This window comes from Gymnoscopelus braueri (genome assembly GCF_963280865.1).
Source record: "Gymnoscopelus braueri genome assembly, chromosome: 15".
NCBI classification, from domain to species: Eukaryota; Metazoa; Chordata; class Actinopteri; order Myctophiformes; family Myctophidae; genus Gymnoscopelus; species Gymnoscopelus braueri.
This window is the reverse complement of record NC_137620.1, coordinates 45,290,516-45,362,604: the sequence shown is the minus strand read 5'-3', so window position 1 is coordinate 45,362,604 and position 72,089 is coordinate 45,290,516. Positions and strand designations below refer to the sequence as shown.

The 72,089-nt window shown below is 39.8% G+C and overlaps 1 protein-coding gene across 1 annotated transcript; it reads right to left on the bottom strand.

The window, feature by feature from the left end:
* Nucleotides 1-20,366: 20,366 nt before the first annotated feature.
* Nucleotides 20,367-61,169, bottom strand: LOC308102165 (serine/threonine-protein kinase/endoribonuclease IRE1-like; the record flags this gene model as incomplete). The annotated part of the gene is made up of 6 exons (XM_080451766.1): nucleotides 20,367-20,577; nucleotides 21,748-21,848; nucleotides 22,002-22,131; nucleotides 60,042-60,262; nucleotides 60,351-60,514; nucleotides 60,614-61,169. The coding sequence occupies 6 exons, from the start codon at nucleotides 61,167-61,169 to the stop codon at nucleotides 20,367-20,369; spliced, it is 1,383 nt and encodes a 460-aa protein (XP_080307892.1).
* Nucleotides 61,170-72,089: the final 10,920 nt, after the last annotated feature.

Sequence of the window (72,089 nt, the reverse complement as noted above, 5' to 3'; positions counted from 1 at the left end):
GATCAGTCACTGCCTGTGTATATAGCACCTGATGAAGCCAACGCGGCGAAACGCGTCGTGCTAAATAAAGCCTAAAAATGAAGCATTAACTGAGTCTTGAGTCCATCATCATTGGGAGTGTGCGGTTCCTTCCTAAGAGAAGCAGAGGGAAGGTTTATTTCTTCTATATATATATATATATATATATCTCATTATTTTTTTAATTGTGATTTTTAGAGCAGTGGTTTTCTAAGGGGTCCTCGAAGGGGTTCCAGGGGGTCCTCAGCAACATGAGGAACAGTTTAACCACTTTAACCTTATTTTATACATTGAATATTTGAGAATAGCCAAGGATCTACAATCTCACAATTTGAGTTTGTAGATTTGTTTTTTTCCCGAAACATTTTGAAATGTTTGAAAAAAAATTGCAATCATTTAGAAAATGATTAAACACAAATCCTCTCTTGTGGGGGTCCCTGGCACAAGATATTTCCCGATGGGGGTCCTCAGTCAAATACATATCACTTTAGGGGTCCTTGACCTGAACGTTTTTGACAACCACTGCTTTAGTTTTCAATGGGCCTGAAAATTACAATCCAATCCAAACAGCCCAATACCCACCCCATAAACCCCCAAACCACCCTCATCACCCCCATACCCCGCACCGCCCCATACCCCCATTTTCCCATCCACTTCATCCCTACCCCCCACACTCCCCTACACCCCTGCATGCACCATCATACCCCCCACCACAACCCTCATTACCCTGAGATATCTACATGTTTACTGTATTAAATAAGTTAGATAATTCATGTGTATTAGAGCCTGTAACGAGCTTCTGTGGTCCTACCACATGGAATGACCTGCAGACTACATTGAAATTAACCACTCTAGTACCCTTGAGTCGTTTTAGAACTCTGGTGACCAAACAGGTCACCATAATGTGTAAGAATTTTTTTAATTTTGAAAAATGCTGTCTTGATTTCTATTTGTAACTTTTATATCTCACATGTACTGTATGCGTTTTATTTTCCAATTCCCAGATGTAATGTATTTTTCAACTGTGATGTTGTTGAATTGCACCGTATTGTATTACTCGACAACACTGCAAATGAGTTTAATTACTCCGTGTAATTTAGAGAATAAATAAATCTTGAATGAATTAACACGTATCATATCGATTTTTCATATTCCATTCTGGCTGGCTATAATTGGTTTCCAAAGATTGCAGGAGGGTGCTATTTTACAAAGGATGCCACAAACTCATCATCGACAGCATATTAAGGGGTGTCTGCACAATGCAGAGCCAAAACCGATTTCACTGCTAAAAATGCCACAGTTTGTTGCAGAAACAACAGTTTTTCAACAAATCGTGCACAAAGGGATCTCAGGAGTCATGTGACAATGAGCAACAAACAGGATTTGAATATTCCACATGATTTGACTCTATATGCCTTCAAAATGTAGTGGAAGGGGCCTAATTCCTAAAAAGATCACACCCAGTGTGAAGTAAGCCTTTGATGAGCAACAGCACTACTCTATTTGAGGGTGTGTTGGTATTACTGTACATTGAGTATTCTCAGTGTAAAAACATCCCATAATATCAATGTAAAAACATCCCATAATATCAATGTAAAAACATCCTATAATATCATCTAAAAACATCCCATAATATCAATGTAAAAACATCCCATAATATCAATCTAAAAACATCCCATATCAATCTAAAAACATCCCATAATGTCAGTGTAAAAACATCCCATAATATCATGTAAAAACATCCCATGATATCATGTAAAAACATCCCATAATATCAATGTAAAAACATCCCATAATATCAATGTAAAAACATCCCATAATATCAATGTAAAAAACATCCCATAATACCAATGTAAAACACATCCCATAATATCAATCTAAAAACATCCCATAATGTCAATGTAAAAAACATCCCATAATATCAATATAAAGACATCCCATAATGTCAAAGTAAAAACATCCCATAATACCAATCTAATAACAGCCCATAATATCATGTTAAAACATCCCATAATATCATGTAAAAACATCCCATAATATAATGTAAAAACATACCATAATGTTATCCCATAAGCTCCTGTGCATATCATTATCACAACATCAAATCAAGCCCAAATTGGAATCACAGGAATCACATGTTGAGGCGCTTTCACCTCTGAAACCCCTGCTTTCCACAGGTACTGCAGAAAGCCTTGTGAAACGATGTTGTCTAGTTGTTTTTGTTGCACTGTTTGTCTTGTCCAGTTGTCCAGTTGTTTGAGTGTTAAAGGGCAAGACCACTTTGGTAGAGGTTTGGGTTGTGTAGTTACCTTGCCATGATGTAACTCCAAAGGTGGTCAAGAAATAAAAAATAATATCTGCATTGATTAGAAATTGATAATTCAAAATATGCTCCCCATTGACCTACATGGTACAGTAAAACAGCTCTCAAAGTCGCTCTTTTAGCATGTAAACAAATGTAAACAAAGTCGATTCAGACAATATAGAACATCACCAAACCCAGTACTGTTTTTTTTTTAAATAAAAATGTTAACTTACTGTTGATTTAGCTATTTTTATTAGAAAGAAAACCTGGACTGGTTCGGCGGATCCGGATCCGGATCTTCAAATAGTAAAATCATCAGGAAGTTGACATTTTTATAAAAAAAAATAGTACTGGGTTTGGTGATGTTCTATATTGTCTGAATCAGCTTAGTTTGTGTTGGTTTATGGGCTAAAAGAGTGACTTTGAGAGCTGTTTCAGTGTCAATGGGGAGCATATTTGTAATTATCAATTTCTAATTAATGGAGCAATTATTTTTCATTTCTTGTCCACCTTTGGAGTTACATCATGGCAAGGTAACTACACAAACCAAACCTCAACCAAAGTGGTCTTGCCCTTTAAATGCTTAATGGACCACAATGGAAACAAGCCTCTGGCTTTTTTTTGTGTCTCCATTGCGTGTGTTTTTAACTTGTTGTACTGCCTGTACCTTTAAAAATGGTCCAAAAAGTATTAGATTAATCAATCAAAACAAAATGCTTTGTGTGAATACACTCAGTGTTTTGGTTGTTCTAGAATTGGTGAGAACACCAGCCTTTTCCTCAGAGTGTGCTTAACCACAGGGATCTGCAGCTTTCCACCCTCAGGTGGTTTCTTCTCGCTCACCTCATTGGTGACCCGACGAAGAATGGCCGCGAGGTCATCTGCCCTGTAACAAACACAAACATTCAGAACACAGTAGGTTATCACTACTATAATAGGCCTACATGCAGGAATGGTGGTTGGGTAAACACATATTGTAGATACATTTTCATTTAGCGTTCCTCAATAATATATTCATATACCAGTTTATATAAATTTTTTGTCTGTTTTATATTCTTAATTATGATTTTTGAGTTACCTTTGGCAGCCTGATTTCAGCTGTTCACACACAGACTGTGTGAACCAGCTCTTATTTTCTTCGTCTCTGTATGCCAACTTCAGGGTTGCCATTACAACCAGGAAATTTGCATCCAATTTAAAACGACGAAGAGTTCCCTTGTACTGTCTGGCCTCGATGAAGAACACTTTTGGTTTGCCCTCAAGGACGGAGCAGTGCTTTACTCGAAAATGCTTAGTTATGTCACAAAAGCAAAGGGTCACCTCGTCAGTCCCTAAAACACCACCCTTTACTCCGTGACTCATAACGCAGCAAACAAAGGCATGTCCATGCTGTGGAGGATCATTAACATTAAGGTCAGTGAACTTCCCATGCTCCCTGGACCATTCCTTTACATTGGACTCCAGTAGTTCAGTGGGGTTCTTCAAAGAAGAGAGGCGCTCCAGTGTCTGCAGCATTTCGATCCTGGTTTGGTCTTTACACATCAACACCCTGAAGCCCAGCCAGGTGAATGTATCTGCCAAATCATCTGCAGGAGAGGAAAAAAAACACACGCATCAATTATTAAGCTTCAACCACCAAACTACCATCTACAGCAGAGGTCTTCAACAGGGGGTCCGCGGAGGTACTGCAGGGGGTCCGCGAAATTGTTGTTTTATTAAACAATATTTTTATTTTTAAACAGTTTTAAAACTTTTTTTTTTTTTTTTTTTTAAATGTCAATTTGTCTTTAAACATAACATGACATATTTTAATTTTACATTTACAACCAGCACATCTACATAAACGTTAAGGCCGAAATATTTCAAATATAAAGTGCTGCCCATAGTTTATTTTCTTTTCACTTTTCATACCAGCATCCTTGTCTGTTCCAACTCGTCTTGGTTTGTTTGCAAAGTTCTCATTGTGCATGATCACACAAAGACCTGTAGGGCTGCTGGTCAGCTCATACTGGTCCTCCTAAAAACAGCAGACATATTTTGCATTTGGCACACATACAAAAAGATACACTACAATGTATGCTCCAGGACTAATTAGACAACAGACAACATAGAGCATGTATTACTATGAACAGTGGTGGAAACTACCAGTGGTCACACAATGACTGTTGCACCGTTAATATGGAATTATAGAGGTTGAGGCCGCTACGCGGTCCTCACACCTACGTCTCACTGCCGATATGTCTGAGTCAGTGTTGGGGGCTTTGTCAGAGTACCCATTGCACCCGTCTTTCTGTGTCCCCTTTACACCCATATATGGATATCTTTATCAGTCCTTGTCCCTTTTATGCTCATATATACTTTCTCCTCTGAAAAAACAAACATACAATTTAACCACTTAAACCCTGGCATCCATATTCTGTGTGGAACATTTGCCACAAATACCATATCTACAAGCTCACAATGTGTCGCAAGAACTTTCCAAAATATCTTTTGTTAACATTTCACTGCTTTTACTCACTTTTACATCCTCCTGTGTTGGAGGTGCAGGGGGAAGATCCTCTGGGTGAAAAAAGGTGGACAGAACACATTAATTATTCCTACAATTATTTGGTTCTAGTGTAGGACAGGCATTGCTTTGATGTGCTGATGCATGGACTATAGTGACAGCTGAACAGCATTCTCTATCCAGAGCCACCCCTGTTATTCATCCAATGTAGGCTATCCTATATTAAAATTGCCTATTGGGTGGTTGGACGTTTATCCGTCTGCCTTCTTCTAGCACATCAGCAGTGCAATTGCTTCAATACTATGCAAAAAAATAATAATGCATGCCATGGGAAATCCAATACACTACATTTCATGCTTGCAACGTTCATATTTACCATACTGTGTATTTGTACATTATTGTGCAATGTGGCCCTATATAACGACTTATATCCAATATTGCTGGCCGCCATAAAATCTATAATATTACCATTACAATAATTAAGGGGGAAATGATTGAAACAAGCTTTGTGTTCTACAGTACATATATAAACTAAGTAGTTTTCATATTCATTTTTTAAACAAAAGGCTTTAGCTGATAAAGAGACTGGGAAATAATGTAGCAGTGGAAAACATTGTTCTCATTGTCAATGAATAGATTTTTCCCCCTATATTTTCTATTTTTAAAATGGTCTTATATGTCTGTTGTTGTTTTGAATTTGTGTCCACAGTGTCTACAAACCAACCAACCAAGTCATATAATCACAGTAGTTGATTTTTAAGTCTATTTGAATAGCAGTTCATTTATTTACAGTAAATAAAAAGGACCCACCTGTCCGGTTGAATGTATCCATCATCAATGTTCTCTCTGGGGAAAAAAGAGGAACATTTAATCTGCAATACTGCAATGTAGAAGTACTCTGTTACAAGTAAAAGTCTGGCATGAAAAATGTACTTGAGTAAAAGTACAAAAGTATTGGTATCAAAATGAACTTAAAGTACCAAAAGTAAAAGTACAAAAATGTTTAAAAATAGCAGATCTACAAGCTCACAACGGTTTGCGATGCGACGCGTTACGAGCTTGTAGATCTGCTATTTTCAAATAGCCTAGGTATAAAATAGGGCTTAAATGGTTGATGTATGTTTATAATGTATCTGCAAAGTAACTAGTAACTAAAGTTTTCAAATAATTGTAGTGGAGTAAAAGTACAATATTTGCCTTTGCGATGTAGAAGTAAAAGTATAGACAATTGGAAATACTCCAGTAAAGTAAAAGTAGCTCAAAATTGTTCTTAAGAGCAGTACTTGAGTAAATGTTCTGTAGTTACTTTACACCACTGACGTCAGGTGATATGAGGCCAGTTTTCATGAGCGCATTCCACTTACATTTTAATATAATTGACGTAATAGGACCCACCTGTCAGGTTGGTTGTATCCATGCAATCCAATGCACTTAATGTTTAATTAAAAATGTATGCATTCTTTATTAACCCACAATGTGTATACAATGTTATTGTCTTTATACTTGCATTATAAAGTTTTAGTAACCAATTACATGTATTCCTTATTAAGCCACAATGTATGTAACATTTTACTGCTTTTATACTTGCATAATGAGAATATCTGATATTGTTGTCCTGACACTATTATCATATGCATGGAATGGATAGCCAATCTGAGCCATTCAAAAACAGTTGATATAAGCACTGATTTCAGCCTCAGGTGGTCAGGTTTAGCATATGCACGCACGCATGCACGCACGCACACACACACACACACACACACACACACATACACAACTTACCTGTTAATGCTCGGTTGACATTGTTTAGTTCAACTAGTGAGGATGTAAAAGAAGAGGATTAACACTCACGCACGTTAGAGTGCTCATGTGGGCCATAGTCGCTTGACTCGCTTCTTTTGGGCTGGTTTTGGGCTGGTTTTCCTAGACCTGGTTGCTTGTTTTTGCTCACAGAAAATCTGGCAACACTGGCACTGATGATAACTGGACGGCAGCCGTCATAGAATCAAAATAACCCCGCTGACGGTGGCGTTTGCACACTACACACACAGATCATTCACAGGGAAAAAAACAAAACAAGTCACGAGTCATCTTGTCTCGAGTCGAGTCGAGTCGGGAGTCATTGGCTAGCAAGTCGGAGTCGAGTCTCAAGTCTCGTTGGTCTTTTACCTTCCAAGTCCGAGTCGAGTCGCAAGTCTTTACATTCAAAGTCCGAGTCGAGTCGCAAGTCGTCAAATATGCGACTCGAGTCAGACTCGAGTCGAGTCACTATGACTCGAGTCCAATTGTCTGGTAATTGATGTTTTAAACATGCATGTGACAGTATGTTGTGTATAAAAAATATTCTGCAAATGTTTTGAAGTCACGTGCACTGCACAACCTAGCTGGGCTGTGTGTGTGCGTGCATGTGCATGTGAATTCAGGGTAGTAGGTCGAGTCCAGTAACAGTGTCCAGACAAACTAGCCTGGAAACCAGACAAATCTGCCATTGCAAATAAATATTGACGCAGTGATATTAGTCACTACAGGCTACAGACAAACAGGACTGTCCTCCACTAAAACATTGATTGAACAAAAACTTTTTCTCGTATTGTCAATTAATCACTACTTTAAAATGTCATGGTAACACCCCTCCCCCCATATGCATGGAGCGCCTGTCTGCCATATAAGCACAACCTTGTCTGTAGTGGTATTCTGAACTAATTGGACTGTGACACACAACAGACATTAGAGGAAGCTAGAAGCTAATAAATACATAATTCACAACCTAATAAATAATTGACCTTTTGAACACACACACACACACACACACACACACACACACACACACACACACACACACACACACACACACACACACACACACACACACACACACACACACACACACACACACACAGGGTGCTTTGTTTGAAATATTCCACTAAATGATGATAAGAGGGAGGCTATTTAGTCGTTTTCAGTCCAATTCGATTTAGTTTTAGATTAGTTAAAACATTTTTTGACATGATGAATCAGGGCTTAAGGACCAACTAATACCTTTCGTCTGCCATTGGGTTAGGCAGGGTTTGATGAGGGTATGAGGGGAGGATGTTTTCTTACCCAAGAAAGCCCTGCTATTTACTTTGTTGTAAGACAAATGGCAAAAATGGTCTATATACAAGCTCACAATACATCACATGCGTTGTGAGCTTGTATGTAATTTATTTGAAATGTGTTGGATCTATTTGTATTATCCACCCTGCAACCCTACAGTATCCACCCTGCAACCCTACAGTATCCACCCTGCAACCCTACAGTATCCACCCTGCAACCCTACAGTATCCACCCTGCAACCCTACAGTATCCACCCTGCAACCCTACAGTAATTCAATTCTAATTTATCCAGAGGAGACTTTTCTTATTCTCGAGATGCCAACATCCAAATGAACACTGTGTGTTTTCAACAGCATTTTAACCAGATGAACCCTAGCATCAAGTATAGACCCCTGGTGGACTCCTGGTGGGGGTTAAGACTTTGGTTAAGGTCGTTGTTTCTTTTCATTGCATTCTTTAGTGTTATGCCCCGGCTCTAGGCCACAACAAATGAAGGGGAAACACAGAGGTTATGAATAAACTGTAGTCATATACAGTAGAATGAAAAGGAATTAAATAGAAAATGCAGTTTCCCATGAACATAACTTCGACAGGAAAATAAACTGTCAACTCAACTAATGACTAACAAATGTACTTAACCGATTTAGGGCGGGAACCCTTATTTGTAACTATACCTTTCAGGACCGGAACCCCTTTTGCGGTTGTTGTTGCCATTTACACTATAGAGCATCGCAGTTCCCGCCCCTTCCGGGTTCCACTGCAAAATACTCAATGCATTTTTCCCATTGACATTTCCAAAAATATTTATATCTATTAATTTAAGCCTAGAATCAAGCCATGGTGAATCATGACCATAAAAAGTTTGATTCTGTGATTTCTTTCTTTTTTTTAACGGCAAAACAAAGGGTATTTATTAAATATAGTATATCATATAATTAAATATAAAATAAACAAAATCACAGAAAAAAAAATTTATGGTCATGATTCACCAGGACCCTGGATGGCTTGATTCTAGACTTAAATTAATTGATATAAATATTTTTGGAAATGTCAATGGGAAAAATGCATTGAGTTTTTCGAAGTGGCACCAGGAAGTGGGCGGGAACTGCGATGCTCTATATAGCAATGCTTTTTTTGTATTTTTTGAATAAATATTTGAAGTTTTGCAGAAAACTTGGGTCAGGGTTTAAAAGGCGCCATTAGAATCGGCATCAGGTCTAAATGGGTTAAACAATAGTGCTGTGGTCCAGGGAGGAACAGACCATATTCACACGGCGGCCATATTGGAATTTAACATTGAAAGTGCCGCCACCCGGGGTGGCTACTTTCATTGACTTCATAGAAACATGGCCGCCGTGTGAATATGGTCTAAAGGGCGGGTCTTTTATACTCTGTGAGGAGACAGTGGCCAGGTGTCTCCCCTTCCCCTGATTATCTCTGACTCCACCCTCCAACCAGCACTACAAGAGCCCTGGCAAAGGCCCCAGAGGGTCAGGGGGGGGGGGCACATTAGTCATTGACTCTGTTTGAGCTACCAGGGTTTCTGGGTTTGGAACTGACAACTCTCCAACCCTACAACAGCATTTCCCTTAAACCTACAGCTTGCATCCAGCATCAGTCACTCAGTGTTATGACATGTGCTTCCATACCATATGGTATAATTTAGTCTGTCTCTCCCAACACAAAGCCAGTGGGAATGCTGAACAGTGGTGGAAAAAAGTATTACATTGTTTTATACTTACTGTAAGTAAAAGTATCAATACTGCAATATAGAAATACTCTGTTACAAGTAAAAGTCTGGAATTCTAAATTTACTTGAGTAAAAGTACAAAAGTATTGGTATCAAAATGTACTTAAAGTACCAAAAGTAGAACATTCTCATTATGCAGAATGTGTCCCATCACATTTTTTTCAAATGGATAAAACAGATAAAAAACTTTTGAAAAAGTAGCAGATCTACAAGCTCACAATGTGTCGCATCGTGACGCATAGTGAGCTTGTAGATCTGCTATTTTCAAATGGCCGAAATGTATATAGAGCTGAAGTGGCTAATGTATGTTTTGTAATAATAATCAAAATCTACAAAGCACGCACACACACACACACAGACACACACAGACAAGCACTTGGAATTGTATAGGCTTTACATTTAGTTTGCCTCGATCCCACAGATAAATATTGTGAAAATAGCCGATCTACAAGCTCACAACGCCTCGCACTGCGATCGGGCATTGTGAGCCTGTAGATCGGCTATTTTCACAATGTCTGCCAATTTGGCCAATTTGGTATTAAAAAGGTCTTAAACGTCATTAAATTGTAACTTTATAAATGTGAAGATACCCTGTATACACTTGTACTGTAGGTTGGTTTGTTTACTGTTGAGTGAGAAAACAATGTTGCACATTAAGCTAATCATGCGTCTGGGAATCACCATCATGATACATGTGTATATCATTACTTTTCTATGTCATGTCGTAGTGTTAAACATAATGGCCTCAAACTACAAATGAAATATAACCACCATAAGGATCATCTGTTACTGACAAAGAGTCTTGTTCAACCACTTAAGCTCCGTTTTATACTTCGTGCTATTGAGTTCTGGTGACTCATAGCGCCCCCCTAATACGCGAGGGGGCCGTGTTTTTTCAATTACTTTATTCATTTATTTTTAATATTTTTTGGGGAAAATGAAAAAAATAAAATAAAAACATTAAATAAAATAAATGAAAAAATTAATCGGAAAAAAACGTCCCCCTCACGTATTAGGAGGGCAGTATGAGTCCCCAGGACGAAGGAGAGGTGTTTTCGATTAATCTAACATGGTTAAAATGGAGTTTGAAGTTACAATGGGTTTGTATAGGAAGGGTGCGTGTCTGATAAAATGAATATCAAATATCTAAATACTGAATCGAGCAACTTAAAAACTGTCTGGGGGGCTCACAAAGGCCGATAAAATGACCAAAAGTTTTTTTGAAAGTGAATTATCCCTTTAAAAGCAGAACACTGTTCACTCTTCATGTTCAGCATTGGTCCAGTGTTAATTTTGATTTAGTTTAGTCCTAGTCTTTTGAATACAATTTCATTTAGTTTTAACATTCATTTAAATGTTTAATTTGTTTTTATTGTTTATATATAAAAAGTAAATATAGGAAATGAAAGAAAAAGAAAAACGGGATATTTACTCACAACCTATAAAAATGGACCCGCGATCCAGAATTGGGTCCCGACCCACTGTTTGGGAGCCACAGCTGTGACACAATATATAAAAGAAATGAAAGTGTGGAGATTTCCCTGACACGAGAAACTGTCGTGTTGCATCGGGTCAGTAACGTTGTTGTAACTGGAAAAAATGGAAATGGATAAAGGAAAGAATGAAGTGAAACCCATAACCCTAAAATAAGGAGTTTTAACACATTGGGTGCCAGAGGTTTATTAAAATATTATACGTTGAGTGCCTGCATTTCTTCCATCCACTTGCGTTATACGTTTCGTGCTGTGAGAAGCCCAGACGCGGAAGTGCATGTAAACAAAGCGTGCGTGCGAGACGGCGGAGGGTCCCGACTAACGCCTGGAACAATAATATTTCCAACGCGATCCTCCATTGCAGCGTGATCGCCGATCGGAAACGGCTCGTTTCCACCACGTTAAAAAGAAATGGAGATATTAAGCTTTTAGTCAAGGAGATAACATTGAAAACGCCGACCGGAAGGATTTTTGACATGGAGCCTCATCCAGCCTCTTCTTCTCAGAAACTCCTTGGGTGATGTCAAAGTTTCGTTTTAGCGCCCCACGTGGCCCACATGTATAAAAATAGAATTGGGTCAAAAACGGTCCGGACCGTTTTCGGCACTTCTCGTTTGGACCCTCAAAAACGGTCCGGACCGTTTTTGGCATTCAATGTGTTAAAAGTGAGGGCAGAGCATAACCAAAATAAACGAGGAAGAGAGGCACAGAAATAAATAAAACAAAGAGCGCGCTTCTCACTAGATCAGTGTGTTGTGAAGACCTGGACCAGATACAACACCTGCAAGAATAATTAAAGTCATAAAGGTATAGAAATGGCTGTAGATGGACATTATGAAAACATAGAGCTCCAAGAGGTAGACGATATCATCTATGATGATATTGATATCAGCAGGCCTACAGCTCAGGAGAGAGATCCACAGAAGATACTGCAGTCTGGTAAGCAGTGGTGTAAAGTAACTTAATTACATTTACTCAAGTTCTGTACTTAAGTAATTTTGACTTTACTGGAGTATTTTCAGTACTTTTACTTCTACTCCACTAAATCTCAGAGGCAAATATTGTACTTTTTCTCCACTATCATTATTTGAAAACTTAGTAGTTACTTTGTAGATTTTGATTATTATTACAAAACATACATTAACCACTTTAGCCCTATATACATTTCGGCCATTTGAAAATAGCCGATCTACAAGCTCACAATGTGTTGTGATGCGACAGATTGTGGGCTTGTAGATCTGCCATTTTCAAAAGATTTGTATGCATTTGAAAACTTGTGAAATGGGACATGCTGCACAATGAGTACGTTCTACTTTTGGTACTTTAAGTACATTTTGATGCCAATACTTTTGTACTTTTTGTAAAAAATATATATATTCCGGACTTTTACTTGTAACAGAGTATTTCTACATTGCAGGATTGATAGTTATTTCTACATTGGAGTATTGAAAGTTTTACTCAAGTATAATATTTTAGTACTTTTTCCACCACTGCTGGTAATAGATGTTACTGAAACAAAAAAATCACAACAACAAAAACCTTTACACAAATGTTTTAAAGATATTAACTGAACTCCCCCCTCCAGACATAAGACGGTACAAGCTGGTTGTAGTCGGTGTTGGATTGCTTTGTGCTGTTCTAGCTCTCCTCAGCGTTGCTGTACCAATCGATCTCTGTAAGTCAAGTTTCATAACAATGTATTTTATTACATGTTCTATAGAGTATATCTATGTTGAGCAAACATATGTTGGCATACAAAAATGTATTATTAGTCGTAGTAGATTTAGTATAGAAACAGATTCTGCAGCAGCATTGGTACTGTAGTTGGACGATAATGTCGTTTTTTAAAATAGTGGATCACCCACTTTGTAAATAATATGTTTACATACAGATCAGTCCAACATGGTGGACAGACACCAACTAGTGACCAGCTACGACCAATTACAGACTATTTTTGACCAGTTAATGACCAGACATAACAACTTGACTGAACAGAACAACCACCTACAGACCGATTTTGACCAGTTAATGACCAGACATAACAACTTGACTGAACAGAACAACCACCTACAGACCGATCTTGACCAGTTAATGACCAGACATAACAACTTGACTGAACAGAATGACGGGTTACTGAGCAGTCATGGCAAGTTAGAGACCAGGCATGACCAGTTAGAGACCAGGCATGACCAGTTAAAGACCAGGTATGACCTCCTGACTGAAGAACGAGACCAACTACAAATCAAGAACAACAACCCATGACTGAAGAGAGAGATGACATGAAGTGGAGGCTCTGTGGTCAGTGAAACATCACTGGTTTTATTCATTGTTACAGTAAATAATGTTGTTCATTAATTTGAGCAAATTAAAAGAACATGTAACATTATTAATGTTGTTGTTAGAATCTCCTGGATGGCAGTCATTTGACAGAGGTTGTTATTACATCTCTACTGAGGCGAAAACCTGGGAGGAGAGCAGACAGTGGTGTAGAGACAGACAATCTGACCTGATTGTCATAAAGAGCAAAGAAAAACAGGTAGTGAGTGTGTGTGTGTGTGTGTGTGTGTGTGTGTGTGTCACGTGCATGCGTGGGCACGTGCATGCGTGGGCACGTGGGAGGGTTGTAACCTATTCAACTTTGTTGAGACAATTCTAGTTTCAGCTCAGTAACCAGCAGCTTTTCTGTCCAGGACTTTGTTGAACGTTTAGACCAGACAGTGTGGCTGGGTTTGACCGACAGAGAGGAAGAGGGACTGTTTACGTGGGTGGATGGAACACCACTGAACACACCAACGTGAGACTCAAATATATTTAGCTTCATTTTTGTTTTCTTCTCTTGTTCATTTCAACCAATATGTTAAGTACATTTCACATATCTCCTCTTTGCTATTTTTTCTGAATGGTATTACGTATGTGTTATTATAAATACGAACCTACCAAATTGTTTCACAATTATGTCTGTTGTTTACTACATCTAAATATCTAGACATCATATGAGGTTGATCATTAAAAGGCAAAATATTTAGAGCGAAAACTAAGGCACCATTTTTGAACTGAATTAGTTGAACTGAATTAAATGTTCCTACTTCTCCAGGTACTGGGAACCTGATCAGCCTAACAACGCTGCAGTACAATATTATACGGAACAAGACTGCGTTGAGTTTTTTGTGGATAATAACTCGGCTCCGCCTGAAAGAGGATGGAACGACAGATCGTGTTTTGTAGCCAACTACTGGATCTGTGAAAGACTTATCTGTTAAAATCATTATTATTATCACAACTGTGATAACAAATGTGCTGTTGTTAGTTGGTGTGTTGGTAAGCGGCAGTGGCTAAGGAGGTTCACTGGTCTCCTGGTGCAGCCGGAATAACTTGGAGCTAAATGCTCTTAAGACGGTGGAGCTGATCGTGGACTTCAGGAGGAACCCGCCCCCTCCGTCTCCAATCATACTGGGAGGCACTCCAGTCGCCACAGTGGAGTCATGCCGCTTCCTTGGGGTGACAGTCTCTCGGGACCTGAAGTGGGGGCCCAACATCGACGCCCTCACTAAAAAAGCCCAGAAAAGACAGTTTTTCCTGAGGCAGCTCAGGAAACTCCACTTCCCAAGGTCCATGCTGGTGAACTTTTATACAGCCATCATCGAGTCCATTGTCACCTTCGCCATCATCATCTGGTTCCCCGCTGCAGCGGCCAAGGACAAGGCCAAGCTGCAGCGGGTGATACGCTCGGCGGAGAGGGTGATTGGCTGCCCTTTGCCCCCCCTGGAGGCCCTGTTTAAAAGTAGGGCTTTGGGGAGGGCCAGGAAGATCATGGCTGACCCCACACACCCAGGACATGGTCTCTTTGCCCCGCTCCCCTCAGGCAGGAGGTTGCGGTCACCAAAGACTGTGAAGGCACGACACTCACACAGCTTTTTCCCCACGGCCATCCGGCTACTGAATGCTGCTGGTCCCCCCCCCCCCCCCCTGACCTTACCTGACCTCAGAGACTGTCCTAACTGAACACTTGATCTTTTTGGCACTTTTTGGCACTTCACATATTTATTTTTATTTATTACTTGTTGTTGCACTATGATGTGGTTTGCACTGTCTTGTCCTGTCTTGCACCAGTCCTGTTGTAAACTGCGCTCCACTGCATCAAACCAAATTCCTAACATGTCTACATGTCATGGCAATAAAGTCTTCTGATTCTGATTCTGATTCTGTTCGATCACCGGTTCGTTCCGGCTGCATGTCGATGTGTACTCGAGCAAGACACGGAACCCATAACTGCTCCCGATTAGCAGGCCTTGCATGGTTGTCTCCGCTGTCAGTGAGTGAATGAATGTGTGTGAATGGGTTGACTGACAACCCAGTGAAAAAATAATAAAATCTTCACAACAGTACAGCTCCCATTGTGGAATGTTTATTCGAGGTAACGTTTGGAGCCGGGAGGCTTTTTTGGTTTTAACCAAAAAAAAAATCACTTACCATACCTTCAGTTTAGTCTGACCTGAAGCATGCAGGGATAAAACCCAGGCCATATACCTGTATATGAAGGACCAGATGGGGATATCAAAAGCATGGATTTGTTTTGATTGTTTTTGCCAATATATGGCAAGTATATGCAGAATATATGCTGCATATATGCCATATTCAGGTTCATATATGTGGATATATAGGACATATGTCTCGTATAGTAACCCGATCTCACACAACACGGTGAAATAGCACGGATTGACAGTCCGTACATAGACAACCCGTGCATAGGAGCCACGAATCCCCTCCATTGACTTTGGACCATGTCGGAGGCGTGCAGTCTCAAGCGAACTGGAGCCATGTGAAGCACCACCGAGTGAGCTAAAGCGAACGAGTTGCCGTGCTGAACGTTGCAACGTTCGCTTGAGCCGACTCAGCGCCGTCCGAGTTACGTACCGATTAGCCTCGATCTCCAGGCTTTTATTGTTTAGTTTTGCTAAAAAATAAAAGCCTGGCCCAGCAGGTCACTCGGTATGAGGAAGTGTTTCACTTCCCAACCAACCAGAGTGCAGTGGGCGTCGCTCGTAATGTTGTGTTAATGGGGCGGGGGTTGACGGACAGATCGGTGAACCAATGGGATCAGGCGCAATCTCTAGCCGGCTCTATACACCCGCCCCTCTATACACGAAATCAGGAGCGTTGGGGCAGTCTATGTACCGATAGGCACAGAATCGTAAATCATGTTTGGGACACACAATTGACAGGTGCTTGTGATTGGTGCGGGGTAATGAATCACATCACCTGCCAATTGTGTGTCCCAAACATTTGTGCGTCCTAAAAGAAGTTACGTATATTCAGTCCTGCAATCATTCCTGGCCCCTCGCCCAGTACAGAAAGTCGTCCGTGTGCAGCTCGTGAAAAAGTGGAGATATTTGACTAAACACACGTTTTCTGGCAGAACTTTCACATGGATATGAAACTAGAGGACAAAATATGACTCCAAGTCTTAGGAATTAATTATTGGGTGAGTACAGACGGAGTTTAGAGCACTTTTATGGCCGCGCAGATCGGCACTACACAGTGGGGCGCCGAGAGCTATCTATGACTGTGTATTTGGAATACTTGAAATGTATGTAAGATCACAGACATTCTAGGGCTAGGGTTGCCGACCCCTGCTTTAAAGTAATACTAGGTAACGTTTTCAACAAAACTAAAGTTAAATTGTATATCTTTTGCGAGTGGCAAAAGTTTCACAACACCCACTCCGTGAATTTCACCCCCGGAAGCCTTTTATTTATATATTTTCTATTGAACGTGTACGGGGGGGACTTTCCCGGGAAAATGACGTTCCTGGCCAACGTCATGACGTCGTGGCCGACGTCCTCAGGAACTACCGCAACGGTTTCCTGTTTGGCCAGGAACTACCGCGCTATTAACAAAAAGGAACCTCACGCTGATTTTAAGATAATGTAGGATTGGAAGATCGAAAAAGAACAGAAAAAGAAAGCACAGCTCATGGTAACTAATGCTCCACTGGCTAAGAGAAACGATCCGTAGATAGTATAAAACAATTAAAAGATCGCTTTTTGAAACGCTTCCGGCTTCCGGTGAAAACGAATGGAATTCTGGGTAATCGAGGACTAGGGAAATTGTATGCAGTGACAGTAGTGACCAGCAGAGGTTGCTAAAAATCGTTATTTGTGATTCTGCATTGTACAACTTTAAGGAAACAGACCAAACACATTAGTTGCCAGCCCTAGTATTTCAACATAATGCAAACACTGTATTCAAATCATTAAAAAGAACAAACAGCATAACCTACTTTGCTTTGCAGTGAATGCACACACAACTCACACACAACTGCAGCACAATGCAGGGACAAGGGCGGGGGACAATTCCAGCACCACTGCTACAAGAAGAAGACAGTGATGTTACAAAACTAAAATATAGATTAAAATACACAAAGAGGTAATGCATAGAATGTATACCGCTGTACCAGTATCTCCCGGTGTCTAGATACAGCACAGCAGTTCAAGGTGTCTAGATACAGTAGGCTAACAAACAAAGACCAGCAGGAGCATGTGCTCAAACAAACAATAGGCTAGCAGTAGCATTAGCTGCAACAAACAAAATGGTAGCCTTACACATGGTTATGATGTGCTACACAAAGTTGAGCTTTAACCTACCATGAGTTCTCCTTCACCCTTTATGAGAGGGGAAACACCATCCTCTGCAGCAGAGTCAGATGGCTCTCTACTGGGAGGAACTAGACTTTTATACTTCCTGGTCATGTGATTAGGTCAGGTGCAGTGGGTGCACCATTCACCTAGATTCCCACACTCCATTACAATTACTTGAAAACTTTAGTTAATAGTTAGCCTACTCTGAGAGTGTACAAATGGAATCAAATGGACCCTACAAGTCTCTAACTCTGAGAGTGTACAAATGGAATCAAATGAACCCTTACAGGTCTCTAACTCTGAGAGTGTACAAATGTAACCAAATGGACCCTTACAGGTCTGTAACTCTGAGGCCACTTTTCCACTAAAAGAACTTTGGTTGTAGAACTGGTTCCGTTCTAGATCCTTGGAACCATGGTGCTTTCACAGAACCGGCCGTGAACCGGCTTGCGTTTCCACCAGTTTAAAGCACCATTGTAATTAGAGGGAGGAGTACCCATGTTGCCCCCAGGTTCCATTCCAGGCCTGGCCAGCAATGTGTTGAACATGACCGGTCAAAGAGTCCATTTAAGTGGGGAAATCCAACAGTCAATGGCAGTTACTGTTTCCCTTTTCTTTTCTTTGTTGTTAACCACTTCAGCCCTATTTTATACCTAGGCTATTTGAAAATAGCAGATCTACAAGCTGACGCGTTGTGAGCTTGTAGATTGGCTATTTTCAAACATTTTAGTACTTTTACTTTTGGTACTTTAAGCACATTTTGATACCCATGTGCTTTTACTCAAGTCATTTTTTAATTTCTGACTTTTACTTGTAACAGAGTATTTCTACAATGCAGCATTGATACCTTTACTTAAGTAAGAACTGTGAGTACTTTTTCCACCACTGGGCGACCCTGATTTGAAGACACCTCTGACTCTCCAAATGGAACTCATCATCAGAGTCTTTACCTGTATGTGAGCTTCAGTCTTACTGTTGTCAATCCCTGAAGAAGACAGTTTGTCAGGTCAAAAAGTTGCTTTCTTAAATGAATCTTTCTCAGGGTGGCTACAAGCTGTGCTGCCTCGTTTTATCATTTAAAATAAAGGAGAGCAGAGACGTGAGTTCCCTGTTCAAAACCTTATGTTATTTTCACTCAGGACAAATCCTTGATTGAAGCTGCAAGATCAGAGTCAGGTTAAAATATATCTTTATTATAATTATATAATAATGATAACGTGTCAAATGGTTGATTACAAAAAAACATGAATAGAAAAAACGGGTCGTTAATCACACACACACACACACACACACACACACACACACACACACACACACACACACACACACACACACACACACACACACACACGTCTTAAAATACGCACAGGAAACAGATAAGATAGAATCATATTTGGTTACTGCATTGCATATATTTCTCGCCTCAAATGTATTCAAAATATTATTGAGAGCAATGTTTAGCTGTAAATGACATTGTATGTTTGTTCATAGTTGCCATGTTGGATACGGAAGCGCGGATTGATATGAGCAGGTGCTCTGAGTCTTTGATTAGACAGATTGATATGAGCAGGTACTCTGAGTCTTTGATTAGATAGATTGATATGAGCAGGTACTCTGAGTCTTTGATTAGATAGATTGATATGAGCAGGTGCTCTGAGTCTTTGATTAGATAGATTGATATGAGCAGGTGCTCTGAGTCTTTGATTGATAGATTGATATGAGCAGGTGCTCTGAGTCTTTGATTAGATAGATTGATATGAGCAGGTACTCTGAGTCTTTGATTTTGAGTTCAGTGGTCATTATTCAAAAAATAAAAGATCACTGAATTCAGTGATTGACCAATCAGAATTGAGCATCCAACCAAGCCGTGTAATAAACGTAGTTACTGTCCACCACTGCCCTCACTCACAGACATCAGCTAGACTACATGCAGTGGGATTACAGTTATGTACAGTTATGAGTCTATTGGACTCATCAATTTACAATTTACAATGTAGGCATTTAGCAGACGCTCTTAATCCAGAGCTATTTACAGTAAGCAATGAAAACACGAGGTAATACATCAAATATAAATAGTAATCTAGGATCAAAGGGAAACCAAGAACCTATCCTCAGTCTAAACAGTATAATATCAAGACAAAATCTATAATCTGTACATTGAAACTATACGCACTATAGGATGCCAGGTCTACAAATGACCTGGCATCTGTATACATAACATATTATCTAAATTACATTTTAGCCTTTGCATAATCCTGCAAGGTCATCAAGGCTAGGGGGCAAGTGCTACAGGCTAAAGTGGAGTCTGAAGAGGTGAGTCTTCAGATTACGGCAGAAGATTGGGAGTGAGTCTGCAGTTCTAACTGCAATGGCAAGTTCGTTGGAGTAGGGTTGTATAAGGCTTTGAATATATGGGGGTGCCATACCTTTGGTTCCTTTGTATGCCAACATCAGTGTTTTGTACTCTGTGCGGGCAGTAACTGGGAGCAATAACTGGGAGCCTCATGAATCATGTGTCACAGTTATGAGTCTATTGGACTCATGGATCATGAGTCCTAAGTCACTGTGAGTCATTGGGTCTTGATTCCTGGACTGGCAGACTGAGACTGGTCTTTCTCTCAGGGTTTGGGGACTTTACAGCATCTGCTGTTGTAAACATGTCCTTCAGGGAGGGCCTTGAGTTCCAGTCTTGTTCTTTGGCAAACTTGTGAACTCCTCCAAACAGATCAGGAAACATCTCCAACAGGTCAATGTGAGCTTCATCCTCAGCACTGTGAATACAAAGCAGTGGTCACTGAAGATAAAACATCCTATTTGTAACGCACATTATGCATTGACACACACATTATATTTTTTAGATTCACAAATGAATCGCACATTTCTTTTTCACAATTCAAGTGGCAAAAAAAAAGTATTTTATCAGTCCTGATTGATTGATTGATTGATTGAAAACTTTATTATTCAGAATTGTAAGCAGCATGAAGGTACAGTAAGACATTAAACAAAAACGTGGACTTGTTTCCATTGTGGGCCTCATTGGAAGGACAATGAGCCATATGGCTCAATAGCATCCCCTAAAACATGCCCATACTAAAGCCCAACAGTGCGGTTGTATGTATCATGTCCCAACTTGGAGCCATGACCTAAACCTAACAGGAAGTCAGACATTTTGAATGTATTCTGGCGTTTTAGTGTGTGTCCGGGTAGCTCAGTCGGTAGAGCTCTCGCCTTTCAACCACAAGGTCATGGTCATTTGATCCCCGGCACCGCCAACTCAACGTATGAGTAGCATGGCTTAGGTGTGGCAAGTCTGGCGGTAAGTATTGGGAGCTGACGGTATAGGTGTGGCGAATATAAAAGGCCTTAACGATGAAAAGTTATCAAAGGCGTGAGTTTTCATCCGACAGTGACTCAGCGAGGCTGTGGCAAAGCGTCAAACATCCATGTTTCGCCATCAAACAGGAAGTACTTAACTGGGCTGCACCAAGCCCCCAGAATGCGGAGGATTATTGAAGCTACCGTGTAGGGATGTCCCATATTGGCTTTTTTACCAATATCAGATGTTCTGATAGTGTCCAACTCTTAACCCATTTAGACCTGAGGCCGATTCTAAAAACGCCTTCTACAAGTTTTCTGAAAAACTACAAATATTTATTAGAAAATTACAAAAAGTTATGCTGCTATATACTGTACATAGCAACAGGAACCTCAAAAGGGGTTCCCGTCCTGAAAGGTATAGTTACAAAAAGGGGTTCCCGCCCAAAATGGGTTCACCCAAAAAAGTACTTATTTTCTATCAATTACACACCCCATGAAGCCTTGAATTCATGGAGATTTTTTTGATTTTGTCGCATTCCTAAGCCAATAATTTGATGACCGGCGGAGTCTCTGGTAGGAGACTGAATTACTGAGCAGCCACCCGGTAATGTAATGCTACTTACTAGTGCTCATGGAGATTGTGTATGAAGCGCAGCAATCCAAATGAGTTCTCAGGGTAGGACTTCTTCTTGCCATCCAACTTCTGAAGCAACTCAGGTGGGAACTGGAAAAAACAAAACAACTTAAAGATCTAATTCACTGCAAAACATAAGGATGGATGTAAGCATGAAATTAGGCTTTAGTTACCTATATACAAAGTTACTTAAAGGCATTAAATAGGGTCTTAAAGAGAAATCAAATCAAACTTTTTACTCACATTGTCTTTCCACGTGTTGAACTGTCCCTGCTCAGCATGCTGGTCTAACTTCCTGATGAGGTCCTTGTCAGCATTACGACAGTTCTCAACTTCCTTTAGATTTCCAATCCTTCTCAAGTAGTCTACTTTCCTGTGAAAATAATAATAATGATTCTGTAAGCATTAGGCTTAAATATAAGCATCTTGCAGTGCAGGAGGCAGGGCTTTGCAGGGCGTTCACTCTGCAAAGTGTTTGTGCTGCTGGTCATCGCCGGGGAGGCGAATAGGAAGGGTATCAGATCTGATAGCCGCAGAGACAGAGAGAGCCACTAGGTGGCTTTGGATCAAGAGGGCAGATCCATGGGAAAACGCTGCTGGGACACAGGCCTGGGTCTCATCAACCCCGGTCGGGTCGCCTGGGTGAGGGTGTCTGATGTTGAAAGACCCCAAACACCCAATGACCCCAGGTTACAATCATGTGCACTAAACACCAAGGACCAGGTTAAAAACCTTGGTGTCATATTTCACTCTAGTCTATATTTTCAGGCCCATATCAGGAACATCACAAAACTGTTCTTTTATCACTTGAGACATATTGTTAGAGTCCTCTGTTTTCTCTCCCAGGCCGACACAGATAGGCTAATGCATGCTTTTATCACTAGCAGGATAGACTATTGTAGGAGGGGGGGGCGGCCGCACCTCCAGCTAATTCCGCAGGTACTGTATGCCGATCGGTTTGACGAAAAAATAAGTTGTCCGGGTACAGACGGAGAGCACACATCAAAGTCACTCCACTGGTTGTCTAGTTTTAGAATTGATTTTAAGATCCTTTTATTGGTTTTTAAATCACTAAATGTAAATGCACCTGCATATTTATCTGCAATGCTCTCTGGGTATGTGCCTGGTAGAGCTCTCAGGTCCTCTAGTGTCTTAAATGTTCCAGAGGCTAAAACTAGAACTAAAGACACGGAGAAGCAGCCTTCAGCTATTACGGTCCTAACATGTGTAACAGCCTGTGAACCTGCGGCTCTCTTAATCCATGGACAGTTTTAAAATAAATCTTAAGACACACCTTTTTAGCATTGTCTTTACCTAGGTTCTAGCATTACTCAATTTTTTTAAAGTGATTGTCCTTTTTTTCTTTCATTAATATTCTTTATTTTTTTTCCCTATTTCACCTGTGAAGCACATTGGGTTTCACTTGAAATTAAATGTGTCATATAAATAGATATTTGATTGATTGATTGATTGATTGATTGATTGATTGATTGACTGATTGACTGATTGATTGACTGACTGACATCACTGATGATGTGTCCCAGTGCATCCGTAGGATGTATCTTTCATCTGCCATTGGATCAAACTGATTGACATGAGATGAAATAATAATTTAGATATTAGAGAATGAATGAATAATGTGTGTGATGTAGGCCTGTCCCATTGAAATTCGAAGACCCCCTCAATCGACGCAAATTATTAGACTTTTTTTGGTCAACTCTTTTGTAACGTCAGCTACTAGCTCTGGTGCGTCATGTATACTTATAATTTAGTCCATCTACTTCCTGTAAGTGAACCAGTTGACTAATCATATTACGAGAGGCTCTTATTTTGATATCCGCAGTTTTGAGAGGAAATACTTCTGTTGCAGCTAAGCTACTATGCCGCTGTTCAGATGTAAATAGAACTCATGTGATTAAACGTAAGCTTTTGTCTAAAGTCCATATTTATGATATGAAACTCATACTCCTGTGACTTAAGCAATGTACGATGTTTGGAAGTGTGTTAAACTCGTTGAACCTCTGCAGAATTAGCCGTTGAGTGGTGTTAATTATCTCATATGCTGGATAAAGTAGCGCTGCGGTAAAGAGAGACGTCCGCACACAGATGTAGCTCTGATAAAAAGTTGAATGCAATTATCAGGTACACAACATTTCAGTCTTTTTTCATTACCGTTATTTATTTTGTCTTGCACCAGCGACTACTAGATGTGCAACATAGCTCTTTGATACAGTAGCGTTGTGCTCCGAACTGTAAGCCTATGTAGTCCTACACAGGATTGTTGTCAATTAAAATAAGCAGTCTGCCATCATTTACGGATTCATTGCTTTTAAATGTTCAAAAAAATATTAATTATGGCTCTGTTGCACTTCACTGCTCTAAATCAGCACTGAAAGTTTCTGAAACACTTGCAATTGTATCCTCCAAGAAGGTCATGAAGTCCTATTTTCTCAGGGACAGCCCTAGTGCGATGTAAAATGTTTGTTCTATCTTACCTCTCGTTTGGCCAAAAGAAGGGATGAACCAGGCATTCCTCCACTGTAGGTCTTTTGCTTGGGTCTTCATTGATCATCCTCTCGATGAGATCCTTGGCGACCACATCCTGAACATGGTGCAGATTGTAGTTTCCATCCAGGACGTTGACTTCACCTCTAGCGCCTTTTCCAAATGGATGCTCGCCTCCAGAAAGGATGTAATATATCAACATCCCAGCAACCTTAACAGTGAGCATGAGAATGAGTAAGAATATTTTTATGCTGTTGTCATTTATTAAAAAAACGAACAAAAAACAACCTGGATATCAGTGCTTCTTTTATATGGGATATCACTGCCTGCATCCAAAGTCTCCTTTGCCCTCCAGCATCTCGTTCCTGAAGCGCTTGTGAATAGGCTTGTTTGTCCTTCAGGTAATAGTCGGCTTATTCCAAAATCTGCAAATTTTGCCTGGCCTCGAATATCTGCAATGCAAAGTGGGAAGATCAATATAAGAAAAGGGTTTGGGATTGAGCAAAATAAATTCCATAGAAGTTTCTTTCTTTTTTCTTTTATCGCTTACCAATCAAGACATTCTGGGGTTTGATATCCCGGTGGAGAATTGTAGGATTATGACAATGAAGAATACTCAAACTCTTGAGAACCTGCTTTGCTAGTTGTTTTCTCCTCAATTCACAAAGGTTGTGTTTAGTGATATATTCTGACAGGTTGTATTCACATAACTGTAGAACAAGGTAAACAAAGTTCTCATCCTCTATAAAGTCCACATATCGTACAATCGAAGGATCATCAAGGTCTGGAAGACGTAACAAGTCTTGTTCTTTCTTCAGCCCTTCATAGTGGCATTTAGACGTTCTCTTCACTGCAACTTCAGTGCCATCATCTCTTAACCCCAAGAAGACTTCATCTCCACCACTTCCCTCTGCGATGCGGAATTCCTCGTCTTTACCAAACACAAGACTCCCAACTTTGCTAACACTACAGTCATCAGCGTTTATAAGCTTCTCTAACTGTGGCCTCCATCTTTTACTGACTGGGCGCCATTCTCGTGGTTTTGGTGATGGACTCGGAACGCTGTCAACATTCAGTGGTTCTTCCTCTCCTGATACTCGTCTCATGTTCATCTCAATGGATCCTGATGGCTCTGTAATGGGATTGATTGATTGATTGATTGATTGATTGAATACTTTATTACCAAGAGTGTTAACAGTACAGGCAGTACAGTCAAAAATGTAAAAACGGTAACACAAAACAGAATATAGATTAAAATACATATAATTTACAAATCAGTTAAATACTTACTAGTTTGCCTCTGCTTTTTCCAGTAGAAAAATCCCAGTACTGCTGTCACCACAATGATGATCACTGTGAGCACAATCCCTGCCATCACTGCTGTGGTGAGACTCCCACTCTCTGAAACACAGTGAGTCATAACACAACTGTTTCAAATTAAAGGAATCTCTGTACGTACAATCGGGCCTAAAGATTTGAGGCCGGCCCGACAAAAGTTCGGCCTGAGAAATATTTGACAAACTGGACCGAGGCCCGGCACAAGAGACCAACATCTTTATGAACAGCAGCAGCAGCCTTTTTCTCATCAATAAATATTGGCTATTCATGAAGAACAATTCTACCTTTTCACAACTAGCAGTTGTGCTCATTCTGTTTTTCAAAATGACTTTCCCACTCTGCAGTTATCGATTGGATTTAACATATTAATTTGGATGTGAGGACTTGGAGGTGCCCTGATTATCTACTCTGTCAAAGGACGTAATATTAATGTTTACTTTATCCTGTTGGATTCATTCAACATTATGCTTCATATACAATGTTGCTGGCCGCCACGGAATCTGTCTAACGAGGCTAATATCAAAACAAGCGGCTTAAGGGGGAAATGATCGATCGATCGCTTTGTAATGTTGTATATTTCATAACATAACATACACATCTAAGCCTTATGTTAGAATTACTAGGATTACAAGTCTACTTCACAAGTACAGACAGGAGAGTTGATTCAGACAGAGAGGTGACTGTTGGCCCTAGCCGGGTGGGGGGTACAATTAGCATTCCCAATTGGGGAGACAGAAGGTCTAGGCATGTGTCTCCATCCCCCCTTTCCTGGCTCATACAGTTGCAAATCGAATCAGGGACTCAAAGTGTGATCTATTGTTTGTCTGGCTGGGGTCTCACCTTTCAAGGCTGACCCACCCACACATGCACCTTCTTTAGATCTCAATGTGGTCACTGCTATATAGATGGGCTGAAATGTAACTAACTGTGTGTGCCACTCCAAGCCGTGAGGCTGTGGAGCTGGCTGAGGGACCTCAGGGTCCATAGGAACTCTGTTGGGTTGAAATAAATCGGATGCAAACAGGCACGCCGATTTATGTGCGCGGCCGTGGGGGCTCAACTCAACTCGGCGCCCCTGGATGCAAGTAACCTCACTGACTGGAGTGACGCCTCAATTCATTCTCTAACCATTCATACACACCTCTGGAACATCAAACTAACTACAATATGGCGTTGTTGGCAACTAAAGTGCAGTAGAACCTTTACCAAAACCTAGTGAAGTTTGTGGTATCTGAAACCACAGACTTCACTATATTTGGTAAAGGTTCTACTGCACTGTTAGTTGCCAACAACGCCATATTGTAGTTAATAAGATGTTCCAGAGGTGTGTATGAATGGTTGAAGAATGGATTGAGGCATCACTCCAGTCAGTGAGGTTACTTGCTTCCGATTTATTTCATAGTACAAACGGAGTACAAACAGCTTTCATATGGAGCCTCAGCTCCAACCAACAGCCTCCCGGCCTTGGAGTAGCACACACACTAAGTTTACATTTTAGTCAATCTTTATAGCAGTGGCCACATTTAGAAAAAGAGGAGGTACATGTGTGGGTGGGTCAGCCTTGAAAGGTGAGACCCCACCTAGACAAACAATAGATCACACTTTGAGTCCCTGATTCGATTTGCAACTGTATGAGCCAGGAAGGGGGGGATGGAGACACATCCCCCTCATACATCCCCCTTACCTGGGAGACCTTCTGTCTCCCAGGTAAAACAAAGAGAATGCTAATTGTACCCCCCACCCAGGCTTGAGTGATAGGCTCCCATCTGTAGGTCAAAGTAGACTTGTGAAGTGAAGTAATACTAACAAATGGCATAGATTTGTATGTATGTTCATGAAATATACTTCAGTAACTCCAAGTAAGTTTCATTCATTTTTGTTTATGAACAAAGGCTTATATCTGAAATCGTAGTTGATATACAGACACATGATAATCCACACAGCAGTAGAGAACATTTAGCCTCCCGAAAGACTGTTGAGAAGGCTGTTAACTTTATGATTTAGCCTTCTGTAGCTCCAACACTGTCTCATCAGAGTCTGTCTGTCTGTCTGTCTGTCTGTCTGTCTGTCTGTCTGTCTGTCTGCATCCGTGCTTCGCTGGCTGGCTGCCGCTGCACACTGACCGCAGCTGCTCTTCAGTTGCTCCTGGGTCCTAGTGTCCTAGGCTGTGCTACTATTATAAATGTAGAGCCCGGCCCGAAGCCCGTCAAATATGTGACAAATTTGGGGCAGAAATCTTAAGCTCTATACGTACATACGTATGTCTGTAATCTACGTATTTTCGAGAACCATTCGACTGACCAACTACCAAATTCTAAATTCCAAATTCTGCACACACATCACAGAAGACCTGAAGGAGGTCTGTGCCCGACGTCTAGTCGGTCAGATAGGCGGTTAAACAGAACCGCCAGAAAAGGCTCTGGTCGTGGCCCAAATGAGCCATTTGTTTGCCAATCCCCACACCTGCCATTTGATTACTTATTAGTCAGTCACTTTTCACAGTCAGTTTGCACTCTCTAGACATTCTCCACATACATTCTCCACATATTCTCCACAGACGTTTACCACAAGGACTTTCCAGAACCACCGATCCACCCGATATGCCCAAATATGGGTATGCCCATATATGGCCATATACTGATAACATCAGGGATCTCCATATATGGGCATAAAAGGGACAATGACAGACATATGAATATAGCCTAGCATGGCCAGACTAATATCACTGTGTAGATATTAGTCTGGAATCTCTGTGTGGAACCTGCATTTCCAAGGGGCGAATAAAAGAAATGCCTCTGGTGATAAACCTGCTCCATGCATATATACATACTGGACCCTGATTGGTCCCTCACTACTTAATTTTTTTTTTGCAATGGCAGATTTGTCTTGTTTCTATGAACTAGACCATACCCGGTGAAGGGCGCAGGCGAAAGTAGTTGCAAACTTGGGGTTATTGCAGGCCCTGTCGAGATAGAGATCTCCATATATGGACACAAAACGGACACAGACAGACGGACGGTTACAACGGGTACTCTGACAACGAGTATAACATGTATTGCACAACAGGGTGGGGCTTGCATTCCATAATAGCATCTTTCCACACTCGTTCCTGAGTAGGCCGGTGCCCACCTCAACCCCACCCTCCTGGTTTCACCTCCTCGTTCACATCCCTGGAGGCACTCTTCTTCATCTTCATCCAGGGTTTTTTATTAGAGAAACATTGAACAAGGAAGGTGTGAAAGAGTGAAGGAAATGTTCATTACCTGGTTTGAGACTCTGTGTCTCAACAGTGTGGTCGATGTGTGGTAGGTGAACTCTACAGGTCACATGCTCTGTTAGAGCCACTGTCACAGTCCTCTGGACAACATAACAGAGATCTGTAGGATTCTCTGTCACTGAGGGTTCAGCATTGATGTTGTTTCCATCACTGTCCCACAAAGACATCTCAGGTTCAGGATACCAGCACCCAGAAACACATCTCCAAGATAAGAGATGACCTTTTATTCCAATTAAAGAGATCACTGGCTGAGACACAGACCCTGCAAAACACATAAAGAATTAGTCAGTCAGTCTGTCAGTCAGTCAGCAATGTTTGACTCATTACAAAAAAATACATATTTTAAAAGGTAGTTAAATTGCTCATTATATTACTTTTCCTTTTTCCTGAAAGTTCTGACCTTCCATGTTGCACCACCAGTTTTCTTTTCTGCAGCCTACACTACTTACCATGGTAAACACCTCCCTAACTAACCTGACCTGAGCAATATAACTCTCTCAAATCTTACCAATAAGAAGCTGAATCAAACTGCTGTTGCCCAGGATTGGAACAGAACACCTGTATGTCCCCTCATCTGAGAACTTCACCCTGGACAGCTTCAGTGAGATGTTACCATGAGACAACTCATCATCAAACAGGAACGTCCTCTGTTTGTATGACGGGTTCAGTTCTTCAGCCGTGTCATTATCTTGGAGGAGATGCACAAACTCAGGGTTCAGGTCAGGTCTGGTCCACTCCATCGTCCTCTTCTCCACGTTGACATGAGGTTCAATGTGACAAGGAAGGATGACATCATCTCCCACCATGGCCATCACAGGCTGAGATGAACCAATCACCTGATGTCCTTAAAACAAAACAAAATGGATTTAATGAAGTGATATGAATGTATAATGTTTAATGTTGATCTTAATAGATGTATCCTGTACCCTAGTATATACTCCTTGGGGACTCTGTCTACTAAGTATAAATGGTTTAAGTGGCAACATATTTAGTTCCCCAGGACTCTATACTAGGCCCCCTCCTGTTTTCACTGTACACTATATTAAAATAGGTGATCTACAAGCTCACAATGCACAATAACACATCATTCCCCTGCCATTGCACTTGAACCCTAACGGCCCTATTAGGGGGTGAACATCCAGTGGAATTAGCCGATCTACAAGATCACAATGCACTGAATGTTCACCCCATAATATTGATGCTAGGGTTCAAGTCTGGACCTCATGCTCACTGAGGACCAGCTGACGGCACTGAGGTCTCAACTAACTGAGATATAGCCATTTTAAGCTCACGGCAGCCATCGTGGACACCATCTTGAAAATGACGCCTTTCTGGAAATCCGATATTTTCCGATATTACACTTTTATGCTAAAATCGGCCGATAATATCGGATATCCCTATTTCCCACACATCACAGTTTCATACGGCGTAAGGTTTGTTTAAAGAGTGAAGTTGTATCACACCAAAATATAAACGAGAGACATGTAGGACGATATCATATATCAGTGTTGGCCCCTGGACTATTGTCATGTTAATAAACAACGTGCATGTGAGTCCAACTGTACTTTATAAGGTGTTTCTCACATGTGACGCTGTCTGTCACTCTGCTACTGTGTCTGTTCCCGCTCGGTCGCACACCACTGACATCATCACACGTCGACTCTGTAGTCTTTCTACCACTAACACAATCACACCACAACTATTAAGTCAGTGGTCGGTTCCCAAGCTTTTTAGGTTGATACCGAAAGGAGAAAGTTGGTTCCCGGGACCCAAACTTCATTATTTAAGCGTTATTTATGTGTCAATTATGTGCTATGTTAATTGTGACCTATTTACCACTTAAAGGGGTAGTTCACCCCCAAAATAACTTTTTTTCTATTGATTACTGACCATCTGGAGCCTTGAATTCATAGATATTTTTTTGTTTTTGTCACATTCCTAAGCCAATAATTCGATTATAATAAATGTGTCCCCATTGATTCCGGTAGGAGACACAAATGCATTTGTGTCTCCTACCGGAATCAATGGGGCTAAATTTATTATAATCAAATAATAAAGGAAGGAATGCGACAAAAACTAAAAAATATCCATGAATTCAAGGCTCCATGGGGTGAGTAATCAATAGAAAAAAAGTTATTTGGGGGGTGAACTACCCCTTTAAGCCCCGTTTATAAGTGATAAGTGTTTTCACTATTCCATAAAAACATTTAAATGTATGGATTTTATTTTTTTAATTTAAAAAAAATATTTATTTTGAAAATGTATGAAATTATTTTGAAGGAATGTCAGCTTTGGGGGGGGGGGGGGGGGGGGGGGACAACTGCTTCAACATTTACATGTTTTCCTTTGGTGAAAATCTTTTGAGAAAAAAATAAAATAGTAGGAAATGTTAGAACAAAGTAAGAAAGAGGATATTTATACTCAAGATTAAAAAAAAACCAAAACAGTGGTTTAAGTTAAAATGTAGTGTCTGTCCCTCCTCTATCCATGTCTTCACTGAGACATGAGACATCAAACATCTCCAGACCAGAACCCTTTACAATCACATCCTCACTGTGTTTCATTTGTTCACTTCCACAACCCATTTAGTTACTATGTTTGGAATTTCTAAGTTATACAACAATTGCGATGTATATAATCTTTACATTTAGTAACCTAAATATTATTGCCATAATTGTATGTCCACAACACAAGGTAATGGTAGATTAAAGGCTGAGCTTCTGTGAAAAACAACAGAACAAACAGTGTGTGATCATCTCACATGGCACATCATTTGTTTTTCCAAGGATGACAGGGGAAGAGGATCGCTCATTTGTGTCACACCACAACAATTGCATTTGGACAATTAATGCTCCAGATCACATTTATAGGATGAACAGAAGACCTTTCAGGAGCATATGAGACCCTGATACAGTCTGACAGTATAACAGAGTGTTTACTGAGGTTCCTCAAGGTGTTACAGAGAGATGATAGAGAGTGATGTTCATTACCTGGTTTAACACTGTGTGTCTCAACAGTGTGGTTGATGTGTGGTAGGTGAACTCTACAGGTCACATGCTCTGTTAGAGCCACTGTCACAGTCCTCTGGACAACATAACAGTGATCTGAAGGTTTCTCTGTCACTGAGGGTTCAGCATTGATGTTGTTTCCATCACTGTCCAACCAAGACATCTCAGGTTCAGGAAAGTAGCACCCAGAATCACATCTCCAAGATAAGAGATCACCTTTTATTCCAGTTAAAGAGATCACTGGCTGAGACACAGACCCTGCAAAACACATGAAGAGATTATCAATCAAACTATTTTATTATCAGTTAGACAGAAAGTCTTAATACGTATTAGTCACTGCCAACAGTAACTAGTTACATTGCTCATTAGATTAGTTTTCCATTACAAACTCACATAATTGGTAACGTCATGATTCATCAATAGAAACAAGACCGCAAGGACTTTTTTGAACAGACTTTTTAGACAAAGTATTTTAAATGTAACTGTGCTGTTTTACATTTGTGCCTAATAAAATATTCAATCAATCAATCAATCAATCAATGTTCTTACCCTTTGTCTGTCTGTCTGTCTGTCCGTCTGTCTCCCTTTTATGCCCATACATTGTGCTCCCTGATCTCATCAGTATGCCTATATATGGGCAGCAAGTTTTGATCTGTGGTTCTGGACAACCAGTTCTATATATATAATATAATATAATATAATATAATATAATATAATATAATATAATATAATATAATATAATATTATATTATATTATTGTAACAATACCTGCACATTTTATAAACTGCTGCTAAAATATAAGTTATTGTAACAAGACCCTAACTCTTCTTTATATTACTTTCAGCATTTTATCATTATTGTATATTTTTATTGTATATTCTTAGTATTATTTTTGCATAGGCCCCTGGGCCCTTTATTTTATTAATAACAGTTATGTGGAATAATTAATTGATGTTATTATTTATATATTATTACTAACACAAAAACGGGTACAGTACCCCCCATGAATACATAAGTAATAATAATGATAGATTAAAACTAAATAATAATACAAATAAATAAAGTCATGCCAGAGAGGACTAATGCAAACCATACTGTCAATTCTCTTTTATTGTTGTTTTTCCATCCATGTTTTGAACAGTAAATCTTACCAACAAGGAGCTGGATCTCACTGCTGCTGTGGTCTGGAACTTCACACCTGTATGTTCCCTGATCTGAGAGCTTCACCCTGGTCAGCTTCAGTGAGATGTTACCATGAGACAACTGCTCAGGAAACAGAGATGTCCTCTGTGTGTATGACGGGTTCAGAAGATTAGAATCCACACGTCCATCTTGGAGAATAGCGGAGCGGCTAAATGCTTTTTTCTGGCAGAATCTTTCAATTTATGATACAAGCGTGAAAATTGGCATGAGCAGTCTCCATGGGTCACTTGACAAGAAAATTGTCCGAGGCAGTTGTAATTTCAAGATGGTGGCCATTTTTCAAGATGGCCGACATCTTAGTGGGCAGTTAAGTGATATGATGGTTTATTTGGTGATACAAGCATGAAAATTGGCATGAATAGTCTCTGTGGGTCACTTGACAATAGGCCACCCACAGCTACTTGACATTTCAACATGGCGGCCATTTTTCAAGATGGCCAACACTTTAGTGGAGCAATTAAGTTATATAATGGTTTATTTGGTGATACAAGCATGAAAATTGATATGAGCAGTCTCTGTGGGTCACTTGACAATATGCCACCCACAGCTACTTGAAATTTCAAGATGGCGGCCATTTTTCAAGATGGCCGACACTTTAGTGGAGCATTAAAGTTATATAATGGTTCATTTGGTGATACAAGCATGACAATTGGCATGAGCAGTCTCTGTGGGTCACTTGACAATAAGCCACCCACAGCTACTTTAAATTTCAAGATGGCGGCCATTTTTTAAGATGAAAAACCACCACAGTTAAGCTTAAATCATTTAGTTGGTGATACAAGCATGAAAATTGCCATGAGCCGTCTCAAAAGGTCATTTGACAAGAAACCCCACAACCACCACTTGAAATTTCAAGATGACTTTCGTCCGCCATGTGGATCTTTAAATGATACCTTTTCTCATAGAAATGTATTGGGTTCCTCAAAAAGCTCTGTCAAGAGAGGTTGTTTGACTGTGTTTTGTCTGACTCCTCGCCCACGACCTGTCCAGTTTGGTAAAACCTGTCAGGAGTTGCCTCCCACTGGCATAGCTCTCAGGGTTCACTGAGGTACTCAAGCTCCCTTACCACGACACGGTAACAGTCAAAAGGGAGGATTTTTTTTTAAACTAACAGCCATTACATGTGTCAAATAAATACTAAGAGATGGGGGAACAAAAAATATGACTAATAAATTAGCACAGTTGAGGTGCTGATTAGCACAGTTGTGGTGCTGAACGGACAGTGCTCCAAAATTATAATTGAGCAATGGCTAATACTGAATGGCAGTAGCCACGGAACCATGACAAACTATAGTAAGGAACTAAACTGAAAATGTGCTTCACTGTTACGTATGGCAGTGGAAGGCAGTGGAAGCAATGTTACAAAGTAACAACTGAAAATTACACACTAATGGACTGGTGACAAAGTAAAACATGATGCACCGATGTGGCGAGGGGAAGCCGAGCCATAGGCCTACACTTGAAAACAAAGAGGACAAAGGGGAAAAACTCTGGCAAAATAAACATGCAAATAGGTTCTAGCAGGGGCAACTACATAGGCATGTGCAACTGAGTCCATATTTGAAGCACTTACACCTTCCAGTACATGCCTTGGTGCACCCACATTTGGTCAACTCCCAACAACTCTCCGCAATAGGTGGAAGTGGAGTCCAGAAGACTTTCCACTTCTCGTCCTGTTCCACCCATCCCCAGTCAGATGGGCTCGGCATTTGTGGATGTCGCTTCAATGCCTGTCCCCACACGTATCCAGCCTCATAAGAGGCACGTTTGGCATGCTCTTTGAGTGCTGCTTGAGTTGGTGGGATCAAGTCATAATGTCTTTGCTTTCTGGCAAAGAGATCAAGCCTGGCCTCGTTCACAGTTGTGACATCGCTGGACCTGTCATACATGAGCACAACAAATCTCTCCAAAGCTTGCAGGTCACTATCCTCCACTGCAGAGGGACATTCGCTGAGTGTTGCAAATGTGTTTGACACCTCATCACACACGTCCCATGTGTTCCAGGCAGACTTCTTTGATTTGCCATGGAAGGATGACACAATGTCACAACCACTGAAGGCATGGAAGAAGAGGATACCACGTGTTCTCTCTGGTCCTATGGCTGAAACTACCTCATGTATTGGGATCCATCTTGTCTTCTCTCCTTTGCCAAAAGTCACCCACATTTTTTCAAGGCCAAGTTGCATCAAAGAGGGCATAACAGAAGTGGCTATGATTACAATGTCTGTGTCATTGGCATCGATCATCAGGGATTTGTGTCCTTGTTTCACTGCATGTTGGGCATGAAGGAAAATACGCGTGTCTGCCTCTTCATGACTACACGGGGCTACTGCATCCAGGTTAGCAGCTTGGTTGCTAACAGCATCTTCCCCCTTCGTCACAATGACTATATTGGCTGTTTTCATTTCCGTAACTTTATCAGCAAGGAAATGGAACAATTCCTGCTTGTTGTTTTCATCCCGTAGGAAGCTTTGCCAGTTTGACGGAGTTTTGCCTGTGCCTGTTACTCTCCTCCTGATTGCTTTTCCCCGTTTTGACCTTGCCTCAGACTTCAGACTGGACTTCCAGTAAACATCGAACACGATGTCCGTCCGCCTGTATGTATGGCTGTATGTCTCTATTCTTGGAAGTATGTCACTTATTGCATATTCATCAAACGTCTTGCTTGAACGTGGTGGCAGTGTATTCACCATAGCTGATCCATCCACTATAAGAACATCTGATTCTGGCTTTTTTTCAGGCAATGTCACTTTCGCTTGTAGTATCTCAGCCAGGTGTGATTTGGTACACGTGCGGAGTTTCCCTCCATCACTGAGAGCGGCGGGAGCTGATTGGTTCTCATGATTGAAGAACTCTTGTAAGTCACACTGCCTGTTCTGGCAAGAGATGAATAGTCGGGAGAAAAGTTGGTAGTCATCCTTAAGTTCCTTCATCTTGGAGTTTGTTCCACTGACAACTGGCTTGTGCTTGAAGAAAGTTACCATATTCTTCTTGATAGGCTTGTAGAAAGAGCATGGACTGTCGAGGCTCTGTAAATCTGTCATGAAAGACTTGAACTGTTCTCTGCCTTGTTGGTGATGCACGTCTATCAGCTCAGCTGAACTGGCATCAACAATGTCCTTTGTGTCCAACACAAGCAGATCATCTGATTCTTCCATGAAAGGGTTACCCATTTCCCTCATGACTGATGTGAGTCGTTTCACTTTCTCCAAAAATGCTTTTTGAGCAGCCTCTGTTTGTTCATGGTGATGATTACCTTTCTTCACATCTTTAGCTCCTGACGCAGCTTCATAGTTCTTAACTAGACGGCTCACCTCTGGACCTGCTAACATCCATCTTCGCAGTGCTGATGGGTTCTCTGTCAGCCCGACTGCTCCCCCATCACCTTTGATCACAGCATTGAGCCATTCATGAGCCTGATCAATTGCCACTGCAGAGAAAGCCCTGTCTGACTTATGTACTACAAAGTTCCCCTTGTGGAACTCTGCAGCAACTTCTGGATGTTGCTCCTCAATGCACATCATGTCTCGAAGGTGTATTGGAAGCCAACGAGCATAATTCACATTGTTGTTGGCAAAAAAGTATGGGACAAGCAACCCTTAGAGACTGCTCATGCCAATTGTAATGCTTGTATCACCAAATAAACCATTATATAACTTAATTGCTCCACTAAAGTGTTGGCCATCTTTAAAAATGGCCGCCATCTTGAAATTTCAAGTAGCTGTGGGTGGCCTATTGTCAAGTGACCCACAGAGACTGCTCATGCCAATTTTCATGCTTGTATCACCAAATAAACCATTATATAACTTAATTGCTCCACTAAAGTGTTGGCCATCTTGAAAAATGGCCGCCATCTTGAAATTTCAAGTAGCTGTGGGTGGCCTATTGTCAAGTGACCCACAGAGACTGCTCATGCCAATTTTCATGCTTGTATCACCAAATAAACCATCATATCACTTAACTGCACACTAAGGTGTCGGCCATCTTGAAAAATGGCCGCCATCTTGAAATTACAACTGCCTCGGACAATTTTCTTGTCAAGTGACCCATGGAGACTGCTCATGCCAATTTTCACGCTTGTATCATAAATTGAAAGATCGTAGCACTTATCTGCTCCGCTAGAAGGTGCACGTATGGTGACCCCCTCAGGTCAGGTCTCCTCCACTTCACCGTATCATTCTCCATGTTAACAGGAGGTTCAATGTGACAAGGAAGGATGACATCATCTCCCACCATGGCCATCACAGGCTGAGATGAACCAATCACCTCATTTCCTTAAAACAAAACAAAATGGATTCAGTGATATTAATGTTTATTTATTATTTTTATAGATGTATGTTGTTCACTTATCAACATACTGTATTAACATAATGTTATTGAGATGGTTTGAGAACCATTGGTTCTCAAAGTGGGGTTGGAGGACCCCCAGGGGTCCTTGGGGGGTACCAGGGGGTCCCCTGAAAAATGTGTTAATATAACATCACAATGATTTTAACCACTTTAACCATACTTTATGCTTTGTCTACTAAAAAATCTACAAGCTCATAGCGCGGCACTCGGTGCCGCGCTATGAGCTTGTAGATCTGCTATTTTTGAATAGCCAAAAGTATAAAATAATGGTTATAGCTAAACATGTAAAATGACACAGTACTGTATGTGTTCCTGGAGACGGCGGAGGGTCCCGACTAACACCTGTAACAATAATATTTCTAACGTGATCCTCCATTGCAGAGTGATCGCCGATCGAAAACGGCCCGCTTCCACCACGTTAAAGGAGTTAACGTTGGAAAGGCCGACTGGAAGGATTTTTGACATGGATCCACATCCGGCCTCTCCTTCTCAGAAACTCCTTGGATGATCCCAAAGTTTCGTTTTAGCGCCCCACGTGGGCCCCACGTATAAAAATAAAATTGGATCAAAAACCGTCCGGACCGTTTACGGCACTCATTGTGTTAAAGTACCAAAAGTAAAAGTACTAAAATGTTTGAAAATTGCAGATCTACAAGCTCACAACATGTCGCGGTGCGACACGTTGTGAGCTTGTAGATCTGCTATTTTCAAATAGCGGTTAATGTATGTTTTATAATGTATATCATTTATATCTGCAAAGTAACTAGTAACTCAAATAATTGTAGTGGAGTAAATGTACAATATTTGCCTCTGAGGTGTAGTGGAGTAAAAGTAAAAGTATAGACAATTGGAAATACTCTAGTAAGGAAAAATACCTCAAAATTGTACTTAAGTACAGTATTTGAGTACATGTACTTAGTTACTTTACACCACTGCTAGCCAGTCACAATGCTTGTAGGTCTATAAGTATCATATATAAGTATAGTTTTAAGCCTTTAAGACATAAATACTTTAGTGTTTCTTAACTATTAGTTATACTATTTTATTATGATCCAGTAGAACAAGTTACTTTAAATTCCATGAACAGATTCATCATTGATAAATATAATGTTATGCTGCTGAACTGAATCCAAACCATCAACAATTAAACATCACTTTAGGATCATTATGTAGATTAAATTATTATTACAAAGTATAACTGTTACACTATTATGTCACATATATAATCACCCTATGATGGGGGAGGGGGGGTGACAGTCCTTGTTGAACAGCTATCAGGAAGAAATGGTTTATTATTATTAATATATTATCAGGAACCCTCACACTACCACAAAACTATTTAAAGCAATAACATATCAGCTTAATGAAAACTATTTAGTCTTTCTATTTTATTGTTGTTTTTCATCCATGTTTTGAACAGTAAATCTTACCAACAAGGAGCTGGATCACACTGTAGCGGTGGTTCAGGTCTGGAACATAAATGTATGTTCCCTGATCTGAGAACTTCACCCTGGTCAGCTTCAGTGAGATGTTACCATGAGACAACTGCTCAGGAAACAGAGATGTCCTCTGTGTGTATGACGGGTTCAGAAGCTCAGAATTCACACGTCCATCTTGGAGAAGGTGCACGTATGGTGACCCCCTCAGGTCAGGTCTCCTCCACTTCACCGTCTCATTCTCCATGTTGACAGGAGGTTCAATGTGACAAGGAAGGATGACATCATCTCCCACCATGGCCATCACAGGCTGAGATGAGCCAATCAGTCCTTAAAACAAAACAATATGGATTTAATGAAGTGATATTAATGTGTAATGTCTAATGTTGATTTTAATAGATGTATCCTGTACCATAGTATATACTACTGGGGGACTCTGTCAACTAGGTATAAAGGGTTTAAGTGGTTCCAATAAAACTATGTATGATTAGTTAGTTGACCGGAGTCCCCAGGACTCTATTTAAGGCCCCTTCGTGTTTTCGCTGTACACTAAATATATTAAAATATATGATCTATAAGCTCACAATGCATAACAACACAACACATTATTCCCCTGCCATTGCACTTAAACCCTAAAGGCCCTATTATGGGGTGAACATTCAGTGGAAATAGCCGATCTACAAGATCACAATGCATTGGCTATATATAATAGGGATCCTAGGGTTCAAGTCTGGACCTCATGCTCACTATATCTCCATATTTTCCCACATATGTTTTTTTTTTTTCTAATTTGTTTTTTATGTGGTGCCAATTCCCTAAGTTATCCTGGGCGCTACACCAGCCCTACACCAGCCCTACACCAGCGCTACACCAGTCCCCCACAGCCTGGGGAGGCCAGGGCCGAGCTCATGCTTCCTTCAGTGCATGAGAGCCAACTGACCTTCTTGTCACCTGACAGGGGGGAGTTTCCCTGGTAGGACGTAGCGTGTGGAAGGAACACGTTATTCCAACTAGTTCCCTTCCCTTCCATCAGGCGCCCCGGCTGTCATGGGGGAGGCGGTATAGTGACCAGGATTACTACATGTTTTTGTGAGGGTATTAACTACCCTGGGAGACACGGGGAGAACATGTTCCCACATATGTTTTAAACCTTTTGAAATATCTAACTGTAATTGGATTTATCATGTAATTATTTCCACAAATGTATTAAAATATGCCAATGATCTAATTGATTATGCTCCAAATTTACATTTAGAGGATGCACATATTAGTGTTTACTGAGGTTCCTCAAGGTGTTAAAGAGAGATGATAGAGAGTGATGTTCATTACCTGGTTTAACACTGTGTGTCTCAACAGTGTGGTTGAAGTGTGGTAGGTGAACTCTACAGGTCACATGCTCTGTTAGAGCCACTGTCACAGTCCTCTGGACAACATAACAGTGATCTGAAGGTTTCTCTGTCACTGAGGGTTCAGCATTGATGTTGTTTCCATCACTGTCCAACCAAGACATCTCAGGTTCAGGAAAGTAGCACCCAGAATCACATCTCCAAGATAAGAGATCACCTTTTATTCCAGTTAAAGAGATCACTGGCTGAGACACAGACCCTGCAAAACACATGAAGAGATTATCAATCAAACTATTTTATTATCAGTTAGACAGAAAGTCTTAATACGTATTAGTCACTGCCAACAGTAACTAGTTACATTGCTCATTAGATTAGTTTTCCATTACAAACTCACATAATTGGTAACGTCATGATTCATCAATAGAAACAAGACCGCAAGGAATTTTTTGAACAGACTTTTTAGACAAAGTATTTTAAATGTAACTGTGCTGTTTTACATTTGTGCCTAATAAAATATTCAATCAATCAATCAATCAATCAATGTTCTTACCCTTTGTCTGTCTGTCTGTCTGTCTGTCTGTCTCCCTTTTATGCCCATACATTGTGCTCCCTGATCTCATCAGTATGCCTATATATGGGCAGCAAGTTTTGATCTGTGGTTCTGGACAACCAGTTCTATATATATAATATAATATAATATAATATAATATAATATAATATAATATAATATAATATTATTGTAACAATACCTGCACATTTTATAAACTGCTGCTAAAATATAAGTTATTGTAACAAGACCCTAACTCTTCTTTATATTACTTTCAGCATTTTATCATTATTGTATATTTTTATTGTATATTCTTAGTATTATTTTTGCATAGGCCTCTGGGCCCTTTATTTTATTAATAACAGTTATGTGGAATAATTAATTGATGTTATTATTTATATATTATTACTAACACAAAAACGGGTACAGTACCCCCCATGAATACATAAGTAATAATAATGATAGATTAAAACTAAATAATAATACAAATAAATAAAGTCATGCCAGATAGGACTAATGCAAACCATACTGTCAATTCTCTTTTATTGTTGTTTTTCCATCCATGTTTTGAACAGTAAATCTTACCAACAAGGAGCTGGATCTCACTGCTGCTGTGGTCTGGAACTTCACACCTGTATGTTCCCTGATCTGAGAGCTTCACCCTGGTCAGCTTCAGTGAGATGTTACCATGAGACAACTGCTCAGGAAACAGAGATGTCCTCTGTGTGTATGACGGGTTCTCCTCCACTTCACCGTATCATTCTCCATGTTAACAGGAGGTTCAATGTGACAAGGAAGGATGACATCATCTCCCACCATGGCCATCACAGGCTGAGATGAACCAATCACCTCATGTCCTTAAAACAAAACAAAATGGATTCAGTGATATTAATGTTTATTTATTATTTTTATAGATGTATGTTGTTCACTTATCAACATACTGTATTAACATAATGTTATTGAGATGGTTTGAGAACCATTGGTTCTCAAAGTGGGGTTGGAGGACCCCCAGGGGTCCTTGGGGGGTACCAGGGGGTCCCCTGAAAAATGTGTTAATATAACATCACAATGATTTTAACCACTTTAACCATACTTTATGCTTTGTCTACTAAAAAATCTACAAGCTCATAGCGCGGCACTCGGTGCCGCGCTATGAGCTTGTAGATCTGCTATTTTTGAATAGCCAAAAGTATAAAATAATGGTTATAGCTAAACATGTAAAATGACACAGTACTGTATGTGTTCCTGGAGACGGCGGAGGGTCCCGACTAACACCTGTAACAATAATATTTCTAACGTGATCCTCCATTGCAGAGTGATCGCCGATCGAAAACGGCCCGCTTCCACCACGTTAAAGGAGTTAACGTTGGAAAGGCCGACTGGAAGGATTTTTGACATGGATCCACATCCGGCCTCTCCTTCTCAGAAACTCCTTGGATGATCCCAAAGTTTCGTTTTAGCGCCCCACGTGGGCCCCACGTATAAAAATAAAATTGGATCAAAAACCGTCCGGACCGTTTACGGCACTCATTGTGTTAAAGTACCAAAAGTAAAAGTACTAAAATGTTTGAAAATTGCAGATCTACAAGCTCACAACATGTCGCGGTGCGACACGTTGTGAGCTTGTAGATCTGCTATTTTCAAATAGCGGTTAATGTATGTTTTATAATGTATATCATTTATATCTGCAAAGTAACTAGTAACTCAAATAATTGTAGTGGAGTAAATGTACAATATTTGCCTCTGAGGTGTAGTGGAGTAAAAGTAAAAGTATAGACAATTGGAAATACTCTAGTAAGGAAAAATACCTCAAAATTGTACTTAAGTACAGTATTTGAGTACATGTACTTAGTTACTTTACACCACTGCTAGCCAGTCACAATGCTTGTAGGTCTATAAGTATCATATATAAGTATAGTTTTAAGCCTTTAAGACATAAATACTTTAGTGTTTCTTAACTATTAGTTATACTATTTTATTATGATCCAGTAGAACAAGTTACTTTAAATTCCATGAACAGATTCATCATTGATAAATATAATGTTATGCTGCTGAACTGAATCCAAACCATCAACAATTAAACATCACTTTAGGATCATTATGTAGATTAAATTATTATTACAAAGTATAACTGTTACACTATTATGTCACATATATAATCACCCTATGATGGGGGAGGGGGGGTGACAGTCCTTGTTGAACAGCTATCAGGAAGAAATGGTTTATTATTATTAATATATTATCAGGAACCCTCACACTACCACAAAACTATTTAAAGCAATAACATATCAGCTTAATGAAAACTATTTAGTCATTCTATTTTATTGTTGTTTTTCATCCATGTTTTGAACAGTAAATCTTACCAACAAGGAGCTGGATCTCACTGTAGCGGTGGTTCAGGTGTGGAACATAACAAATGTATGTTCCCTGATCTGAGAGCTTCACCCTGGTCAGCTTCAGTGAGATGTTACCATGAGACAACTGCTCAGGAAACAGAGACGTCCTCTGTTTGTATGACGGGTTCAGACCCTCAGAATCCACACGTCCATCTTGGTGAAGGTGCACGTATGGTGCCCACCCCAGGTCATGTCTCCACTCCACCGTCCTCTTCTCCATGTTGACAGGAGTTTCAATGTAACAAGGAAGGATGACATCATCTCCCACCATGGCCATCACAGGCTGAGATGAACCAATCACCTGATGTCCTTAAAACAAAACAACATGGATTCAGTGTAGTGATATTAATGTGTAATGTTTAATTTATATTCAGATGTGTGTGTGTGTGTGTGTGTGTGTGTGTGTGTGTGTGTGTGTGTGTGTGTGTGTGTGTGTGTGTGTGTGTTAAATATGTTGTGTTATTGTGTATAAATACAGGGTGGTGTACCACTATACACTATTAACCCATTCTATCCAGGAACACATCTGTGTCACTTTAGATTTATTCAAGCTCAAGCGCACAGAGTGCCGCGCTATGAGCTTGTAGATCTGCTATTTTTGAATAGCCTAAAATAATGGTTATAGCTAAAAATGTAAAATGACACAGTATGGGTTCCTGGTCTTAAAGGGTTGAATCTGCTCTCTACAGGACACACACACACACACACACACACACACACACACACACACACACACACACACACACACACACACACACACACACACACACACACACACACACACACACACACACACACACACACACACACACACACACACACACACAAAATAATAAACATTATCAGTCCCCACTTCCCTGTAGGTAACAGTGTAAAGAACTTTTATATTTAGTAAATCTTTCATGTTTAACTTTATCGTCTTACCTGTTACAGATGTTACAGATGTTACAGATGTGGAACAGCTGCTCCAAGTTAGCAGGAAAATGAGTAAATAAATCCTCATGGTTGATTTTACACAAACTGTGACAGAAAGAAAAACAAGAGAGCGAGTGAGACGTATTTCTGCTGCTTCAGTTCAGACTGAAGAACAAAGAAAAACTTGTTTACTGAGAACTGTTTTTTAGTTTCAATTTGAGCCGTGCTGTCACTGTGGTCTTTTAGTAATGAACGGGTCTGGAAGTGGAACCAATAATTATCTCATCACCAGACCTTCAACGTGGGAGGAAATGACCCATTAAATGGTGTCGCCAGTAGAGCTCGCTGTTGCTCTGCTGTTGTATTGAGTTCTACATGAAGTACATAGAATGCATCAGTAAATATTATATTATTGAGTTCTAGATGAAGTACATAGAATGCATCAGTAAATATTATATTATATTATATTATTGAGTTCTATATGAAGTATATAGAATGCATCAGTAAATATTATATTATATTATATTATTGAGTTCTAGATGAAGTACATAGAATGCATCAGTAGGCTAAATATTATATTTATTGAGTTCTATATGAAGTACATAGAATAAGGCAGTGGTGGCCTAAAGGTTAGAGGAGCAGGAAGTGAATGTTCACCACTTCCCCAACACCACTGAAGTGCCCTTGAGCAAGGCACTGAACCCCAACTGCTCCAGTGGAGCTGCTTAGTGGCCAACAGCATAAGACTGTGGTTGTACTAGTCAGCTCCCAGGTTTTAATGTGTCTGTCTGTCTGTGTGTTTCTATGTGCAGGGCGTTGCTGAAAATGAGCACTTGTGCTCAGCTACTATCCTGGGTAAATAAAGTACAAAAAAAAAAATGCATCAGTAAATATTATATTTATCTTATTAGTTCTAGATGAAGTACATAGAATGCATCAGTAAATATTATATTTATCTTATTGAGTTCTAGATGAAGTGCATAGAATGCATCAGTAAATATTATATTTATCTTATTGAGTTCTACATGAAGTACATAGAATGCATCAGTAAATATTATATTTATCTTATTGAGTTCTAGATGAAGTGCATAGAATGCATCAGTAAATATTATATTTCTATGATAAACAGTATTCAGAGATCATTAAATGGTAAATGGTGCATTTATATAGCGCTTAGATTGTGCATTACATTCACACACACATTCACACACCGATGGAGGAGGAAACCATGCAAGGCACCAACCTGCTCATCAGGAGCACTTAGGGGTTCAGCGTCTTGCTCAAGGACACTTCTACACTAACTCTGGGGGAGCGCCCCAGCCCGGGATCGAACTGGGAACCTTGCGGTTTCCAGTTCACTCTACCCGGCCGCCCCATCTTGAGAGTTCAAACAGATACATTGTAGCTGTTTGAAGTGTTCTGTGTGAACAACAGCACACTCATTCATCACATTCACTAACGTTCTACCACCAGTGATGGAAAGTAACTAAGTACATTTACTCAAGTACTGTACTTAAATAACGTTCTACCACTAAACTAATGTCATGTTTCTGTATTTATACTTTCTACCACTAGACGTCAGCGTTGGATCGTATTTATGTACCTGAACCATCCACAAGTCAATCCACAGTACAAATGGAGACTGTTCTCTAAATGTATCATATTTATAAAAAGTTGAAGCTTATTGTGTTTATTCACATATTAGAGATAACTGAATGCTAATGTATAACTTAATAACATGCTTTTCAGGGGGTCCTCAACAAAATGTTTTACCATGTTCAGCCTATATACATTGACTATTTGACAACAGCCAATCCACATGCTCACAACGAAAACCTTGTAGATCTGCTATTTTCAAATCTTGAAGAAAATAATATGTTTTAAACAACTACAAATATCTTCTATATAAAAAATATTTGAGAACCACTGGTTTAAAACAACATTAGGAAGCAACAAATAATCAACTTACACTTTAGACAACTATTATTTTTACAAGCGACTTTACAGAAGGGGAAAAAAATAAACCCAAAGTGGCTTATAATAAGCAGACTTGGCAACACTGCTGTCAATGTCAGTGAAAGGTGATCAACGTCTACAAAGACATTTTTACTTAAAAGGTAGGGTAAGTGATATCCAGTGGTGTAAAGTAACTAAGTACATTTACTCAAGTACTGTACTTAAGTACAAATTTGAGGTATGTTTTACTTTAGTGTAGTATTTCCCATTTCCAATACTTTTACTTCTACTCCACTACATCTCTGAGGAATATTTTGTACTTTTACTGCACTACAGTTATTTGAAAACTTTAGTTACTTTGCAGATATAAATGTCAATGATATTATAAAACATACATTAACCACTTCGGCCCTATTTTATACCTCGGCTATTTGAAAATAGCAGATACAAGCTCACAACGCGTTGCATCGCGACACACTGGGAGCTTGTAGATCTGCTATTTTCAAACATTGTAGTACTTTTTACTTTTGGTACTTAATATTTTGACGCCAATACTTTTGTAATTTTACTCAAGTAACATTTTTAACAGGCCTTTCACTTGTAAACAGAGTATCTTTTATAGTGTGGTATTGCTACTTTTACTTAAGTAAAATATCTGAGTACTTCTTTCACCACTGGGTAGAAACCTTGTAAGTCCAAAACTTGTGTTACTTTACATGAAAGTTGATCTAATGTATATATTATTTAATCACTAGATCTTGTTGATACTTTTCATTGATTCAATGTTTATAAAACCCACAGAAACATTTAAACACTTTTCACTGAATCTATTTTTGTAAAATGGTTAAAAAAAAAAAAAAGGTCACAACGAAACACATTTTGTGAGCTTATAGATCTGCTATTTTTGGCAACTTTTGTTTGTCACTGTAGTATGAGAAAGTAGGGCATTAATCAACAAAAAATTAATGAGATTTGATGTTTCTGCCCGACGACAACAATATAATTTACACCATATATAAGCAAACACACATGTAAATACATGTGATCAGATTACTTACTCTTTTTTTTTTATAGTTCTGAACTCATATGAAATACTCAAGAAAGCCATCGTATTAACTTAAATTGTATTTATTTAAAAAACATAACGTAGCAATTGTTGTGCAAATGTTTTTTTCTTTTACTATACTGGAGTATTCCCAATTTTCAGTACTTTTACTTCTATTCCACTACATCTCAGAGGAAAATATTCTACTTTTACTCCACTACAATTATTTGAAAACTTAAGTTACTTTAGTTACTTGTAGATTGGGATTATTATTACAAAACACACAGTAACCACTTCAACCCTATCTACATTTCGGCCATTTGAAAATAGCAGATCTACGAGCTTGTAGATCGGCTAGTTCTACTACTATTTTCAAAATATTTTGTATGCATCTAAAAACTTGTGAAATGGGATATTCTGCATAATGAGTACTTAATACTTTTGGTACTTTAAGTACATTTTGATACCAATTACTTTTACTCAAGTCATTTTTAATTCCAGACTTTTTCTTCTAACAGAGTCTCTCTCTCTTTAAATCAGCAACATCCGCTTTAGATCCCGCCTCCTCCTAAACTACATCCACACATACAATACGGTTGGACACGACCGTTTCCATATCCGGTCCGCGACCGGAAGGAGAAGTGTTTGAAGTGTTCTGTGTGAACAACACACTCATTCATCACATTCACTAACGTTCTACCACCAGTGGTGGAAAGTAACTAAGTACATTGTAACAATCGCCCTTTTACTCTTAAGAGAAAATTATTAACTAAAGTAATTACAACAGGATCGGCAGGTTTTGAACTTAAATACTTTATATAATAAAGCCACAAAATAAATAATTGACAACTCAAATGGTAGACAAATAATACACCTCAGGTTTATACTAGGTTTCTGTCCCTGTATCTCTTTCCCTAATAAAAGTAATAAACAAGCAAACAAACAAATAAATCAAAAACAAACAATAATCACTTTACACGCCCCTCCCAGCCAAAACAAATCCCCACTGTCCTTTGTAACCCCGCGGATCACAGTTGTAATATAAACAATAAACAAACACGCACACGCAGTATACAAAAGTTCGCTACGGCACAAACGCTATTTAATTAAATAATAACTAGTCCCCGTGACGGTCCTCTTCTTTATCGCGCTTCCGTGTCCCTAAATCCAAATGAAATGACAAGTCTCTTCCGCCCGACGCGGCCCAAATAACAACTAAAGTTCGGGGTACCCCTATAATTTGTAATCCACAAAGAAATGTGACGCTCGGTTTGGTCTCACCGGCCTCGGCTCCTCACTCCAATCCCGACCGGCGTCTCAAACCCAGAACCGCAGCGCTCGAGTCCCATGGCACGGCAGCAACGGCAGGTCTGCTGGGCTCGAATGTCCTTTGTTGGTGGCTGCAGTTTATTATAATACGTTTAAACTTGGTTGGTTTAAACTGTATAACTGGCGCCTCGGAGGCCTACGCTTTTCACCCGTCCTCACTGGTACACGGTTTGTTTGATCTCCCCTCCCCCCGTGTCACACCCTCTATTAGTAAAGTCGGGTGGCACAAATCATTCAATCACCCACTGATCAGACCCATTACCCCTCACGTGAATAGGAAATGTTCATATCTCTCAGAGTGTCCAACATGTCACATATCAGTCAGATATAATAACATGCATAAGTACATCAGATGTTACATATCAAACAGATAATAACACCCCTAGATCAAGCAGATAAATATAATAAATATAATGTGCATTTGTCACAACATTTAAGTATTGTAGGCTACTTACGTAAAATGTTTCAGTACTTTTGCTTTATTTTTGAATACATTTTACACATTTCTACATTGCAGTATTGATACTTTTACTTAAGTAAAAACAAAAATAAAAGAGTACTTTTCCACCACTGTCTACCACGAAACTAAAGTCATGTTTCTGTATTGTTCATTTCTACCACTAGAGGTCAGTGTTGGATAATATTTATGTACCTGAACCATCCACAAGTCAATCCACAGTAAATGGAGACGTGTGTGTGTGTGTGTGTGTGTGTGTGTGTGTGTGTGTGTGTGTGTGTGTGTGTGTGTGTGTGTGTGTGTGTGTGTCATTTATAAAACATAATGCTGAATGCATTAAGTTTTTTAAAACATAAAATACATGATAACTAAGAGTCATAATTAAGATAAATAATAATATTTATTATTTAGTTTAATTTTGTATTTGTATTTATTATTATTATGACAGATGTTATTCAGGAGAATGATGAAGATGAATAATGTTTAAACTCTTTATCAAACTATTAAAACACTTTCTACTGATTTGATGATCATGATCATATATTAATTGTAAACTGTTTGCCAATGACAGGGTGGCTGGCTGGAAGTAGTTGAGTGTATACTCAAGTAATTACCTTGTCACTCTTCCAGCTGGGTGCTAAAGTGGCCTGTGCTTATTTATTTATTTGTTTATTTGTTTATTTGGCCGTCCGTCCTTTCCTTTCCATGACAGTCCGTGCCATATGGTCCATATTATACAAACATTGTGTCTGCCGTCCTTTACTCCTCTACCACCAAGGCAGTTTCATTCTACTCTGCTGCTAGCAGCAGCAACACAGGTGAACCTGATTTATTCTAATCAGTGCCAATTCTGTGTGGATGAGTTTGGACAGGAAACCCGTTAAAATAGAAGTCTCAGAGACCTGACTTTGGGCAGGAAGCCCTTCAAAATAAAAGCTTCAGGGAAACATTTGTTTGTGTGTAGTGCTTAGTGCTTTTGCTGAAGTGACAGTCTTCCCTCACCAAATTTAACTCTCTCATCATGTACACTTTCGATGAGACAATTGTGAGTCACAAAGAACTGTACCAGGCATCATGCAAGTACCCTTCGGGTCTGATACAAATAGTGGTGGAAAAAGTTATTTTTTTTCTTTTTACTTAAGTGTCAATACTGCAATGTAGAAATACTCCGTTACAATGTAGAAATACTCCGTTACTCCAGGTGACTACGCCACCTGGAGGATAATAGAGCCCAGGAACTGAAATAAACACTTTCAAACAGGTTCTTATATAAACCAGGGTTGAGCAGAGTAAAACTATAGGAGCAAAGGGTGCAATAAAACAGGTTTATTGCCAAATGTACAAAATGATTCAAACAGAATGATCAGGTAATCACATTCCTACTAGAGGCAATGTCCGTACGGTCCTGGTTTAAGAAGTAGAGCACAGTCCATATAGTCCATATAGAGCGTCGCAGTTCCCGCCCACTTCCTGTTTTTTTTGGTGCCGGAAGAAAAAACTCAATGCATTTTTCCATTGACATTTCCAAAAATATTTATATCTATTAATTTAAGCCTCGAATCAAGCCATCATGACATGACATGAATCATGACCATAAACGTTTGATTCTGTGATTTTTTTTTGTTGAAAACGGCAAAACAAAGGGTATTTATTAAATATAGTATATCATATAATTAAATATAAAATAAAAAAAAATCACAGAAAAAAACGTTTTATGGTCATGATTCATGTCATCTCGTGATGGCTTGATTCGAGGCTTAAATTAATAGATATAAATATTTTTGGAAATGTCAATGGAAAAATGCATTGAGTTTTTTCTTCCGGCACCAAAAAAAACAGGAAGTGGGCGGGAACTGCGACGCTCTATAGCTTATCAGCCTTCTGTCCTTCTCCCAGGAGGGTCTCCTTTAGGGGTCAATACAATCATTCACATCAGTTTACACTGTCCCACAATGGCCTACTGCAGTGGTAGAAAAAGTATTCAGATATTTTACTTCACTAAAAGTAGCAATACCACAATATAAAACATTCTGTTACAAGTAAGAGACCCGTGTTCAAAATGTTACTTGAGTAAAAGTACAAAAGTCTTGGTATCAAAATGTACTTAAAGTACCAAAAGTAAAAGTACTAAAATGTTTGAAAATAGCAGATCTACAAGCTCACAACGCGTCGCGTTGTGAGCTTATAGATAGGCTATTTTCAAATAGCCTATGTATAAAATTAGGCTAAAGTGGTTAATGTATCTTTCATAATATCATAATTTTTTACTGAAAAGTAACTAAAGTTATCAAATAATTGTAGTGGAGTAAAAGTACAATATTTTCCTCTGAGGTGTAGTGGAGTAGAAGTAAAAGTATTGGAAATTGCAAATACTCAAGTAAAGTACAAATACCTCAAAGTCATACTTAAGTACAGTACTTAAGTAAATGTACTTAGTTACTTTCCACCACTGGCCTGCGGTCTACAATCACTGCACACACAAATAAGAGCTACAAAGTATTAAGTTTAACAGTATATAAAAGCATGCTCCAATTAATCAAAAAAACAGGCCAGGGCTAGTGTTCACAAAATGAATTAAATGTCCCAAAATGGAGCCTTCGTGTGGGGCTGAATAACTAATAAACACAAGAACTAAAATAATGTATTTAAAAGAACAACTACAGGTGCACAGTGCACACGGCGTCTAGCGTCACAAGAGGGGTACTTAGCTTTGAAGAGGGGCCAGTCTGAACTTGGCCTTAACCCTCTGCTGAGTTGGTTTGTCTTCCCCTCTTTGACTCCATGTCTCTGGTGGATAAACAGCACCGCCGCTCTGCATGTACGGCCGTCCAACCCGGCTGCTGCCTTTCCTCCTTGGCTGCACCGATGCTCCGTTGGAACGTGTCGTTTCCCTTTGGCTGTCTGTCGCTGATTCCACCTTTCCCCGGCGTTCGTGGCGTGCTGTGCTGTAGCGTGTGTAGCGTACTGTAGCGTGTGTAGATTTGTAGCGTGCTGTAGCGTGCTGTAGCGTGTTGTAGGGTGCTGTCCTGTGCTGTAGCGTGCTATAGTGTGCTGTAGCGTCCTCTCTGGTGAGTTCCATGGTGTTTCTGTCTCACTCTGTCCTGAGTGGCCTTAAACTTGGCACCTGTGCTGCCCGCACAGCTGCCACTGATCGCGATGAATTGCCCCGGTTGATCCGCCCTTGTTGTCATGGGAACTGTTCTTAGGGCAGTAACAGAGAGTAGGCTATATATTGCAACTCAAACATATGCACTCAACTTATATAATAAACAATAACAAACATATACACTCAACTTATAAAATAAATGATAACAAATATACACACTCAATAGACACGTCAAGTCAAGGTCTCACTCAGACATACTTACAGGCTGTGTGCTGGTAGAGAAAATACAGATCTACAAGCCCACAACTCATCATAGTCAGGGAATATTATCAGAATATTTGGGATTATATATATTTTCATATCTGGGAATAAATTCCTTACCAAGAAATTTCTTCACCAATGTGTTTGTAAAGGTGTCTAGTAACACATATCATAAAGACTGAAATGCAGTTTCCCTAGGGGAATTTTTGACAGCTGCTGAAAGTTGGGGTACCATGCACCATAACCTTATGAGGGGAAAAAACAACAACTTTTAATTCTGTTTTAAGTAGCATGTGAGGGGTCAAACTAGGGTGTTTTTATGATTCTGAATCCATTGCAAGTATTTGTTTTGCACCAAAACCACTCTTTGGGCTAAAAACGGCCCAATCTCAATGGGCTTTTATACACAAAAAAATGACCTGGAAAAGGATGGCTATGGCTGTTTTTTCAGCCCAAGGAGTGGTTTTGGTGCAAAACAAATATTTGCAATGGATTCAGAATCATAAAAACACCCTAGTTTGACCCCTCACATGCTATTTAAAACAGAATTAAAATTCGATTTTCCCCCCGCATAAGGTTATGGTGGGTACTCCAACTTTCAGCAGCTGTCAAAAATTCCCCTAGGGAAACTGCATTTCAGTCTTTATGAGATGTGTTACTAGACACCTTTACAAACACATTGGTGAAGACATTTCTTGGTAAGGAATTTATTCCCAGATTTTTTAAATATCCCCTGACTATCATGCTGTGACATGTTGGAATGTGAGCTTGTAGATCTGTTGTGTTTGAAGAACCTCACTGGTATGCAACCAAGATGATCAGACAGACAGACAGACAGACAGACAGACAGACAGACAGACAGACAGACGGACGGGCGGGCGGGCGGGCGGGCAGGCAGGCAGGCAGACAGGCAGGCAGACAGAATAGAGTTAATATAATGAATGATAAATAATACATATGAATACACAGATTTATGGGTGAAGTGACAAAGGATTTATTTTCATGTGTCGGTGTGTGTGTGTGTGTGTGTGTGTGTGTGTGTGTGTGTGTGTGTGTGTGTGTGTGTGTGTGTGTGTGTGTTTCGGTGTTGAAAATTCAAGGAAGAGTTTATGAATGTTGTCAACTATGAATAGTTTGATGCAAAATACTGTATTCACCAACACATTTTCCAAAAACAATGTAGCCTAGAGTCTAGAGAGTGTACACATGGAACCAAATGGACCCTTACAAGTCTGTAACTCTGAGAGAAATGGAACCAAATGGACCCTTACGGGTCTGTAACTCTGAGAGGTTGAGCAGGGTAGATATCAAAGCAAAGCCTAATTGATGCTCCATTGTACAACTGTGTTGAGCTGTGACATGTGTCTATCCACCAGCTAGCTCACAGCACGTCACATCTGCAATGTTGAGAGCTTGTAGATCGGCAACTTCTGCCGCTCTACACTGTCATGCACCGAAGTATAAATGTGTCTTTAGTAGAGGAGTGTTGTAGTGGAAAGGGTCAGTGACTTCAAGGCAGTGGTGTAAAGTAACTAGTAGCCTACTCTACTTAAGTACACTTTTGAGTTTTTTGTTTTTACTTTACTGATCCCATTTCCAATACTTTTACTTCTACTCCACTACATCTCAAGGGCAAATATTGTACTTTTACTCCACTACAATTATTTGAAAACTTTAGTTTAAATCAAATATAATGAATTAAAATTGGATTAAGCCGTGGGTGAAGAAATGCGGGAAATAAATGATCTATAAATCTATATAGGCCTATTATAGATCTATATTATAGCTTATAAAAAGCACTAAATCTCAGCGTGCGTTTGTAGTATTTTAATATGAGGTCATTTTCCATCAGGCACAAATCAGCCGCCTACTACGTGTGCTTTGCCCCATAGACATATAAAGGTAGACGCCTCCTCCGGCTCTGAGGCGTCTGTATCTCGGGCGCGCACCAGCTTCCGCCCTCAGTCGCGTGCGTCACAGAAGGGGACGTTCGGTAGGCCAATCAGAGGCCTACTGAACGCCCCCTTCTGTGACGCACGCGACTGAGGGCGGAAGCAATACAAGGGTATTGCAATACAGGTCGCTCCAATGAACTGCAGAGGCCAATGAGGTATCTAGGTTTCTATATCTATGCTTTGCCCGGCATCTGGGGTCCTTCCATTTCTAAACAACGGTGGACCACTAAAGGCAGCTAAAGTCAGTGGTGGAAAAAGTACTCAAATTCTTTACTTAAGTAAAAGTACCAATACTGCAATATAGAAATACTCTGTTACAAGTAAAAGCCCAGAATTTCAAACTTACTTGAGTAAAAGAACAAAAGTATTGGTATAAAAATTTACTTAAAGTACCAAAAGAAAAAGTACTCATTATGCAGAATGTCCATTTCAAGTTTTCAAATAGATATAATGTATATATATTTTTTTGAATATAGCAGATCTACAAGCTCATAATGCGTTGCGATGCTAACTGTGTTAACACTGGTTCCATTTGTACATTTGTTCCATTTGGATCCACATACAGTATGGACACATGACTGCCTGTGGGAAAAAACACCTTGATTAAAGAGAAAGAGTTAAAGAAAGGAAGGCTCTAACTTTTAATACTCTGTACAAAAAGTGTATTTCAAACATTTTGATCCCCAATGCGTTTACCATCCACCAACTATTACTGTTCATCAGGAAATGGAGAAAATAAAGATCCTGTGTTCCAATGGATCCAATGTAGTTATTATTTAGTCACAAGTTCACACAAACTTTTGACTTGAAAAACATATTCAAAAATAGCAGATCTACAAGCTCAAAATGTGTCACGATGCGAGGCGTTGTGAGGTTGTAGATCTGTTATCTTTGCTACTTTTGTGTGACACTGTACTGTTACAGAGGAGGACACTGATTTAGAGGAGGAGAACAAACTAAATAAAGTTAAGTATGGAGATCAGAGGTTTCTGCCAGACAGCAACAACATACATACTGTACTAACAAGTTAGTCATTGGCTCCACCTGGTGGCTGGTGGTGGAACCAGCGTTGAATTGTAAACTACATAATGTGTTTTCATAGTCTATGAATCACAAGACTCACATTGTTCAGCATAGTTTAAATACAGCCTCTACAATACTATAATAATACAAGTAAAGTAAACGCAGAGCAGCACAGTGAATCCTATCACAAATTTCCTTTTGTGAGGGAACTAATCACACAAAGTACACTGTACTTCCCAAAAACAACTAGATTACATCAGCTACAATCTGGGAACCCATCGCCAAATGAAAAGGAAAAACAGCGCCCTCTGCTGTTTTTTACTCTCTCACTTGGCTCTGTTAGAGGGTATATGGACGCGTGCGCAAGGAAACCGGGGTTTTGGTCTGCCTTCAGCCTTTCACCCGGTGCTGCGACTATGTTTTCATTCCCACTAACAATATTTCTACACGGAACACTAACACCACTTCTCCCAGAGAACATGGATCGTTTTGGTTATGAGCCCACTTGTTTCTATGATGAAAGAGCAAGTTAAAATGTGAATATCTTTCCGTGGTTGTCTGCTCCGAGGACGCTATTGTTAAATGAGTTTCTGTTTGTTTCTAGTGGGAAGCAGAGCACAGACAGTAAATCCCGCCCACTATATTTGATTGGGTAAAGCGCGGCATGCTTCCTGATCTGAAGGCACGCCCACTTGTAGGTCAAGTGGGCCCGACAGATTCAAACGCAGAGCAGAATCTGTTCTTGAGAGATTACATCAGCTATTATCTGCACCTTTAGTTGGCACACACACTGTTCAGGGGTCTGCCATGGCAATATATAGTCACATCAGGGCCCCCGGGGGCCACATCAGGGGCCACATCAGGGCCCCCGGGGCCACAGACACACTGTTGCTTCAATCCACACTAAACGTGCCACAAACACAGTTCAGGGGTCAGCCATGAGAATAGTCACCAGGGGCCTGTTTCACTGAACTTTAAAGCTGAGCTTTTCTTTATTCTCTGTATAATGACAATACATTTAGATCCCATCATCTCAATGTAAAAATATCCCATTATATTAATGTAAAAACAAAATCCCATAATATCAATATAAAATATCCCACTATATAAATGTAAAAGTATCCCACAATATCGATGTCAAAATATCCCATTTTATCAATATAAAAATATCCCATTATATAAATGTAAAAGTATCCCACAGTATGAATGTAAAAAATATCCCATTATATAAATGTAAAAGTATCCCACAGTAAAAATATCCCATTATATAAATGTAAAAGTATCACACAGTATCAATGTAAACCCCACATCGTAGCACTTGAAACAAACTATCCTATTAACAAGTATTAATTAAGCAAGGGATAATCAATGGGGAGCAGGTCATTATTGAGAAATTAACCCTGACAGTGTGATTAGGTCTTTATCACCCTGAACAAAACCCTGGGAAAAAAATGAAAATGAAAAACAATTAACACGGCCCTCACGTATTAGAAGGACAATATGAGTCACCAGAACCAATGATGTGTGTTTTCAATGAATCTAACATGGTTAAAATGGAGTTTGAAGTATAAAAATGGGTTTATGTAGGAAGGGGACGTGACTGAAATGAATATCAAATATCTAAATACTGAATCAAGCAACTTAAACTGTGTAGGGTGAAACACAAAAGCCAGAGTAGACTTTAAAATCACCCCAGAGATATAAGTAAAAGTGGACACAAAATCAGGCAGCACAGATTGATATGAGCAGGTGCTCTGAGTCTTTGATTAGACAGATTTATATGAACAGGTGCTCTGAGTCTTTGATTAGACAGATTGATATGAACAGGTGCTCTGAGTCTTTGATTAGACAGATTGATATGAACAGGTGCTCTGAGTCTTTGATTAGACAGATTGATATGAACAGGTGCTCTGAGTCTTTGATTAGACAGATTGATATGAACAGGTGCTCTGAGTCTTTGATTAGACAGATTGATATGAGCAGGTGTTCTGAGTCTTTGATTAGACAGTGGTCTGTTATTGAGTTCAGCGGACAATATAAAAAAATAACAGAACGGTGAATTTGGTGATTGACCAATCAGAATCAAGTATTACACCAAGCCGTGTAATAAACTTAGTTACTGTGCACCACTGCTCTCACTCACAGACATCAGATAGACTGCAGTGGGATTACAGTTATGTACAGTTATGAGTCTATTGGACTCATCAATCATGTGTCACAGTTATGAGTCTATTGGACTCATGGATCAATTATCACAGTTATGAGTCTATTGGACTCATGGATCAATAATCACAGTTATGAGTCTATTGGACTCATGGATCATGAGTCACAGATATGAGTCTATTGGACTCATGGATCAATTATCACAGTTATGAGTCTATTGGACTCATGGATCATGAGTCACAGTTATGAGTCTATTGGACTCATGGATCATGAGTCACAGATATGAGTATATTGGACACGTCACTGTGAGTCGTTGAGTCCTGATTCCTGGACTGGTAGACTGAGACTGGTCTTTGTCTCAGGGTTTGGGGACTTTACAGCATCTGGTGTTGTAAACATGTCCTTCAGGGAGGGCCTTGAGTTCCAGTCTTGTTCTTTGGCAAACTTGTAAACTCCTCCAAACAGATCAGGAAACATCTCCATCAGGTCAATACCTGCTACATCTTCAGCACTGTGAACACAAAGCAGTGATCACTGAAGGAGAGCACAGAGCAGTGACACAAGGAACACAACTCATGGAAAGACATACAATAACATACAAGAAATCATCAACACTAGAAACAATACAAGTGTATGTACAGAAGACATTGGGGGGCGGGCAATTCTGGTGTCAAGCTTAGAAGACTTTTCTAGGAACAGACAGGTGCTATTTTATGGCGGTTTTGAAGGAGGGTAGGGAGTGCCCTACGGTGGACCCTGTGCTCTACAACGAGGAACCAGACCAGTCCACAACAGTCCATTCGGCTCCATTTGCAGGGCCGCCCCCCCCAGGCCATGTAACTGATACACTTCTATTAGCTCATTCTGTGCCAAATGGGGGGGGGGGGGGAACGTCCAGAACCCAAGATAATGTGATCCGAAGATTCGCTGCTCCGTTCACTTCTTGGTCAACTTATTACTTACAAGTAAGACGCGCGAACGCTGGAAGCGAACGCAGCTCGGAAATATTGTGTATTTACGGACTTGTAATCCGTGTTATTTCACCGTGATGGAGAGAGAACATTGACAGTGTGTGTGTGTGTGTGTGTGTGTGTGTGTGTGTGTGTGTGTGTGTGTGTGTGTGTGTGTGTGTGTGTCAGAGCATGGTCTAAATTCCTGCACTCTGGCGCACTCGGGTGGCTGCTTACAGGCAGTGCACGCATGTGAGTCATGTCACCCAGGGGCAGGCAGGCAATGAGAGCGTGAGTCACATGGGTGCATGCAGCCAATGAGAGGTGAACACAGAGACACAGACGGAGACACACACGGAGACACACACAACCCAAGCAGAGTGACATAGTAAGCTCCACTTTTCGCCGCGCCTCCTTCCGCGTTCGCAAAAAATCCTGTATCTCGGCTCCTGTGTACTTTTTTTTTTACTATGTATTTTTGGCCGAGACATGCTATTTTCAAAAGTGGAATAAAGGGAACGGGATGTCGCAATGTTTTTTTTTTTTTTTTTTTGCGGAAGCACAGTGACACCCTCTGTGATTAGCAACCATCAGGGGATCGATCATACAGGAGATAAATATTCTGTGACTACTTGAAAATCTAAGAAAAATCTAAAAATCTCTGGCACTGGGCAAACACAGCCAGAAATAAGTCTGTCACAGTGGGACTGAATGAGTTAAGTGCAATATTTTGTATTCTTTAGAAATAAAACAAGGGTTAATATTAAGTCAGTGTCACACGCACACGTACACACGCACACGCACACGCACATGACTTATGTATATAGTTTGACTGCTCTTTGAGGTGTTATTAAATGTAATTCTACTTACTAGTGCTGATGGAGATCGTGTATGAAGCGCAGCAGTCCAAATGAGTTCTCAGGGTAGGACTTCTTCTCATCATCCATCATCTGGACCAACTCCTGTGGGAACTGGAAAAACATACAACTTAAGGATTTAATTCACTTCAGAACGTAAGTATGATTGTGAGCATGAAATTAGGTTTTAGACTTGGCAAAGCAAGTGTACACCATTTCATATGCAAGGTTAAAATGTTATTTAGATTTAAGCAGATGCTAAGTTTATTGTTTACCTGGTATCCTACAGTTTCAATGTACAGATTGTTATTTTGATAGCGTATTGTTTAGACAGTTGCTAGGTTCATTGATTAGCCTACCTGTGATTCTACTTTACTGAGACACTACACTGTCTCTCTGCATTCTATGTATGTGTTTACCCTGTTTATTGTAAGTCACTCTGGATAAAGAGTGACTGCTACAGTAAATGCCTACTTTGAAAATTGTATGTAAAACGTTACTTAAAGGCATTAAATAGGGTCTTAAAGAGAAATGAAAGGCAGAAGAAATAAAACAGAAATGATCAAAAGCTCAAAATGCAATGGTTCTCACTCTATTAGAAAACGTTTACTCACATTGTCTTTCCACGTGTTGAACTGCACCTGCTCAGCATACTGGTCTAACTTCCTGATGAGGTCCTTGTCAGCATTTTGACAGTTCTCAACCTCCTTTAGATTTCCAATCCTTCTCAAGTAGTCTACTTTCCTGGGAAATTAATAGTAATAATTTTGAAAGCATTAGGCTAAAACATGTACCTTACTATTGCATCAAACTGATGAGCTGAATAATGTGTGCAATGTAGAATGTTTGTTCTATCTTACCTCTCGTTTGACCAAAAGAAGGGATGAACCAAGCATTCCAGAGTTGTAGGTCTTTTGTTTGGGTCTTCATTGATCATCCTCTCAATAAGATCCTTGGCAACCACATCCTGAACATGGCGCAGATTGTAGTTTCCATCCAGAATGTTGACATCACATCTAGGGCCTTTGCCAAATGGATGCTCGCCTCCAGAAAGGATGTAATATATCAACATCCCAGCCACCTTAAGAATGAGCATGAGAATGAGTAAGAACATTTGTATGCTGTTGTCATTAATTAAATTGTTCTCAAGCAGAATAAAAAAGAACAACCTGGATATCAGTGCTTCTTTTATATGGGATATCACGGTCTGCATCCAAAGTCTCCTTTGCCCTCCAGCATCTCGTTCCTGAAGCGCTTGTGACTAGCGTTGTTTGTCCTTCAGGTAATAGTCGGCTTATTCCAAAATCAGCACATTTTGCCTTGCCTCGAATATCTGCAAGGCAAAGTGGGAAGATCGATATAACTTAAGGGTTTGGGATTGAGCAAAATAAATTCCAGACAAAATGATTTATTTTTTTCCCCCATCGCTTACCAATCAAGACATTCTGGGGTTTGATATCCCGGTGGAGAATTGTAGGATTATGACAATGAAGAATACTTAAACTCTTGAGAACCTGCTTTGCTAGCTGTTTTCTCCTCAATTCACAAAGGTTGTGTTTAGTGATATATTCTGCCAGGTTGTATTCACATAACTGTAGAACAAGGTAAACAAAGTTCTCGTCCTCTATAAAGTCCACATATCGTACAATCGAAGGATCATCAAGGTCTGGAAGACGTAACAAGTCTTGTTCTTTCTTCAGCACTTCCTCAGCATCGTTGAATTTTGTCGTTCGCTTCACTGCAACTTCAGTGCCATCATCCCTTAACCCCAAGAAGACTTCATCTCCACCACTTCCCTTCGCGATGCAGAATTCCTTGTCTTTACCAAACACAAGACTCCCGACTTTGCTAACGCTACAGTCATCAGCATTTATAAGCTTCTCTAACTGTGGCCTCCATCTTTTACTGACTGGGCGCCATTCTCGTGGTTTTGGACTAGGAACGCTGTCATCATTCAGTGGTTCTTCCTCTCCTGATATTGGTCTCATGTTCATCTCAATGGATCTTGATGGCTCTGTAATGGGATTTATTGATTGATTGATTGACTATTTTATTTAAGATATTGTTAACATTGCAGTACAGTCAAATGTTATGCTAAAAGGATAACACAAAACATGTAGATTTAAAAAAAACAAATCAGTTCATCAATACTTACTAGTTTGCTTCTGCTTTTTCCAGTAGAAAAATCCCAGTATTGCTGTCACCACAATGATGATCACTGTGAGCACAATCCCTGCAATCACTCCTGTGGTGAGACTCACACTCTCTGAAACATAGTGAGTCATAACACAACTGTTGTCAACATTATACAATGAAATAAATCAAATCAACAGCTGTGTTAAAATGGTTCCATCCACTGTCTTGTGATCCAAAGATCACAGGTTTGATTCCTGCCTGGTGTCCATTAACCACCATGGGTCTTACATGCTACATGTCCTTACTGTAGAGGCAGCAGAGTTATCAGTCCAGTGCAATACATTGTTGACCTCACTCCACCTCACAAAGTCCCTCACTACCTCGTCATGCTCACATGTTGTCATCTGTGATGCAGCTGACTGAGAACTTCTGGAGGTGGCATGACTCATGAGTTGTAGCGCAAGTCTGAGCTATAGGCAGTGAACAGGAGGGGTGACAGCACAGTTCTCTGGGGGGCACCCGTGTTGTACACCAGCATGTCTGACCTGCATCCCTGCAGTCTCACATGCTGTTGTCTAGTCTGTGAGGTAGTCAGTGATCCAAGCCACCATGCTGTGGTCCACCTGCATCGCTGCAAGCTTCTCCACCAGCAGATGAGAGTCAATGGTGTTGAAGGCACTCAAAGTCAAAGTGTAGAGAGTGTAGGTCCTGTTCAGCAGGTAGATGATTGCGTCCTCCACCCCCAAGTCTGCCTGGTACGTGAACTGGAGGAGGTCAAGGTGGTCGCTCACTAAGGGTCTGAGATGCTGCAGGACCTGTGAGGTTATGGTGACTGGCCTGTAGTCATTAGGGAGGGACAGCATTTCTTGGGGACCTGGGACAATGCAGGAAGTCTTCCACAGCTCAGGCACCTTCCTCAGCCTCAGGTGAAGAGATCCCTGAATAGAACAGCAAGCTGCTCAGCACATTCCCTCAGCACCCTCATGTTGTGCCGGCCCGCTGCTTTCCTGGTGTTGGTCTGTGGGAGCTGACGTCTCACCTGATTGATGGTGAGGATGAAAGGTCACTGCTTTTCCCACCTTCTTCCGAGGGGCAGTTACTGGTCCTGCAGCCAATTGACTTGGCCTGAGAGACTGTGTCTGGTCCCACTGATTTTTGGCACGGCACAGGGCCGCCCCTCCACTGTTCCCTGTCACTGCAGCACTAGCTGAACCCTACCCAGTAATCTTCCTGACACCCCCCCCCCCCCCCCCCCGAATACACATGCACACGCGCACGCACACACACACACACACACACACACACACGCATTCACAAACACCTATAGATGTCTCTAGCTTTGGTCATGACTAGTTTCACCTCCTCGTTCACAGCCCTAACCTTCTCATCATCTCAGCCCTGGCCTGAAGGCACTCTTTTTCATCTTGAGGAGGTCAATGATCTCCTGGGTTTGTTATTAGAGAAACATTGAACAAGGAAGGTATTAAAGAGTGAAGGAAATGTTCATTACCTGCTTTGACCTGCTTGTGTATCTCAACAGTGTGGTTGATGTGTGGTAGGTGAACTCTACAGGTCACAGGCTCTGTTAGAGCCACTCTCACAGTCCTCTGGACAACATAACAGTGATCTGAAGGTTCCTCTGTCACTGAGGGTTCAGCATTGATGTCCTTTCCATTGCTGTCCAACCAAGAGACCTGAGGTTCCGGATACCAGCACCCAGAATCACATTTCCAAGATAAGAGATCACCTTTTATTCCACTTAAAGAGATCACTGGCTGAGACAAAGCCCCTGCAAAACACAAATAAAGAGATTATCAATCAAGCTATTGATTAGTCAGTCAGTCAGTCAGTCAGTCAGTCAGTCAGTCAGTCAGTCAGTCAGTCAGCAATGTTTGGCTCGTTACAAAAGACACATTTTGAAAAAGTAGTTACATTGCTCATTATAATGCTTTTCCTTTTTCCTCAAAATTCTGACCTTGCATGTTGCACCACCACTAGTTTTCTTTCTGCAGTCTACCCAGCCTACACTACTCATCCTGGTAAACACCTCCCTAACTAACCTGACCTGAGAAATAAAAATCATGCTATAAAGGTTCATTATGTTTTTACATCTATGTTTTGAACAGTAAATCTTACCAACAAGAAGCTGAATCAAACTGTTGCCCAGGATTGGAACAGAACACCTGTATGTTCCCTCATCTGAGAACTTCACCCTGGACAGCTTCAGTGAGATGTTACCATGAGACAACTCATCATCAAACAGGAATGTCCTCTGTTTGTACGACGGGTTCAGTTCTTCAGCCGTGTCACGTCCTTCTTGGAGGAGATGCACAAACTCAGGGTTCAGGTCAGGTCTGGTCCACTCCATCGTCCCACTCTCCACGTTGACAGGAGGTTCAATGTGACAAGATAGGATGACATCATCTCCCACTTTGGCCATCACTGGCTGAGGAGACCCGATCACCTGAAGTCCTTAAAACAAAACAATATGGATTGAATGTTGATTTTAATAGATATATCCTGTACCATACACTCCTAGGGAACTCTGTCTACTAAGTATAAAGGGTTTAAGTGGTAACATACTTAGTTGACCGCCCGGAGTCCCCAGGACTCTATACTAGGCCACCTCCTGTTTTCGGTGTACACTACTAAATAAATTCAATAGGTGATCTATAAGCTCACAACGCACAACTACACAACACATTATTCCACTGCCATCGCACTTGAACCCTAACAGCCCTATTATGGGGTGAACATTCAGTGGAAATAGCTGATAAACAAGATCACAACATATTGGCTATTTACACCCCATAATAGGGATGCTAGGGTTCAAGTCTGCACTTCATGCTCACTGAGGACCAGCTGACGGCACTCGGGTCTCAACTAATTGAGATATAGCCATTTTAAAGCTTTTATGACATTCAGTTTTACAACACATTAAAAGGGTTTTTCATGGTCCTTCAAACGTGTATAAAAGGTTTTAACTGAAAATTCCACTCCAGTTCGCAGGTGTTTTTCTCTCACATTTTCTTTGCCTGCGGGTGTCGCTGTTGAGGGATTTTGCCTGTCAATCATCGATTCTGCTCCCCCCCCCCCCCCCCCCCCCCAAAGGAAAGGATAGGGGAGGGGCGAGGAGGAGAGTGGGTGGGAATAATGGACCGTGACCTCACAGTCCAAAGGCCAATCACAGATTACTTTTCAGCCTAATTATTCAGAAAACCCCAGACCATTTTTTTGGGGTGTAATTGAGGTCATAAAACCCCCAAAGAAACATGAACAATTTAAAAAGGGAAAATCAATGTCATAGAACCTTCAAGCTCCCGGCAGCCTTCGTGGACGCCATCTTTTTTTCCGGAGGTCAGATTTTCCTAGATTATTAGTATGCTTATTTAGCAATAACTTGCTACAGTTTGTAGCAGTTTGTCTGAGCTAATCTCACAAACCGTTGGGCCGATCAGCAACACATTTCTTGTGCACAATGCCAGTAGGTCACAGTTGGATCTTCACTATTTTTCCCACTATGTTTTACACTTTTTGAAAATAACTGATAAGTACATTAGAAACAACTGTTTATTATACCTTTAGTTTCCAGAACATATTGTAGTCATATCAATGACTCTCACTAGGGATGTCCGATATTGACTTTTTTTGCCGATGTTCCGATATCGTCCAACTCCTAATTTCCGATACCGATATCAACCGATGCAGTATATGCTTTTTCACCAAATTCAACTAATTGTCAGGTAACGACATAACATATTTAATAAAATAAAATAGCTATAAGTATAAGATCAATATAACATCTAACAAATCTAGTATAATACAGTGATGTTGTTAGGTGAGTCCCGGGACTCACTGACGGCTATTTGAATGAGTTCCACTAATCTTAGATTAGATGTTGGCCTATTTTTTATTTTTATTTTTCAAAAAGCGATACCGATATTTTCCGATATTACATTTTTATGATATTATCGGCCGATAATATCGGGAGGCCGATAATATCCGACATCCCTAATTCCCACAAATCACAGTTTCATACGGGGTAAGGTTTGTTTAGAGAGTGAAGTTGTATCACACCAAAATATAAACGAGAGACACGTAGGAAGATATCATATATCAGTGTTGGCCTCTGGACTATTGTCATGTTAATAAACAACGTGCGCGTGAGTCCAACTGTACTTTATGAGGTGTTCCTCACATGTGACGCTGTCTGTCACTCTGCTACTGTGTCGGTTCCCGCTCGGTCGCACACCGCTGACATCATCACACGTCGACTCTGTAGTCTTTCTACCACTAACACAATCACACCACAACTATAGTCCATGAGCCAGACAAGATTTCATTATCGAAAGATTGGGCAAAACCATACCTATATATAATTGTTCATAGGGTCAATACGAGTAAATAAATATATGATAACCTCTCCACAGGAGCAGCTTTTTCATGGTTATCACACATTTTGTTAATTTCCCCATACGTACAAGACAGGTGAAAAAATGACAAAATTTTAAAAGGAGTTATCATAATGAAACTTCCTGAGTTGATTTCTTACATGAAGACAATGATTTATCGTATTACAAGTTTTCTGAAATTGTATATTTAAATATGCAAATTAGGCATTTAGTCCATGAGCCAGAGCCCCAAAATTGAGCCAGATATTGAATATTCCCTCGTTAAAAACCTTTGACTCCAACATCTTAACAAAATGAAATAAGTATGTTGACTCTGGCTTTGTCCAATGTTCCAATGTTGATTCTGGAAAGTTATGCAAATGTGGGCATATTTTCCTAATGCCTAATTTGCATATTTAAATATACAATTTCAGAAAACTTGTAATACGATAAATCATTGTCTTCATGTAAGTAATCAACTCAGGAAGTTTCATTATGATAACTCTTTTATTTTATTTTATTGTTTGACCTGTCATGTACGTATGGGGAAAATAACAAAATGTGTGATAACCATGAAATAGCTGCTCCTGTGGAAAGGTTATCATATATTTATTTACTCGTATTGACCCTATGAACAATTTAATATAGGTTTGGTTTTGCCCACTTTTTCGATAATCATTGCTCAATTTTGGGGCTCTGGCTCATGGACTATTAAGTCAGTGGTCGGTTCCCGAGCTTTTTAGGTTGATACCGAAAGGAGAAATTTGGTATCTTTAAGTTCCCGGGACCCAAACTTATTTACATTATTTAAGCGTTATTTATGTGTGATTAAGTTTATGAATTTGCTCCCTGTAGTAAATTGTGATCTAATTACCACTTAAGGCCTGTTTTCACTATTCCATAAAAACATTTAAATGTATGGATTATTTTTATATATTTTGAAAATGTATAAAATTATTTTGAAGAAATGTTAGCTGTTGGGGGGGGGGGGGGGGGGGGGTCAACTGCTACAACATTTTCATGTTTTCCTTTGGTGAATTGTTTTTGAGAATAAAATCAAATAAGATAGTAGGAAATCATCAGTATTTACTCATGATGAAAAAAACTAAACAAAAACAGTGGTTTAAGTTAAAATGTAGTGTCTGTCCCTCTTCTATCCATGTCTTCACTGAGACATGAGACATCAAACATCTCCAGACAAGAACCCTTTACAATCACATCCTCACTGTGTTTCATTTGTTCACTTCCACAGACCATTTAGTTACTATGTTGGAGTTTCTAAGTTATACAAAAATTGCGATATAAATAATCTTTACACATAGTAACCTAAATATTATTGCCATAATTGTATGTCCACAACACAAGGTAATGGTAGATTAAAGGCTTGCTTCTGTGAAAAACAACAGAACAAACAGTGTTTGATCATCTCACATGGCACATCATTTGTTTTTCCAAGGATGACAGGGGAAGAGGATCGCTCATTTGTGTTCATCACTTCACCACACGTTTTAGTCACAACACAATGATTGCATTTGGACAATTAATGCTCCAAATGACATTTAGAGGATGCACAGATGACCTTTCAGGAGCATATGAGACCCTGATACAGTGTGACAGAATGACAGAGTGTTTACTGAGGTTCCTCAAGGTGTTAAAGAGAGATGATAGAGAGTGATGTTCATTACCTGGTTTAACACTGTGTGTCTCAACAGTGTGGTTGATGTGTGGTAGGTGAACTCTACAGGTCACATGCTCTGTTAGAGCCACTGTCACAGTCCTCTGGACAACATAACAGTGATCTGAAGGTTTCTCTGTCACTGAGGGTTCAGCATTGATGTTGTTTCCATCACTGTCCAGCCAAGACATCCCAGGTTCAGGGAACCAGCACCCAGAATCACATCTCCAAGATAAGAGATCACCTTTTATTCCAGTTAAAGAGATCACTAGCTGAGACACAGACCCTGCAAAAAACACAAAGAGATTATCAATTAAACTATTTTATTATCAGACAGACAGACAGACAGACAGACAGACAGTATTACTCATTACATTTTTCAAAAGTCTTAATACTTATTAGTCGCTGCCAACAGTAGTTAGTTACATTGCTCATTAAATTAGTTTTCCATTACAAACCCACATAATTGGTAACGTCATGATTCATCAATGGAAACAAGACCGCAAGGACTTTTTTTAACTGACTTTTTAGACAAAGTATTTTAAATGTAACTGTGCTGTTTTACATTTGTGCCTAATAAAATAGTCAATCAATCAATTTTCTTACCCTTTTATGACCATATACGGAGATGTCTGTCTGTCTGTCTGTCTGCCTTTTATGCCCATACATTGTGCTCCCTGATCTCATCAGTATATGTGGTTCTGGACAACCAGTTCTCTATATAGTATATTATACTATATTACATTACATTACATTACATTACATTACATTACATTACATTACATTACATTATATTATATTATATATATTGTAACAATACCTGCACATTGTACAAACTGCTGCTAAAATATAAGTTATTGTAACAAGACCCTAACTCTTCTTTATATTACTTTCAGCATTTTATCATTATTGTATATTTTTATTGTATATTCTTTTATTTTTGTAGTATTATTTTTGCATAGGCCACTGGGCCCTTTATTGAATTAATAACAGTTATGTGGAATCATTAATTGATGTTATTATTTATATATTATCACAAAATAATAATAATAAAAATAAATAAAGTCATGCCAGAGAGGACTAATGCAAACCATACTGTCAATTCTCTTTTATTGTTGTTTTTCCATCCATGTTTTGAACAGTAAATCTTACCAACAAGGAGCTGGATAAAACTGTGGCTGTGGGATGGAACTTCACACCTGTATGTTCCCTGATCTGAGAACTTCACCCTGGTCAGCTTCAGTGAGATGTTACCATGAGACAACTGCTCAGGAAACAGAGACGTCCTCTGTTTGTATGACGGGTGCTGACGCTCAGAATCCACACGTCCATCTTGGAGAAGGTGCACAGATGACCACCCCCACCCCAGGTCAGGGCTCCTCCACCACACCGTCTCTTTCTCCATGTTGACAGGAGGTTCAATGTGACAAGGAAGGATAACATCATCTCCCACCATGGCCATCACAGGCTGAGATGAACCAATCAGCTGATGTCCTTAAAACAAAACAAAATGGATTCAGTGATATTAATGTTTATTTATTATTTTTATAGATGTATGTTGTTCACTTATCAACATGCTGTATTAACATAATGTTATTGAGATGGTTTGAGAACCATTGGTTCTCAAAGTGGGGTCGGAGGACCCCATGGGGTCCTTGGGGGGTACCAGGGGGTCCTCAGAAAAATGTGTTAATATAACATCACAATGATTTTAACCACTTTAACCATACTTTATACTTTTTCTATTAAAAAATAGCAGATCTACAAGCTCATAGCGCGGCACCGAGTGCCGCGCTATGAGCTTGTAGATCTGCTATTTTTGAAAAATCCCCACACAAATTATTTTTAGATGGGGGTCCGCAGCCAAGTACATATCACTTTGGGGGTCCTTGACATGAAAAGGTTTGAGAACCACTGATTATACCAACATCAACAGCATCAAAAAACTGTTAGTATTTAGAAGACATTTGTAGAATCCCCCAGAAGCAAAGATTTGAGTTACAGATGTTCACTAAAATATAAATATATTGCAAAAGTTTTCATGATTTTTCAAAAAATGTGAGCTTGTAGATCTGCTATTTTTGAATAGCCTAAAGTATAAAATAATAGTTATAGCTAAAAATGTAAAATGACACAGTATGTGTTCCTGGTCTTAAAGGGTTAAATCTGCTCTCTACAGGACACACACACACACACACACACACACACACACACACACACACACACACACACACACACACACACACACACACACACACACACACACACACACACACACACACACACACACACACACACACACACACACACACACACACACACACACACACACGTTTTACTTAAGTATCAATACTACAGTGTAGAAGTACTCTGTTACAAGTAAAAGTCTGGAATAAAAAATGTACTTGAGTCAAAGTACAAAAGTATTGGTATCCAAAAGTACCAAAAGTAAAAGTACTAAAATGTTTGAAAATAGCAGATCTACAAGCTCACAATGTATCGCGATGCGACGCGTTATGAGCTTGTAGATCTGCTATTTTCAAATATCCTAGGTATAAAATAGGGCTGAAGTGGTTCATGAATGTTTTATAACGTACTAATTTATATCTGCAAAGTAACTAGTAACTAAAGTTTTCAAATTGTAGTGGAGTAAAAGTACAATATTTGCCTCTGAGATGTAATGGAGTAAAAGTAAAAGTATAGAGAATTGGAAATACTCTAATAAAGTAAAAATTCACACCCAGTGTGAAGTGGGCGGTGTGGTCACAGTGGTCATCACAGTGATGGAAGTTCACTTAAAGAAAGTAATATTGTGGACCAACCATTGTACACCCCTAACTTAAAAAAAACATAAATGTGTTTTTTTTAAGTGCATAGTCCTATTTATAGGGCTATGCACATGTGTCATGTTTCACTAGCCAATCACAGTCCTGAATAGACTGTGATTGGCCAATCACGGTGCAGGGTTAGGGGGGTACACTGGTGGCCAATCACAGCGCAGGGTTGGGGAGTGCAAATCCTCCAAACCTCACATATAGGGGCGGTTTCACCGCCCAAAAATACCTCAAAATTGTACTTAAGTACAGTATTGAGTACATGTACTTAGTTACTACACCACTGCTAGCCAATCACAATGCTTGTAGGTCTATAAGTATCATAAGTATAGTTTTAAGCCTTTCAGACATAAATACGTTAGTGTTTCTTAACTATTAGTTAAACTATTTTATTATGATCCAGTAGAACAAGTTACTTTAAATTCCATGAACAGATTTATCATTTATAAATATAATGTTATGCTGCTGAACTGAATCCAAACCATCAACAATCAGTGTTGGAATAGTTACTACAACATAGTAATATGTTACTTATTACATATTACTTGTTTAAAAAGTAATGTAGTTACTTTACTTATTACTACCTGCCAAAAGTAACTAGTTACTTATTACTTAGTTACTTTTTTTTTCTCGCCCCCAGTAATTGCATCCTTTCTCCCCAAAAGTCTGACTTTGCATTTTCAACATTAGCAGTTGTTTTTTTTCTCTTTTCTGCAGCCTACATTGTAAAATCCTCATTGTTGATTTAACTCTGAAAAGTGTTCTGTACACATGACGGGTCCATTTGGTTCTATTTGTACACTCATTTCAATTATATCAACACTAAAGGTCCTTACACACCGGGGCGATTTTTTCGTGCGAATAATACGTTTTTTTTAAAACCTTATAAAGTCAATGCAAGCGTACATGGCGCGAAAAAGCGGAAAAGCGAAGCGAAAAAGCGTCTTTTAATTATTCGGAACGAGTCCGAATTTTGCGTATATTCGCCACATTCGCCGGTGTGTAAGGACCTTAAGACTTTTACTGTGTATGAATTCATAACTTACAGACTAAATGAAAACCATTTGACTATGAATTGAATACTAAGGACCTCAATGGAAACAAGACCGCAAGGACTTTTTTGGAAGTATTTTAAATGTATTTCATGTATTTTTTGCCTAAAAAAATATTCAAATTCAAACACCTGGGCTCAAACAGATAATGACTCATCATGAGACACAATCTTTGAACAACTTCTGTTGTTTATTAAACAAAATGTATTCTAACAAAATACAAAAATAAAAAAGCTCCCATAGCAACTATATCATCGTGGCAGAATGTAGGAGCAAATGCAAGTTAAAAAAAAAAATCAATCATTCTGTATGACTGCTGAAAATAAAGTGCTTCATTTCTTTGTAAATAGTAGGGGGTACTAAGCACAAAAAATGGCCAAATCGTTACGCGGCGGATAAAAGCATGAAATTTTATACAGATGTCCCTTGGGTCATCCTAAAACATCCTAGAAGGGGTGCCCAAAAAAATCTTAAACAGGAAGTGAGTTATGGACAAAATTCAAAATGGACACCTAAACTGTTGACCGTTGACTCAAAAGACACCAAAAGAATCTCCAAAAAGCATAACATTTGGCACATATGTCCCTTGGGTCATCCTAAGACATCCTAGAAGGGGTGCCCAAAGGAATCTGAAACAGGAAGTGAGTTATGGACTAAATTGAAAATGGCCGCCTAGTATTGTCGATTGACTCAAAAGACAACTAAAGAATCTCATAAAAGCATACAATTTGGCACACATGTCCTTTTTTTCATCCTAAGACATCCTAGAAGGGGTGCCCAAAAAAATCTTAAGCAGGAACTGAGTTATTGACAAAATTGA